This window comes from Muscardinus avellanarius (genome assembly GCF_963383645.1).
Source record: "Muscardinus avellanarius genome assembly, chromosome: 1".
In the NCBI taxonomy this organism is placed as follows: domain Eukaryota; kingdom Metazoa; phylum Chordata; class Mammalia; order Rodentia; family Gliridae; genus Muscardinus; species Muscardinus avellanarius.
This window is the reverse complement of record NC_137786.1, coordinates 21135223-21207311: the sequence shown is the minus strand read 5'-3', so window position 1 is coordinate 21207311 and position 72089 is coordinate 21135223. Positions and strand designations below refer to the sequence as shown.

Genomic DNA, 72089 nt, shown 5'->3' with positions numbered 1-72089 from the left:
TTATTGAGCCTCATATTAATTACAAAGCAAAAATAGAAAAATTGAAAAGAATAGAATAAAAATAACCCTACAAAAGGGTAAGGCAGTATCAAAACCAGAATTTGAAGTAATTTTATTTTCTTTTCATTTCTTTTTTTTATTGAAAATAAAAGGTATACATTTAAACTGAACTTGGTATCCTCTCTCCCCCACCCCTATTTTTCTCCCCCCTCCCAACAATGAGTGTCCAGGGTAACCATGCTATATTCACACTTTTACACATATTTGGATGTAGACACTCATTAATCAAGCTCAGCCTTCTTCTTCTCCTATCCTTCCATTCAAACTTTGCTGAAATTTCCCTTCCATTATCTTGAGTCCCTATCCCCAGTGCTCTCTAGTTTGGGCATATTAGAGGAAAGATATGTCCCTTCTCTTTCTGTGCTTGGCTGATCTCACTTAACATAATGCTTTCCAAGGCTTTCTATCATCTTGTGAATGACATGATTTTGTTCTTCTTTATAGCTGAATAGAATTACATTGTATCTCCCATAATTTTCCAATCCATTCATCTGTTGATGGGGACCTGGGTTGGTTCCATATTTTGGCTATTATGAATTATGCTGCGATGATATGCATATGTTGCTATAGTTCTCTGATTTCAATCCCTTTGGAAAAATACCCAGGAGTGGTAGAGCTGGATCATATGGTGGATCTATTCCCAGTTTCCTAAGGAATCTCCACACAAATCTTTATAGTGGCTGAACTATTTTGCACTCCCAACAACAGTGTGAAAAATTCCTCTTTCTCCATATCCTCACCAGTATTTGTTATTATTTGATTCTTAATATTTGTCATCAATCTGACTGGGGTTAGATGGAATCTCAGCATAGTTTTGATTTGCATCTCCCTGATGGTTAATGATGAACATCTTTTTATGTCTCTATTGGCAATTTGTATCTCTTCTTTTGTAAAGTGTCTATTCTGTTCAGTTGCCCATTTCTTGATTGGGTTGTGTAGCTAGTGTAGAGTCTTTTGAGCTCTTTGTATATTCTGGATATTAGCCCTCTATCAGAGTGGTGGCTGGTAAAGATCTTCTCCCATTCTGTAGGCTTCCACATCTTCTTGATGGTTTCCTTTGATGAGAAGAAACTTTTTACTTTGATTCTATCCCACTTGTTAATCTTTGCTTTAATTTTCTGTGCTTTGAGGGTTTTGTTGAGAAAGTTACTGCCTGTGCCAATATGTTGTAGTGTTGAGCCTATGCCCTCCTCTACTAACTTCACAATCTCTGGTCTAATTTTTAAGTCTGATCCATCTCGAGCTAATTCCTGTTCATGGTTAGAGTTTTAGATTTAGTTCAATTTTTCTACAAATGGACAGCCAGTTCTCCCAGCACCATTTGTTGAAAAGGCTGTCTTTTCTCCAGCCTATGAGTTTGGTCCCTTTGTCAAAGATTAATTGACTATAGGGGTGTGGATTTGTATCTGTATCTTCTATTCTGTTCCATTGGTCAATATACCTGTTATTGTGCCAGTACCATGAAACCCTAATAAAAGTAAAAAAAAAGGAAGAAAAAATATAAACCCCCCAAAAAACAAACAAACAAAAAAAAACCCAGACATTGGAAATTTCCCAAAGAATAGGAGCTAGAAATGAAAAAGTAATCAGAAGAACTAAAATTGTACCAGAGAAGTTCTGAGAATCACTCTTCTTTAAATGTCCTTGATAACCTCTTCAAGTTCTTACTTTGGGAAGATGTGGAAATTCTTGCCAGGCTGCACGGTGGCTAGCTCTATGTTAGGTGCATTCAGCTTCTCCTCCATTACTTGTTTGAGGATGATCAGTGAAGATTTGATGTCTTCTTTCAGTATCATATTCTTGTGGTCAACTTCTTGCAAAGAGTTCTGGGCACCCTCTGAAGCAGAGCCAATTGCTCGAGTATCACACTGTACAAAAGTCCCAGAAGGGTCCATATGAAACAGCTGGGGTCCTTTCTCATCCCCTCCTCCAAACAACAGTGTTACTCCAAAGGGATAAGACATGGCGCCTGTATCCGCATCCTCTTCTTCAAACTGGAGGGCCAGATTAGACACAGCCTGGGTCACGCTCTCCACTGTCATTGTCTTGTTGTAGGTAAATCAGTGGTTCTGTGTTTCCACTCTGGCCTTATCAATTAAATTGCATAGCAATTAGCCCACTCAAAGCACAACCTATATGGCCATCAATTTCTACAATTTTCTCAATGCTGCTAGGTTCCATGAGTGGAGAGATAATTCTCTTCTCCCCAGCTAGACATATATCTTCTGATTTCTGGATTCCAATGTTTGGAACTAAGCTTGTTAGTTTCAATGGCATATTCCACTTGAGACAATCTTCCTTCAGGAGGAAAAGTATTCACACTCTTGTCATACTCAGACCAAGTGACGAACATGGTGAGGTGCGAAAGAGGTGAATAGGAATTACTCAGGGATCTGAGGACCAGCACGAAATCACCAGGATCGACTCAGCCATAGGGCCACAGCACCAAGGGGTGTGATTTTAAACCTTTATAAATTTCTAAGGCATTTACCATATAGATGAATTAATGTTACCTCAACAATTAGAATCAGAACCATCTATTACCATTAAGATATTCCCTGTGCTATTTCTTTATAGTGATAATTAGTTTTTATTCCTAGTTTCTGAAAATGAATAAGTCTGTTTTCTGTGCCTATTATTTGCTCATTTACAGGATGCACTGTCAATTTTATAAAACAACTTTTAAGATTAGGTTTTTTGTTGTTTCTTTACTGATAATTGACCCCAGGGTGCTCTGCTTTTGACTTATTAGACCCCTAGTACTTTTATTTTTTTAATTTTGACACAGGGTCATGCTCAGTTGCTGAGGTTGACCTTTAACCTGTGGTTCTACTTTCTCAGCTAGGATTACAGACATGTCTTTATGTTGTTTTTGTTGTTGTTGTTGCTTTGTTGTTTGTTTTATTTTACTGAGCACAATGTCCTTTTGTATGGGGCCCATTTTTATTTTACACTAAGAGTTATTTGGAAAAATGCCTCATTGATAAGACATTACAAATATTAGACAAACTCCAACGAGACTTGAGATGGCTAGTTAAGCTAAGAGAAAAAAATAAAAAATACATATTTGAATTAAAGAAGGGTTAGAATCCAATTTGATAATACAAACTAAAAAGGCTACTGTTAATTTTATAAAATATGTATATTAAAATTATCCTAGTTCTGAACAACTGCTTAAAGTATAATATAGATCATACTGATATGTCAATAAATACTCCAAATACACACATACATACACAAAATTAAGCAGTGTCATCATGTTTGAACTATTGATTTTCACTAGACTTTTCTTATTATAACTCTTAAGCAAATATGAGGTTCGTGACAATAGAAACAAGCTTGCGACATAATAAAATTTGGCACATAAGATTTAGTTTTTGACAACTTCATTTCAGATGATGTTGCCAGGAATAAATTTCAGTCAGGACTAGGGCCCTGTCAGAGGAATCAGGAAGGATCTGTCACTCTCCATTTTTCTCCCTTACTTCCTGCCCTAAAGCAGGCCATTAAGTTTGACTCTGGTGTTTTTGAGGCAGTCTTGTTGGGTTTGATATTCTAATGAGAGTAAGCACTGTCATTCAGACACTCTGCCAGAAAATATAGGAAAATTGGTGTCTGCCACTAAGATTGTCATTAAAGTTTCACCCAAAATGTGACTACCTTGTTTTTGGTTTCTTATAAATCTCACTGTGTGGAATATTTTTAAAGTAGTAGCAAATAAAACTTTCATATTTTAATATTATGATAATTTAGTCAGTGTTAAATTTTAGATGCAAAAATTGTTATGCTTATTAATAGGATATTAATTTTCCCAGTTGAAGAATTTAGCAGAAATTTTAAAGTTTTCTGCAGTTGAAATCTCCATATTCCAGTGGTGTTGAGATACAAGAATGGATATAATGTAAATGTAAGTCAGAAAAGGTGCTGAATGGAATATATACATTGCTGTTATTCTCCATGTTTCAAAAGCAAGAACTAGGATTTTAAAATGATGTCTTTTTATATTTTAAAATGTAAGATTATCAGAAAAAATATTTAGATATTTATTAAATATATAAATAAAGGCTTAAAATAATAAAGTGAATATCAGTATGTCTAATATATTGCAAGAAAAGAATGTCTTCTCTATATTGATTTTATAACATTTCTCTTTCATTCTTTTATTTCTTTCTTTCTCTCATTATTATTGATACTATAGAGTGAACACAGGGGTGTTCCATCTCTAAGATATAACCCCAGTTGTATTTTTTAAATTATTATTTATAAGAAAGAGGTTCTCACTAAGTTGCTGAGAGTCTAAGTTATAGAGCCTGGCTTTGAACCTTCATCCATCTGTCTCAGCCTCTGGGACCACAAAAATGCACAATCATTCTTATGCCTGGTGGTGATATCTCTAATTATAATTTTCTTTTCAACAAAGCACAACTAGTACATTATGTTTGGTATTAATGGTTAACTTACAGTCTGAGAAAACATACTTTTATCTATGTTGTATTTATATATGGTCGATGAACTCAAATCCCCTAAAAAAAAAAAAATATATATATATATATATATATATATATATACATATACATTTCAAAATTCCCCTAATTTACAAAGCTTCTGATATAAATTGCTTTCAATAAAATATTTTCTTAAAATTTCAGATTTTAAGATTTTTTAGGATTATTTTTAGAATTTTATTGGTGGGATATAATTATACATTATAGTGAGATTCAAACTCACAGAATCATGCAAGAACACAATATCCTTTGAAATGATTTTTTCTACCCCATCCTCAATGTAAGTTTGTTAGTTATGCCTTCATAAATGGACATAATACTGTTAGGCCATTTCCTTCTTCAATAATCTCTTTTCTTTCCCCTCTTCCTCACCTAGTCCTCTTCCTCTATTCTACTGTTCTTATTATTAGAAAGTACCTTTTTTAAATTTTTAAATAGTAAAATTTGCAGCAGCCAGTTTATGGAAACAACCTTGATGTCTGTCAACAGGAGAATGGGTAAATAAAATGTGGTATATGCACACAGTATTTATGTTTCAACAGCTTAACAGCCATTTGAAACAATAATACATGTAGGTTGAAAAAAGAATATTTTCATTTTGGACTTTCATAATCACAATTATTTACATATAATACATGTATTTTTATAGAGCACTGTGAAACTTAGAATTGTATTGGATAACGCTATCTTTGTTTACAGTTTTACATTAAGTTTTATATTGTGCTTGAAATAAACAGCACATGCCGGGCGTGGTGGCGCACGCTTGTAATCCCCGCGCTTGGGAGGCGGAGACAGGAGGATCGCGCATGTTCGAAGCCAGCCGCGCTGGCGTAAGAGACCCTGTTTCAAAAATATAAAATAGGTCTGGGAGTGTAACCCGGAGGTAGAAGGGCTTCCAGGAACCCCAGTACCACCAAAAAAAAAAAAAAAATAAGAAATAAACAGCACAAAATGTCATCTGTCTAAAGTTTATTTTCTTAAAAGTAATCAGAGCACCATATGTAACTCAGAGAGCACTGCAAAATTTTTACATTTTTAAGGAAAACAATTTCCTAAAATTTGTCAAACATTGCACAAAGTACAAGTGGAAGAAGTTCATATTAATATTTAATTACATTAAATTCTTTTGATGATGTCACTCTAATGAGTATGTCAAATATCTACCATTCAATGATATTAAACTGTCTTTTATTTTTACCTTTTATCTTATTCACATTCAAATTAAATTTATTTTTATTCTAAAGAAAATGTGGATTTAAACTTTTGCTCTTTCATTTAATAACCAAGTGGTTTTCAACAATGTCCTGAACTTTGATGACTCTCAGTTACATAAGTGAATAAAAAGGATAATAAAAGACTTAGTAGATTAAATTAATTTTATCTATTTAAACTGTCAATCCTTAAATAAACACATGATAATATGCTTTACTTTTCTTTCATTGTATAGTTATTTTCTCTGTCTTCGTTACTGCAGTTGTACTAAGCAATTATGCAAAATTTGATGTAAAATTTTGTCTGGACATATAAGACTTGGGCCATCAAATAGATAAATGTTTTCACCTTAAGAAATTCATACTATGTGCAAAGATGCTGCTAACTTTTTTCATAACACAGATTTTCCTAAGAGAGTGGTAAAGAAAGATTGGGGGAGAAAAAGAGATAAAAAGCACAGAGAGTAGAAACTGAGAGCTCTTTAATTATACTTTTATTCCCTTCACAAATATTTGTCAACACAGGTCATAAATTATTTACACTGTTCAAATTGCCTGTGCTTAGACACAAATAAATTGTTTTCTTATTTATTTATTTATTTATTTAGTTAGTTAGTTAGTTATAGTACTGAGGATGGAAACCAGGGGTTTTCTACCTCTAGGCTAGACCTAATTTTATATTTTATTAGAGAGAGAGTCTCACTAAATTACTGAGAGCCTAAGTAGCTGAGGCTGGCTTCAAACCTGTGCAATCCTCCTCTTTCAGCATCCCAAGTGCTGGTATTACAAGCATGCGCCACCACGCCCCGCTGTTTTTATTAAGTGCTACTTTAATGTTATGTATTTTAAATTTACATGTTAACTTGAAATGACTTTTCAATAAATGTCTTGATTTATGTAAAATCCAGTAGAGAAAAATCCCCTTTTCTTCATGTAGGCCAAGACCTCAAAAATAAGAAAAAAACATATATAAGCTGAGTGGACACTCTGAGTACCTGAGTGCCTCTAAGTGTGCATTATATCAAAAGCCAGTCTAGCCATTCGAGTTTGCTGACCTAGGCAGTTCTTTTGGCCTTTGTAATGGTCAAAGGTATAGCAGGTAATTATATTGGAAATGGAGAACTTACAAACATGAATCAAATCAATTTCATAAAATTAGTTTTAGTATGTGACCTTTATATAACACTCGATTTTGTTCTGCTTGTAAGTTTTCACTTGTTTCTTATCCAATCAGTCATAGAATACAGACTATGCTGCTATGTCAAGTAATATAATTAGAAATAACTGAAATAAAAGGTCATATCTATTTAGATGCCTATAGAAGTGATTTTTACATTCTGTTAATGTATCTAAATTTTATTTGTTAAAATGAAAGTCAAATAAATTTACTGTGTTAACCTAGTAAATATATCTTATTGAAATATATTAAAATTTGTAAATTCATTGATTACCCTTGAATAATTGAGTTTTATTCTTGATACCCAAATGATTTGCTCAATTATTACCTAATCAGTACAGGAAGATATCAGAAATATAGTTCTGATAATACACACTTTAAAATTTTGTTAAATGTGAGATAATGATGACAAAAGTAATATCAAGAACCATCTTCATCCCGTGTGTGTGTGTGTGTGTGTGTGTGTGTGTGTGTGTGTGTGTGTGGTACTGGGGGTGGAACCCAGAGGCTTTCTACCTCCCGGCTACACTCACAGACCTATTTTATATTTTATTTGTAAACAGAGTTTCACTAAGTTGTTGAGAGCCTTACTAAGTAGCTGAGGCTGCCTTCAAACCTGCACAATCTTCCTGTCTCAGCCTCCCAAGTACTGGGATTATAAACACACGCCACCACAAATTGGATAAATCCCATTCTTTTGAAAGTGCATTTTGTAACAGTGCTAAACCAATTATAAGTTATAATTTAAACAATCAATGGATGGTCAAAAGCAAATTACTAAAAATATAAAATGTCAATAAAAAGTTATGTTTTGTACATTATATAATGGCATGCAAATAATCCCATTGTTACTAAAATAACCAATGCTGAATAAAGAATATACTTGATATAGAATTTTTTCTAATGCAATCTTTTCAAAAGAGATTGCATAAATACACAGGGGAAATAATATGTTAGGTTTATACAGGAATGGTAAACACAGCATCTCACCCTGAATGAAAACCTGTGAATACATGTTTACTCACCTCAAAGTAATACGTTCCTGTAAATGGAATAGTAAACTTAACACTCAATTTCAATCATTCTTATACAGGACTTTAAAAAACATAGACTCTTCAATATTTTGGTGCTTCCTTCTCTATTTCTTCTCTGTGTAGAATGCTCGAACTCTTTCTTAAACAGACCCATGACCAAAAGACCCTATTGTGAATTACGCAGAGCTTCCCAAAGGGATAGGAATTAACCATATGTTTTCAGTCTATCATTGTGCATTTCTCACCCATACATTCTCTATACTGCTTGGATACTGATCAGGCAATAATATTTGCCTTTCATGTAAATGGCTGATATTTATAAAAACAAATGTGTAGTTCAATATAATTGTAGCAAAATTTAAAAATTGTGCAAGAGCATGCCTTTTAGAGTAAGGCATACATAGCTCCAAATTCACCTGTGCCTATCTTTTAGAAATTATATATCCAAGCCAGGCAATGTGGTGCATGTCTATAACCCAAGTACTTGGGAGGCAGAGTAAAGAGGATCACAGAGAGGAATTGAGTCCAGCCTCCGCAACATAGTGAGAGATTGTTTTGTGTGTTTTTTCTAATGTGCCTTAGTTGGTGCATTACAGTCTCACATCTTACTGTAAATCATGTTGACAGTGACATCCATGCCCACAGCACTTGCTCCAGCCCCCTGCCACTACCTTCCCATTCCCAATACAGAGTACTGAGAATGATGCTGGTATATTCGCATATATGCACATGTTTGATGATAGTATTTGCATTTAAAATAAAAAATACAAAAGAAGGACCGGAGTATGACTCAGTGAGACAGTGTTCATGGGTTCAATTTCTAGGGCCAATAAAAAAATTATATAATTATATATAAATAATTTATTATAAATATATAAACATATCACACATGCAGTTATTTAGATATGACAAATTATATACATATATACATATACAGATTATATATGTATATATACACACATATATGTATGTATACATAAAATTATATATGTGTATATATATACACATACAGATTATATATGTATGTACACACACACACACACACACACACACACACATACAGTTTGAAAGCATTGCAATTTTTTTTCTCAGCATGGACTCATCCATCTTATTTAAAAATCAAACAGAGTTGGGCATGGTGGTGCACACTTGTAATTCCAGTACCTGGGGGGCAGAAACAGAAGGATCACAGGTTCACTAGCCTCAGCTGCTTAGTGAGGCCCTCTGCAACTTAGTGAGATCCTGTTTCAAAATAAAGAATAAAAATATAGGGCTGGGAATATGGCTTGGAGGCAAAATGCCCCTGGGTTCCATCACAAGCATGGCAAAAGAAAAAAGAAAAAAATTCAACAAAAAACAACCAAAAAAGTTCTTTCTGTCAACCCTGTTTTTTCATTCTTTCTTTGTTAGATATTTTTGCAATACTTTCAATGAGCCATTACAGAATATAGATTAGAAAATGAAAGTGAAATTTTGTGCCATCTAGAGGGATGTTTTATCTCTCTTGCCATGTATATATCCACTGGTTTGGATGCATATTTTCAGTGGAAAATATTCTCTTTATTAGACTTCAATACATAATATAAATAACTGTGAAGATTTCAGAAAATAGTTAAATAATGTTTTGCTACTTTAGAACAGTTTCTGGGTATTGCTAAGTCAACAAGACTAATAATTTGTTTCAAGTTTGACAAGTTTTAACATAGTCTTTTGAGCAAGTTATTTGTGCTCTAGAGTATTTCTGTTATCAGACTTTTGAATTTGAAAACAACAGAACATAATTTTTTTGCTTTACTTCTATCAATTATCTACATTAGAGAAATCACTAACTTTATAACTGCATTAACAAAAGAAAATTTTATCAATAAAAATATTTGACATTGATTTTAAGTAAATGAACTTTAAGTCAGGTCATCTTGTATTAGTGAATTATTAAAAATGTCATCATTTCTCTAATTTACATCTTTGGTACAATTATTTTTCATAAATCAGAATAGTTTACTGAACAGACTTTAAAACTCCTTATTTAGGTAAAATGAAAGTGTATATATTACCTAACTTGCATTAAAAAGAAAAACTAGGGACATAATGAATAAAAAAAAATTAAGTTCTCTAGGGCACTTTGCATGATAATATTCTCTCAAAAATGGGCATGTAAGTATTATTATTATTATTATTATTATTATTATTATTATTATTATTATTTTGGTGGTACTGGGGTTCCTGGAAGCCCTTCGACCCCCGGGCTACGCTCCCAGACCTATTTTTTTTATATTTTTGAAACAGGGTCTCTTACGCCAGCGCTGCTGGCTTCGAACCTGCGCGATCCTCCTGTCTCCGCCTCCCAAGCGCGGGGATTACAAGCGTGCGCCACCACGCCCGGCCAGGCATGTAAGTATTATGATAATATACCATGTTATACTTGAACCCGGTTATGCTATTTTATCCAGTATTTATACTAATTTCCTCAGCATCTAAATGGATATATTTAATGCCTTACAAATCATTCTTTTATTTTCTACTTTCTTCTATAATGTATGCACTATTTGAAAATTGCCTTTTTTCTGTATCCTCAACACACAAACATACAGAAAATTATCAGTAATTATTAAGGGAATTTTAAATTGTACAAATATTTGAAATTAATCATATATCACATAGCATGTCACACATTTATTTTTTTTAGATTTTAATGATGATTTTTGTAAATGCTTAAAAATTAACATTTTTTAATTCATGCGTACACATTATAGTTGATACATTTTTGGCATATCTTTACGTACCAAGCATGTTAGAGTATGTATGTGTGTTTATCTTCTCATTAAAAAGATTCAGTGTACATCAAACTTTTGTGAATATAAAATCTTTAAAGATTAAAAGTAGCCCCAGGAAGCTATAGATATAGAAGTTATGCATTTATGCTATATAAGAACCATCATAAAACCTGTTTCTATTCAACATGATATACTTTGTATAAAATTAAGGGATATATAAATAAAAATATTTTTATATCAGTGGGTCAAAGACAGGTGACTATATATATACATATATGTATATATATCAAAGAGAAAAAGGGAAACAGAACTTTTTATATATATGTATTATATATCATATATATTTATATAGTTTAATATAATATAAAATTAAATAAAAGTAAATATATTTTGAGCATATCTGAAGGAAGTGAAGCCTCCTTTTAATGTAATTCAAGTCACTTGTCAGCAACTAAAATTGAAACAAGTGCCATATTTTAAATGTAGTTCTAAGGTACCTGATTTTGGGGGAAAAATGTGCTTTTGGCAGAAACCAATGTTCAATAAACACAGAGTGGGATTCATATGTTAAGAGAAAGAGAAAGTAAGAAAAGAAGAAAATTTTAAAGTTTAAAACAAGGGTTTTTTTTTTCTTAAAACCTTAAAATTTGATTCTTTTCAATTGTGGGAAGAAGGGAAATTAATGCAAAACTCCACTGCGAAATAGATAGGAACTTTGCTACAATTATTCATTAACATTGTTTTCTATTTATTTTTAGTATATTTGGTATTAAATATATTTGATATTTACTTACTTTTTGGCATTCTATAGTATTACAAAACAGTGAATAATAATGACCATAATTTGAAATATACCTTAATCAATTACAAGACATGAACACATGAATAAAATATTTTAGAGAATCAAAATAAATAATGACATTTAATTTAAATATTGGAAAAAAGATACTAATAATATACTTAATAATATAATTTATTTTTAATCACATATACTATACATATACAATAGGCATGGTGGCACAAACGTGTAATTTCAGCACTTGGGAGGCTGATGTGGGCATCACAGGTTGGAGGCCAGCCTCAACAAATTGGACCTCAAAGACTCAGCAAGACCTTTTTCAAAACAGGATGTTTTTTAAAAGGGTCTAAAGGTGTAGTTCAGAGTTAGAATGCCTCTGAGTTCTAGCCCAAATATATATGTATATTTTTATACTTGTGTATTTGTAAGTTAAAATGTAAATTTTATGTCAGAAAATTAGATCCTATTTCAAAATAACAATAAAAAATAAGGCTGAGGGTGTAGCTTTAAATTAGGATTCCTCAGGGTTCAATACTTAGTACCAATAGTATAAAATAACTTAAATTTCAACAAGAAGAAACTGAAGAATCAATGAGTCCTCCAGTTTTGATTAGAAGGTAGAAATAATAAGATCAATCCCTCCTTTTCTAATGAAAGTGGAAAAGTAACAAGACTTGCAAACTTTCGTGTGTGTGTGTGTGTGTGTGTGTGTGTGTGTTGTTTATCTGTTTATTTTTATCATAGGAATGATGTAGACTCAAGGAAATCTAAATAAACAGAACAGGATGTGCAGATTCTAAAGGAGTGGATCCGTGGCATATTTCAGCTCTGTGGGATGCAATGCTATGGTAGCCATGTGTGCCCTGCTGTGAAGAGTTGCATTCTGAGAACTTTCAGTGACAAAGCTGGTCTAAGTCTGTCCTTCAGTCCTTCCTCTGGTCTTTTCAACAAGCACAAGGCCTCTGAGCACCAGGGCTAGAGGCTGGGCAGCCCCAACCCTTGACCTCCCTACAGCCTGAAGAGTCACAGATCATCTAAGGGGTTGAAAGGGCTGAGAAGATGAGAGAGATCTCAAGGCATGTGATCTAGTCACCACTGGGACCAACAACCCAGGAAGGTTGGAACAGAGCAAAACTGAGTCACTGAATACAGCTGGATTTCCCTCAAAGCAGACAAGTGGAGGCAGAAAGTTATCTCAGCAGCAAACATTGTCTAGCTCGCCTAAGAGAGGATTTCCCAAATATAAAACTGAAATGTCCAGCATTCGGGAGGCTGAGACCGGAGGATCTCAGTTTGTGGACAAACCTCAGCTACTTAGTGATTCCTTCTGCAACTCAATGAGACCCAGTTTCAAAATAAAGAATAAAAAATTAGGCAGGGGGTGTAGCTTGGAGGTCAAATGCCCCTGGGTTCCATCCCCAGACCTGCAAAAAAAAAAAAAAAAAAGTCTACGTCATCAAAGTAGGCAGCCACTACAGGCACCCATATGCCCTTATCTTCTTCACATTCTAAAACATAATACCCTAGTGCAGGATGTGACTTTTTTTCTATCAACTGGAATTGGCTGCAGCTTCCCAGGATGGGAGTAAAGACCTTCAGGATCCATTTAATTATCAGCACACGTTCTCTTTTACTCTTAGTAATGAAGTAAAAGCATTATTTAATAAACATAGCAAGCCTTAGAACATGATGTTCCACCCTACACTAGAAACCAAGTTGGCAATTTCACAACTGTTCTCAGAAACTATCCCAAATTTGCTTTAATATGAGCAGTAAAACATAACTATGGCAACCTCAGATGAATTAATTAGAAAGGAATTCTGATCATTAAGATTTTGCCCAGCAGATGAATAGATTACAAAACTATAAAGATATATAAACAATAGAATTTTACTCAACCATAAAGAAAAGCACAATTACATCATTTACAAGGAAATGGATGGAACTGGAGAACATTATACTAAGTGAGATTAGTCAATTACAAAAAAAGTAAGAAATAAGATGCTCTCCCTAATATGCAAAAACTAGGGAGAAAACGAGTCATAGGAGGAACTCTAGATACTATAAATGAGCAAATAAGGTGACCCGAGGGGATAGAAGGGGTAAGCAGGAAAATTCTCTAATGTTCATGATGTACATTAACAAACATATCAAGTCAATCACTAAGCCAAATATGAGAAGAAGTTAGGGGAAGGGAATGGGCTGAGAATTGGGTAAGTGCTAATCGGGTGATGTGTGCATGTATGCCTCCAACATCTTGTACTCCATTAAGAAGTATGACTACAATGCACCAATAAGAAGTTAAAAAAAGTATCAAAGTCAATCACTAAGTCAAACATGAGAAGAAGGTAGGGGGAGAGAATGGGGGGGGAATGGGGTAAGAGCTAATTAAGTGATTAGTACATATAATGCCTCTACCATCTTGTACTCCATTATGTATGACTACAATGCCCCAATAAAAAAATTTAAAAGAAGATTCAACCAATTTTTTTTGTTGTTGTTTAACAGGGTCAAAATGATAAAAAACAGAACAGATAATTAAGCATTTATTTCACTCACTACTCAGAGTTTCAAAAAAGCCTGCTAGTATTGTGAATGCATTCAATTTGTTAGATAAACATGAGAGTTTTTATATTCCTTTATTCTATGACCAAAGTATGGTTATATTTTTATTAGTTTATCATTAAATAGAACAATCATTCAAATCCATTCAATAGTTCTCTGTAGTTTTCAAAATATCTTGCATGTATTTTGGTTCTTTTATTTTTTATGCATTTCACTTTTCAGCTATTACTCTGGCACTATTTTCATTATATTTTATAACATACTAAGACAATGTCCTATAAACAACAACATCACCAAGAAATTAACCACATCTGTTGAAGAGATCAAATAATTTGTGTTTTTGATGTAGACTTGAAGAAATGTTGTGAATATTACTAACACTTGAGTAATGCATTTTAAATAAATATTTCTTAGATTTCAGAAGAGATCATTTTAGCTAGAGTATAATTTTTCTTCCATAAATACTGTTATGCCACTTTGACAATACATTATTTTTCTCTTATAGAATTCCCAATATAGTTGTTCGAAACTTTACAATATTCTGAAAGCCTTGAAAAAATTCCACAACGTTCATACAAATTTTCATTGTTAGGCATGTTAGACTATTTATTTTGAACATAGTAAGAAATTCTTTATAAAAGAGAATCAATTAGTGTAAGTTTACTCCTTCCTCAACTTCTTGACGAGTGAATAATATTTAAAGACATTTAAATCACACAGAATATTTTCTGCAGAAATTTTACTTAAGAAATATTTCTCTGAAGATATTATCCTGCTTTGACAATAATCCTGGTTTAGAGTTTTTATGGCAGAGACAAATTATTGATTTTTATCTAGAAACATATGGATAAAAATAGACATAAGCAAATATTGGCTGTCATAAGTATTGCTTTATTTGTCACCTCCCTCTCACCTCATTATTGAGTTTTAATCTCAACTGCAAGAATTTATGAACAATAGATTCACAGAGTGTCAAAATAACCTTTGTCAGGATATTGCATCCACCACTATAATTAGTTTGTCACCATTAATTTACAGAGCTTTGTGTAATATTGAAAATTTGCTTGTTTCCAAAACAGCTGAACTATGTTGGAACTAAATATGGCAAGCAAGAAATACCTTTCTAAAATAGAGCAAAATTTAGTTTAGACATTTTTATTGCATGAGAACTATAAACACTATAAAGTTTAGATTTATATGGTAGACATAATTGCCCATTAAAGTGAGTAGGAAACATATTTTTCATTTTAAGCAATAACCCTCCCCTAAATCTAGAAGGTATTCTATTTGACTGTACCTCCTACATAATCAAACTAAAATAATTTACCACTTCGCCAAGATTTTTTTTCAAATCTTTTTTCAAGGCTTATTGCAAACATTTTTTCAAGGTTAATAATCTTTTGACTTGACTGTTCTGGGATTTTTATTTGTCTGGTCAATTATTCCAGTAATCACCATGGACTTAATTAAGCTAAAACACATTAGTAGGAACTAGAATATTATCAATCTATCACTATAAAAATAGATCTTTAGTTGATGATAAACTAAATTACACTAAAGAGTATCAGTGGTGCCTAAACGAACAAAGTCAAAAATATTTTGAAGAGTTTAGAGAAGATAATAGTGATGAGTAATTTTGTATTTCAACTTATAATTGACTTTAAAAATATGTAATTAATTGCAATGTGTAAAGTGTAGTTTTATATGAATCAAAATTAATTTTTAGAAATAATAAATATGTCAGACACAAAAATGGTAGTTTGAAAGCTTACAGTATACATTAATAGGCAAACAGTATAAATTAAATCACTATATATTACCATTAGTTTTGCATTACACCTACTAATTATATTTATATTATATTAAGTAAATTATAATAATCCCACGATTTATAATTCTTCAAATTTGCATAATAAATAAATTAAAATATGATGAAAGAGATTTAACTGGATTCATAAAAGTAAAGTCATTCATATTATACATATGGAGTAGTAGAGGTTTGAAGAATAATGAGAATGCCTTACAGAAGATTAAATAGTACTAATATAAATCTTGAAAATAAACCAAAAAATTAGTTTCATAAGTAATATAGTTTCTTCACTTTGCATAATTTACTAAAAAATAAAGATCATCTTGGTTAGTTGATAAATTACATAATAACTATACATTGAAATTAAAAATATGAAAGACTTGCTAGTTAAACTCAGACTATGAATTGGAATGTTACTGATATATTATTATTTTCTATGCCTATATATTATTACTATTATTTTAACAGTACTTAATACTTGGCACTTTTAATAATTGGTTCCTCAGGCCATTTCATTTTTAAATTAGACATTAAAAAATAATTTTTTTAGTCCTTTCAATTCTGTAAGAATTAGTATCATCTTTTTGCTTGTGTTTTTGGTATTCTGGTATTGGAACATATAGTAGAAGAGTGTGTCTAAGTGACTGAAAATGTTCAAATACCTAAGTCACATTAAAATGGAAATGTTTGATGTGCACTTGACTCCTTTTTGTCTCCATTTTTTCTCTCCCTTTATGTAAATAAGCCTTAAAATATGTGGACATGGTAAGGATATTAATAGTATGGAGATGTAGTTGCTTCATTTTCAAAGGAAATGGTGAAAATAGTGGTGCAGAAATGAAAAAAGCCCTAAATAATACAGTAAATTAAAGTTAGAGTGTGTGACACACATTCATGGAATTGTATTAATAAGGAGGGAAGTTTATATGTGACAAATTGGTGAAAATTTTTTCATGTAAAAGTTCTATGGGTATCTCTCAACCAAAATGCAGTGACCAGAGGTGAGAAAATGGACTTGATGTAAAATAAATTTAGTGTGCAAAATATATAAGTGCACTGACTAAATAATATTATAAAATGGCCCTACAAGACATTTTAGGAATTTTAACCCTCACCATATTGAAAAACAAATTCCTAACCACTTAAGTACATAGGAAAATATGATGCTGATGCTCTGGTAATGCTCTCTTTCTATACAGTGATATTGATCACTATAATTCCCTTGGAACTGTCTCCAAAATACTACTTTGAAATAACATACAAGGATATATTATATTGATAAATACAGATATGTTGATATGATATATAATTATTGTTTGAATCTGGAACGTTCCCCAAAAGCTCATGTGCAAGGCAATGAATCAAGGTTTAGAGATGGAAAGATTAGCCCAAAAGGACTTTGATCTCATTAGTGAATAAATTAATAATCTAAACAAACAATTGAAAGGTGGTGAAATTTATAAGCTGTTGGGGCATTGCTGGAAGAAGTAGGTGGCTAGAGATGTGGCCTTGAAGACAGCATTTGTTGCTGGTCCCCTTCTTATGCTCCCTTTCTCCTTATTACTGGCTGCAGTGATTTGAGCACCCTTCTTCATTCCATTCTTCAGCTATGATGTTCTGCCTAACCACACATTCAGAGTAATGGAGCTGGATGGTTATGGACTGTACTCTCTAAAACTCTGAGCCAAAATAAATTATTCCTCCCATTCCTTCTCTCAGTTGCTATTGTCAAGGGCTTTTCATTTTTCCTCTAGAGACAAAAAGCTTCTTAACACTATAAGATAATATGTAAAACTGTATCTATATTAATTAAAATTGAATATATCACCTCATATATTCATGAATCCATCTTTAAAATATGTGCTTCCAGAAAGAAATGAAAGATTATTGATTATTGAACTATCCATAACTAGGGTATCTCTTTCTAATGAAATGTATCAAAAATAGATTACAGATACTAAAGAAAAAACATTTAGCAGAAAAGTTATTAGTATTAAGATTATATCAAATATGAAAATGACCTTTACATTATTTCTAGTGTTTCTTCTCGACTCACTAAACCCATGAATATCAATATATATATATATATATATATATATATATATATATATATATATATATATATATATCCCTGTTTAAGAATTCAGGGTATTTTAACACATGAATAATGATCACTGATTAAATCCAGCCTTTCTTTATCCTCCTTTATCTCATTTTCCAACTTCTACTATCATTACTTTACATTCGAGTTGACTTAAAAAAATTATCCTATGAGAAAGAACATACCCTTACTATTCAATAATTGTATCATATATCTCAAAGTATTAGTCGTATAGAGCAACATATTAATTAATTAGTTAATCAGTGAGAGAGTTAATGAAATAAACATACTGACAAGTACAAAACCATACCAGCTAATAAATAAAATTGAGAATAATATACATCCCAAGTCATAAATAATCAATAAGACATATTTTAAGATCAAGAAATACCTACTAAATACTTTGTATAAATATTTTTAATAAATCTATTTAAAATTTAATGTAGTCATAAAAATCATTTTATATGCTTTATATAGAAAATTTCACACTCAAACTTGAATTTCATTTCCAGTTTTGCTTATCCTGGTATCCTGGGCAGCGAAATTCAGATTCACTCTGCATATCTCATTTTTAGGTATGGACTGAAGAAGTAGTGTCACTGGCTATTTGGGATATTTTCACCACAAATCAACAGAATACAGGAACACAAGTCAGTACTGTTAATTTCATCAGGTGCATTAGCAGTTCATTGGCCAAATTTGAATTATACTGACATACTGAGAATCAATTGGGAGAAAATAATTCTGTTTATAGTTAAAACCACTGAAAAATCTGCATTTTAAAATAAAGGATATGCTGTTAAAAAAACCAAAAATAATGTAGTTATATTTCAATGTAGTATATTTATCTCTTAAATACTTAAAAATATTTTAGAACTAAGCAGTTTCAAATAACTTTGTATGCATTCTCATTATATTTCAAAAATTCAAACTATATAATTATGTTTTAATGCTTTTTAGTAATGTGAAACTTAGAAATCAAACTAATTACCCAACTCAGAATTCAACCTGTCAATATTTATATAGAATTCACTTATTTGCTTTAATTAATTCAATAGAGATGTGCCTCAAAATCATAGCTATATTATTTCGAACAAACACTCAGATGTAAATCAGACACATACAAGAAATATTGTAGGACCATTTTATACATAATGACATAAAAATGCACAATTACATCCGGGTGTAGTGGTACACACTTGTCATCGCCATACTTGGGAGGCTGAGACAGGAGGATCACACAGATTCGAAGCCAGCCTCAGCTACTTAGTGAGGCTCTCAGCACTTAGTGAGACCCTGTTTCCAAATAAAATATAAAATAGGTCTGGGAGGATAGCCTGGTACAGGTAGAAAGCCTCTGGTTTCCACCCCCAGTACCACAAAAAAAATTCACAATTAATTCAATTCTTTCCTGGTATTTTCATTCTGGATCTATGATAACCTTTCTGGAAGTAGAACTGTGAAATTTACAAGAGTAATAATAGACAATGTATTTACGTAATGCCTGTAATGTCTAAATAATACCAATTCAAATTGGGAACAATAATTTAAAGCCTATTGCACTGATGAAATTTTATTGATGTGTCTTTAAGCATGCATATTTAGTTACAATATAATTAAATAAAGTAATTGGATGCCCTAAAAGTGAAAATGCATACATATTCCTTTAACAGCTTAGAAAGGTCACAAACAAATTGACAATATTTATTTATATTTAAATAGCACATTTCATCATGCAAAAGATTATGAATGATTTTTCCATTTCCAGAACAAAAGCAAGAAAACTTAACATCTATCTTAACTCTATTAGCTTATTAACTGACCATTTCATATGCTATTTCTTTAGAAATAGAAAATTGCCCATTTCTATTCACATCAATTATAAGAGCCATCATTGAGAATAATTTCTTTTCATAATTACTTAACTTTAAGTATGAATAAAGATTCCCCTTAAGTGCAAGTATTTGGATCCAATTACACTGAAGGAATGATTTATGACTGGTGAATCTCATGAAGTAATTGTGGGCAGCTAAAGAAACATTAGGTATGGACAGGTGGATGTTGTCATGGATGAATGTCTTGCTCAACAGACCATAAGAACAAATTAAAAGCTACATTTTACAATTTTACTTATCACATTGATTTTTCAAGCTGGCAGCTGGTAACACCCAGAGGAATCAAACATTCTCATGTTCATTTTGTTGAAAAAAAAAAAGTAGCAATTTCAGCAACTCTGACCCCAAATTGCTAAATTGTAATGAATCTCACGAGCAAATGAACTAGAGAAATGATCTGTGAATTTGAGAAATTAGGATATAGTCTTTGAAGAACATGAAAAACTGGTTTATTTCACAATTCACAATTAAGTTAAAACAGCCTATGCTTAACTCTCTCAAACAACTCAAGCTTTTATGTTCAAAGCTAAATACATGACTTGCGAATACTGTATGTGTAGGTGTGGTCTGGAGATTGGCACACGCCCAGTCACTTTTCTTTTTTTTTTTTTTAATTTTGAAACAGGATCACACTAAATTATTGCATGCTGTCCTCAAATCTGCAATCCTCTTCTATCAGCCCCCAAGTACTGGGAAGAAAAGCCAGCAGCACTATTCCTAATTATGTGGAACTCTAATGAATTGTTAAGATTACAAATAAGTCTTCATAGACTAGTAAAAAGGACCTCAGTTCTAGTTAGTCATCACATAAACCTGGGTAGGCTATGTTGTTTCTCTAGTTATTCACTTATAGCAAAAACAGATCTACTGATACTAATAGAATTAAAGTTGAAGACTTAATATCTGATAATACATAGATATTCTAGCACAGTGGCTTGTATACAAAAGTCATTATATAATTATTACCATGTAAGTTTTCCTGTTGAGAGATTATTTAGTATTTATCACATATTAAGCCTTGCTCTAGATTTATAAAGTTGTTAATCCACTTATTATTCACAGATCCTATCGAGTTACTTAAAATAATCATCCTTAATTTAGATATTAAAAATTAAGAAAAGTCAGTGCTGAGGCTCGCAAATTTATAAGTAGCATCAAAATATGAACTAAGCAGTATGTCTCTTTTTAATTACTAAAATGAGATTTCATTGCCTAGAATGAAATGCTATGCACTGAAAATGTTCTTTTAGTGACTATTAAGCAGGAATTGATTTGTAGTCACAAAGTTACCTGCTATAGTTCAAATATTTTCATCAGGTGGACACAAGTAACAGTTATATATTAAGAGTATATGCTAAAAATTTGTGTGTTGTTATGTATTATTTGGATATTATTCTGGAAGATATGTACTGGGTTAACTACCATTATGCTACATCCCCAGATCTAGTCTAAGTATTTAAACTAGTAAAGTGTTCAATGGTAAAGTAAGCGGAAACATGCAGAGTATGTTGCTGACAGGAAGCCATTAATCTGACATTGCACCTGCTTTTCCATATTTAAAACCTAATCCTTCTAAATTAAGACCTGTTTAACATTTTAAAAGAATAATATGTTATTGTTTGATATAATAAAGAAGTTGTGGTTTTGCTTTTATATTCCATCAATATTACTATTTTTCTGTTATTCAAATTTTTCCAAATTTGGCCAATGCGAGCTTCTTCCAGCTGGTGCTGGAATTCTTCTGTCATGTTCCCATCTGTTTTTTTCAGAATACTTAAAAGCTATATTTGAAGCTACACATAGTAAAATGATATTTCCCAACACATTTAATAGAGCAAAACATCCAAAATATCTAAAACATTATTGCCACAGAAATCAAGATTTAAATTTAATTGCTTTAGTTACTATATATTTTTTAATATTATTGATGATAATAATTATAATAACACAACAGCAAGGTTAAGATTAGTGTTATATTTCACTTTTATATGAAAATGACAATTATTATTATCAGCACAGAATTTTAAATACTTAAGAGAATTGAAAATACAATTAACTTACTTTATAAAATAACTCTAAGCTTAAGTTGGTCTTCTATAGGACATACACTTTTGTAATTTAGGTTTTCAGCTAACTAAAGTTAATTATATTTAAAAATAAGTTATAAAGTTTTTTATAAAATTTCTTTCTATTTTGAAAGTTTTTTACTTTTAATAATATTTATCAGCTGGGCATGGTGGCACATGCTTTTAATCCCTGCATTTGGGAGGCTGAGACCAGAGGATTGTGGTTCTCAGACAACCTCAGCTACTTAGTGAGGCCCTCTGCAACTTAGTGAGACCCTGCTTCTAAATAAAGAATAAAAAATAGTGCAGGGGGTGTAGCTTGGAGGTCAAATTCCTCTGGGTTCCATACTCAAACCCACAGAAAAAATAAATAACAATAATATTTATCATGATTAATTTATGTGAAGCAAAACTTTCTACTTTGATCATATTGAAAACAAAATAAATAGAAATGTTCAAAGAAGTACCAATATATCTGATTAATTTTTACCTATAAATTACATTTGGCATGATAAGCGAAATATTGCCAGTATTTTTCTTTGTCTTATTACTTTTCATATTTCTGTGCATTGTCTGGGTAGCTGTTATACATGGAGGTGTATTCATCTGTTAGGTGAACTAAAGGACTTAACATGACCTCTTACAGAAATAACAGAGGCTCATCTTAAAGATACTAATGCACTCAATGATTTCCAAATAGAGGTAATATTCAAATTACAAAAAACACTCACTAAAACACGTAAAAGCTCAAGTCATAAGATTAAACAAGCCTATTATTTGAATAGGCACATCTCAAGTGAGGGAATAATATATATGTGAAAAATTTCTAAATATTATTCATTTGGGGAATAAATCAAAACTACAATAAGTTATTGTATTATCCTAGACAGAATAGTTATTTTAAAATAAAGAAATAATAAATAAATAAGAATTTATTTATTTATAAATAAATGTGGATATGGAAAAATAAACTCCTATAAATTTTAGTATAAATGTAATTAGCTGCTGCCAATAGAAAACACTATATAGGTTCCTTATAAACATAGAATAAATTTGCCATATGATTCAATTATCCCAGCTCTGGGTATATATAAAAAATAAATCAAATCAGCATAAAAAGAGATGTCTGTATGTCCAAGTTTATTATGTCACTATTCACAATAATGAAGATATGGAATTAGCATAGGTACTCATAAACAAATGGAAGAAGAAAATATGGAATATACAAACAAAATTAAAAATAAAAATATAATAAAAATAAAATTCTAACATGTTCAGCAAAATTGGTAGAACTTGAGGACACTTTTTAAGTGAAATAAACCAGAAGCAGTAAGTCAGCTATCATATTTTCTCTCCTATATGAAGAAAATAAAATAAATATCACCCTAAAATTAGTCTTTTAATTTCAGGGGTTCTTAAGATTTGAGAAAGATATCTGAGTTATGGCAATGGAAAAAGAAAGGTGGATTAAAAAGGACAGTATATAAGGGCCAACTGTGTGGAAATATCATAGTAAATCTTATTAACTGAATAATAAATTTTACAAAATAAATAAATCATCAAAGATATTTTTGACTTTATTTTATCTTTATTCGTGCATTAGAATAATACATTTTGATGAAGTTCAGGGTGATAAAAGCATATATCCACAGAGCACATGTTGAACCCTCCACAAGTTCCCACACCACTTTCTTTCCCTCTCTACCTTCCTGTGATCAACATAGCAATAGGCTTTCATAAGTTTTTGGGTGTACATCATGACCATTGAAGTGTTGCCTCTTCAAGTCTTTCTCCTCTGGTCTCCCTCAGTTAGGTCCCCTTCTTCATTCTACTAAGGTTTATTCTCCTTTCTTTGGAAGCCTCTTGTGTCTCAATTTGGTTCTACCTTCCACATATGAAGGAGTGACTCTTCACATTTTGTGACTGACTAACCTCAGCATAATATTCTCCATTTCCATCCATTTTTTCACAAATGATACAAATTTGTTCTACTTTATGGCTAAGTAGAATTTCATTGTGTATACGTCCCATAATTTTGTAATCATCCATCTGTTCATGAATAGCTTGGTTGTTTCCATAGTTAGACAATTATGAATTGTACAACTATTAACATAAATATGTATTCATTATTATAGTATACTGTATTCAATTCATTTAGGTAGAAAGATACAAACTAAGAAATTAGAAACCTGAAAACATAAAAAGAATATCAAGGAACTGATGAGACCCACAATTTCATAACAACAGGGCTTATCAAATCAGTTTCAAAGAATGCCAGAAAAAAATTCAGAATTCAATAATTGAAATAGTCAAGATCTTAGAAGAGTTCAAATAAATCCTAAAGATCATATTAACAAAGAAACTGATATGAGTATAAAAGAAGCTCTGAAGAAAGTGGAGGAAACAATAAACTAAATGAATATTTCAATATAAACCATCAATGGTAGACTAGACAACATGGAAAACAGAGTCTCACTCCTAAAAGATGAACACTCTAAAATGAATGCATAATCTACAATAAAGAAAAATCAATTTTATAGAATAAACTGGATATCCAAGAGTTACGAAATAACTTTAAAAGAGCAAACCTGAGTAATAAGCATAGAAAAGAGTCTAAAAGATGAAAATTTATTTCTTTCAAACCTGAACTAAATAAAATAAAAATAAATCCTAGAATAAGAGAAAAGACAATTTCTATTACATAAAATCCTTAGCAAAGATCAAGGCTACCTCAAAAAAATACAACTAAAATGCTAGAAATTAAAATAATTTTTAATAATTACACTGATTAAAATATACAAATTAGAAAAATGTATTAAAGACAATAATATATTTATATTCGTTGGCAAGAAACATACTTTATAGGTAAAGATATTCAAACTAAAGGTGAAGGGATGGAATAAAGTAATGAATGTAGACTGAAGCAGGGGTAGCAACTCCCCTGCTCACAAAATTGAATTCAAGCCTAAACTTATCAAAAGAAACAATGCAGGTAATTTTTACTGATAAAAGGAATAATCCAACAAGAGGATATAATGATAGTCAACATTTATACTCTAAATAAGTATAGTTGCAACTGCTTTTATAAAATAAACTGTAACATTTAGTCTCACATAGATTCCAACACAATAATATTGAGAGACTTCAACACTCCTCTTATACCACTAATCTACCTTCTGAACAAAAGACTCACACCATAAACCAAATTAATCTACTAGACATATGTAGAATATTTTATCCAGCTACAGCTGAATACAGATTCTTTTCAGCAGCTCACGGAACCATCTCCAAAATAGAACATATTATTGGCCATAAAGCAATCATTAGCAAATTCCAAAAATTGTTTTAGTCTTTAAAAAACAGCTTATTTAAACAATACTGGGGACTGAACCCAGTTATGCTCTATAATTTAACTATATCCTCAGCTCTCATTTTTTTTTTAAACAGGATCTCACTAAGTTGCTGAGGCTCAAATTTGCAATTTTCTTTTCTCAAGCCTCATAAACAGCATATTTTGAGGTTAATTTATGTGTCAACTTGACTGGGTATGATAAAGCTACCATTCTTATTTGTGGCAATAGTCAAATAAGACATTAAGAAGATCCCTGAGATATCTACTTCATCTTACATCAAATTTATCCTATACTCTGACCAAGTGCAAAACCCTCATCTTCGTCGGTATTCTCACCACTGTTATGCAAACATATGGCACATAAAACTTAGAGAAGGTAATCCTTATATGCTCATGTTTCTGGAGACATTAGTCTATATTAGACTGGCTTCTAAACAGAAGTCAGGGCTGCAATTCATATGGTGAGGAGCAAGGAGAGGAGGGAGAAGCTATGTCAGTTCATGGTGGCAGCAAAAGAGAAAGCAGAAGCTGCAGGACAATGGAGCCTTGCCCCATGGGACTTAGGCAACCAACTTCCACGTTTAAACATGGTTGTCTTGTCTACTGCATAACAATTGAAGGAGTCTTTCCTCCAAACCATAAAAGCTTATTCTAAAACCATATTAGTTAGAAATTAATAAAAATAACACATTTTCTTGTTTCCCTGGAGGAGACAAAATGAGTCTGATAAATACTTATATATTAAGCTAGAGAGTGATATTGCTACAGAGAAAAAATAAAAAGGAAAACATATTTGTTATTGGGGTAATACAATTCTCCTTTTAGATCTAGAGACATAAAATGTGTAATTTACAAAGTAAGTAAAGACATTAAGAAAGTCAAATATTGTTCTTTGACTTGTCTGGTGAAGAAAATATCTCACTGGGGAAAGAGCAGGTTAAATAACCCTGACAGGAGGAGTATAGCTTGTTCCAAAAACTCTAGAAAAGCCAATATAAGCATAAATACAGGCACAATCCAAAGAGTAGAAGTTAATTAAGGCAGTTAACTGAAGGCATAATCCATGGAACTTCTTCCAATTCTTGCAAAGATTTTTATATGAAGTGAGGCCACTAAAGAGGTGTTTTAGCATAGGACCAATATACAATTATGTGTCTTAAAGATGAAGAAATGTATCCTTTGGTGATTTTGTCACTGTATAAGCAACATGAAGTATACTTACTCAAATCTAAATGGTATAGCTCCCTACACGTGTAGGCTATATGAATAATTTGCATACACATAATTAAATCAAGCAGCAGGGAAAATGATGCAATGCAATAAAAATGAGATAAGTATAAAGTGTATGAGGCCGCCACCAGCTTCACAATTCAGTTTTATAGTAAACTGTTTTTTTTTATAACCAGAAGTACACTCTAAAACAACTATAAGAAGAAAGATTAGTAAGTATATAAATCAAGAACATTTCTATGTTATCATTGAGTATGGACTATATACAATTTTATGGATATATATTTACCTGACTGAATTGCAATGGGTTTATTTGCACCAGCATCACTATAAATACATAGTGCATTATGCTACCATTTTTCAGTGCCTATGATGTAACTAGGTGATAGGACTTTTTCAGCTGCATTATGATTTTATAGCACTACTAATTTATGTGAGGAACACTGCCCAAAAGGTCATTATATGGCTTATGTCTGTATTATGAAACCCTGCCAGCAGTACTTAAAGAACAAAGGGAGACAACTGAAGAGGCAAATATTTTTGTGGGGGATTCAGGAGTCATTAAGAAATAAATAACACTGGCTAGTGCTTGGGTGTTTGCAATCCATCCATATATTTCAAATGAAACATAATCTTGCCTCAAAGAACCTTCAGGGGAATTTCAGAATGCAAATAACTTATTACTAATCACTAATGGCATACCTCATCCTTGTTTGGGCTATAGGTCAGTAACAGAGTACCAGGTATCTCTAGAGATAATTATAGCACTGTCCCAATAAGGTATAAAATAGCTTTCTTACACAGTCTAATTTTCTGACTTGGAAAATATTTCTAAATTATAAACTGTTCAATAGCATTCTTATTACTCTTTTGTATATTATACACAACTTACAAAATACACACACAAAAAGAAAAAAATCTAAAATACCAGCTCTCAACCAATCACCTATTACTTTACAAAAATATTTTTTCTTTTTTGCTATGGAGAATGGAACTCAGGGGCATTCTACTGTTGAGCTGCATTCCCCACCATATTTTGTATTCTTTATTTTGAAACAAAATCTCACTAAATTGTGGTGGGTTTCACCAAGGAGCTGATGCTGTCCACGAACTACAATCTGTCTGTCTCAGGATTCGAGTATTGGGATTAAAAGTGTGCACTACCATGCCCAGCTTTACAGAAATAATTTAATAAACTAAATAGTCCAGCGGAATTTGTTTATAATCATGCAAATCATGACAACTATTTTACCTATTTTTGTACTATAGTCTTTATTTTTCTACATTGTGATTCTGTTATTACTTCTTCTAAAATTTCAACTGTTAAAATTATGAATCTCTAAAAATGCATAAAGTTAGTCAGAATTTTTCTTCTAAACAGTATTTGTATCACATATATTTCTATCCTTTGAAATTCTGTTTATTTTTATTTTCCATAGCTATTTTCTACCACTTGTAAAGCATAACTTTAACCTGCTTATTTTTATTAAATTTTTATTTAAGTATATTATAAAATATATCCATTAAATTTATGTGCATTTTAATACAATTTAAAATTTATTAAATTTATTTATACTGCTTTTATTTTTTATTTATTTTCAATATTTCCTCAGATTTAGTATATGCTGTGTTCTTTCTCTTCCTTCCTTCCTCCCTCTTTCTTTCTTTCTTTCTTTCTTTCTTTCTTTCTTTCTTTCTTTCTTTCTTTCTTTCTTTCTTTCTTCATTCTCTTTTAAACATTGAAATCAGGAGTGCTTTACCTCAAAGCAACACCCCTAGCCTTTCTTCGTTTTTATTTTGCCTTTCTAAGTTGCAGAGGCTGGCCTAGAACCTGTGATTTTCTTGTTTCAACCTCCCAAGTAATGGGATTACAAATGTGTGCCACTACATCCAGATCCTCATGACTATTTTGTAAATAATACATTTTTATTTTTATTTTTCTGTTGTTCTTCATAATTAATTCTAAATTTTAGTTATTCCTTTAGAGGGTATGTGAATAATAAAATTTGATTTTAGTATATCATATAATAGTACATCTGAACTTCACCAGCGTGGTGGCGCATGCTTGTAATCCCTGCGCTTGGGAGGTCGCGCAGGTTCGAAGCCAGCCAGGCTGGCTTAAGAGACCCTGTTTCCAAATAAAAATATAAAATAGTTCTGGGAGTGTAGCACGGAGGTAGAAGGGCTTTCAGGAACCCCAGTATCGAAAAAAAAAAAAAAAAAGATTCTGAACTCAACATGTAACATTAAAGAAATTTTTGAACTCCCTATGCTTATTGTTTAATTTGAAGCTGGGTTCTTCATATAAATAGATATTCTGTTCTTTGCTTTTTTTCAATTCAGAGAGTCTGAGACTTTAGTGTCTATTTACCAATGTGTATTTTAACACTTCCTTAGGCATAATCCCTATTTGGAAAATTTGTGGTGAAACAAACCTAAAGCTCAACTTTTGTTTCTTTTAAATGGAACTTTTTAATAGTTTTTCCTTGAGATTTCTGTATGTTTACTAACAGAGCCATGTGTTTCCTATGTGTCAGCATAAATTTTAATTTTGAGAGGAAAGGAAAACTCTTGGATGTGGCTCAGGGAAGAGTGATGCTGCAATTGACAACTTGTCTATTGCTGTAAGGTAAACTCCTCAAACCCAAACACCGACTGAACTTTGAGCTTCTAACTTCATAAGTATTTTATTAATGTTTTAATGATGTCCAAGCTACTGCTAAATGGCAATTTTGAGAGAAAACCTCTCTCTCTCTCTCTCTCTCTCTCTCTCTCTCTCTCTCTCTCTCTATATATATATATATATATATATATATATATATATATATGTGTGTGTGTGTGTGTGTGTGTGTGTGTGTGTGTGTGTGTGTGTGTGGTACTGGGGTTCCTGAAAACCCTCCGGGCTAAACTCCCAGATCTATTTTTTATACATTTTTTAATTTGAAAACAGGGTCTCTTAAGCCAGCGGAGCTGGGTTCGAAACTGCGCAATCCTCCTGTCTCAGCCTCCCAAGCGCGGGGATTACAAGTGTGCGCCACCACGCCCGGCTCAAAATATTTTTGATTAGGAGAAAATTTGGGGTAATTTTCTCCATTCAAGCAACTAAAAATTCCTCAAGCAAAAGAATGTTAGAAAAAATTAAATAAAAAAATTAAAATTCTGCCACGATCATATTTAAAACATTTCAGAGGTAATATTATGCTCTATCATAGTATATTAAAATGATTCCAAATGTTTTCATGCACATATGTGAATAAAATTAATGAATAATTTCAGGTGAAATAAATTGCTTCACTGGGATAATTATAAAACCTTTTGTGATACATGAAAGAAAACAATTTTACACAAATTTATATAAAATGAGTCTGGCTAAATTAATTTATTTCTATAATAATTTGTTTATTCACATGTAGCTGCATAGTTTTATGTGAACAAGGTAGTAATATATTATTTCTTAACACTCATTCAAGTTTTAAGCAACTCTATAATTCATATTGTACTTTAAAATTATGTAGAATTATTGTTTTATATTCTATAGGTCCACAGAATTAATTGATATTTTCTTCTAATGTATTTGATACTCTCTTTAAAATATATTCAAATAAATAAATATGTAAAATACATGCATATATGCCTATGTTTCTGAAACTTTACTCTTTCCCCAATCTATTAAGATGCTAGTCTCAAAATGCTTATAATGTTCACATTTATTTTTCGATAAATATACACCATTGGAGAAAATTACTTAAGTTCTTTCTATCACATTTTTAATAAATCTAATCTGGGATTTTTGTTCAAGGATATTTAAATTTTTATTGGTTCTCTACTAACTGTGTGTGTGTGTGTGTGTGTGTGTGTGTGTGTGTGTGTGTGTGGTACCAGGGATGGAACCCAGGGGTATTCTACCTCTGAGCAACACCCCAGCCCTATTTTTTATTCTTTTATTTTGAAACAGGGTCTTACTGGTTTGCACAGGGCCTCACTAAATAATAGCTGAGGCCATCCACAAACCAGGATTCTCCTGTGTCAGCCTCCCGAATGCTGGGATTACAAGCATGTGCCACCAAGCCTTACTTCTCTACTTTTAATAAAAATTTTAACATCAAAATAAATTAATTCACAACAAAATTTAATTGATTCTTATATTCAAATACATAATTGCATTTTTAACATTTTAGAACACGTATTCATAGTGTACAAAATAATTGTAAAATATCTAATAGCATATCATTTATTTGGTCTATGTGTGATGCCCTGCGAGCTTCTTTGTTATAATATTGAACTCTCAGGGTCTTCTAGGCATACATGATTGCATAAGTGTATGTGCTCTTCACCCTGAGGTAATTGAAAATATACACAAAAAAGAAAAAATATATACATAAGAACAAAATCAAGACCAGATCCAGTAGTGCATCCCTGTAATAACCACCAACAATAGAGGCTAAGGCAGGAGGATCACAAGTTCAAGGCTAGCCTGGGCAACTTAATGAGAATGTCTCAAGATACAAAATAAAACATGGCTTGCTTGGAGTATAGACCAGTAGTTTGGTTAAAAAAAAAGATTTGAAAAAAATAAAAAAAAATTCATAAGAAAAAAGAAGAATGGCAAATATACCTGCCCTAAATAGGCAAAATATTGGAACATTTATTTGAAAAAAAAAAAAGTAAAAAATAGAATTCTTAATTCTTTCTGCAGTTGAATCCTTTTTGGGGAGAGCAAGTCTATTCATGAAACTGGAAGAATTCTGAACTCTACATTGATGAGGTAAAGCTATAAATTTACGTCATGAGTGTTTTACAAAATTACACACAATATCAGAGTGGCCATCCTGTCATTTTCTCCTATGGATTTAAACTCATGTGCTGCAAAGATTTTATTATTAAAATATTCAATGAATAAAAAACAGCTATCTAATGGATTCATAGTTTCTTGCCAGTTCCCAGCGAGAACATTCTTAAATTTTTTGTTGCTGTTGTTCTGCTACTCAGGAAGATAGTTCTGTGTATCATTCCAATTAATTATTTATCCACAAGCATATATATTGGGTGCTTACTATAAACAAGGTACTTAGAAGTTCTTGCAATATATTAGAAAAAAAGTCATTTAAGTTTTTAATATATTTAAATTAATAAAATTTAAAACTAAATATATTGAGGTCAGCACCATAAACATAAAATAAAAATTTAAGTCTTAATATACACAAATAGCAATCACTTTAGCATTTCTTTATTTAAAGACTTATATAAAAATGTAACCAAGGTGTAAAAAAAGTAAGGAAAGGAAAAACAAGTATAAATTTAAATGATTTGAAATAAAACATTATGATATATTAATACTTTTATTAGGATAAGCATATTGCATGTGGGTAAAGAAAATGTTTCTTCAAATGATGATAAATAAAACAGAAACACATTAACCACATCTTGATTCATAACAGTGGCTAATAAATCATTTCTCTGGATATTATCTATGTTACTTAATAAGCTCAACTGTATCTTTATAACATCAGTAAACACCATTGAGAAAGTTTTTATCATTACCTCTCAAAAGTTAAAATATAAAGCAAATCAAAACTACTTTTCTCTATGAGAATGCACTTTATTTTATTTCTAAAAAATCAAAATGATCAATTTTGTAAAACAATGTATGTATAAAATGCAGTATTTGTTCATTTCTAATAGAGTAATGAGGATAGGTTTAATGGTCACAGGTAATTTAACATTTGCCTTCTTTATTACCTAAGGAACACTTGGTCCGTGCATGAATTGCAATGGCCATATGTGTCTGTAATTAATTACAAATTATCTACTCAAGTGGTAATACCTGACACAGCTGGGCTTTCTTTATCTCACAAAACTGCTTAAGCATTGAAATGTTCATTAATTTCTGAAGCCATATGTACATTCACATCTTTTGTAAGGCATCAAGTTTGATTACACATTGGAAAATTTGTTCCTTGTTCATCATCATCATAAGCATTGGTATTTAATCAATGAAATTTGAAATCTTACACCTAAGTGCTATAATTATTTTTTCTAATAGTAGAAAGATTTCATGCCTATTACATTTTTTACACTTCTGGGTTTTGTAGACTTGATAGGTATATTAATACAAGAATATAACGACAGTAGAGCCAACCTCTATATTCAATATTTGCCTTAATATGTTTCATTATTTACCTTTTATCTAAAAATATAACACTGGACACTGTGCAGGTGATTTAGTTCTTTGAATCATGCCACTGGGCATAAAACTTCTCTAATTATTAGCAGAGCAACTGAATTTTTTTTTAAAAGCAGACAAAAAGATTCAGTAAAAGTTGTATAAGATATTAGATATAATAGAGTTTCATGCAGAGTAATATTCTATGAAAAACCTAAAAAGATGACCTTTTAGTACAACCAAACAGAAACATGTAATAACATTTTATTTTGTCAACTGTGTGGTGGTTTCCAACTTGAAGCCAAACATGTACTGACCCAAAATCTAAATAATTCATGATAGAGTAAATACATTTTATAACTTCCAAAATTACACAAATAAATTTAGCATAAATTATGTTATTTAAAATCTTAATCTTGTTGGGTGTGGTGGCGCAATCTTGTAATCCCTGCGCTTGGGAGATGGAGACAGGAGGATCAAGCAGGTTAGAAGAGAGCCGCGCTGGCTTAAGAGACCCTGTTTCCAAAAAAAAAAAAAAAAAAAAAATAGGTCTGGGAGTGTAGCCCCCCAAAAATAATAAATAATAATAACAATAATAATAATTAATAATTAATAAAAATAAAATCTTAATCCTTATCTTCAGATATATATATATATATATATATATATATATATATATATATATATATATATATTTTTTTTTTTTTTTTTTTTTTTTTGTGGTACTGGGGTTCCTGGAAACCCTTCTACCTCCGGGCTACACTCCCAGACACCTATTTTTTATATTTTTATTTGGAAACAGGGTCTCTTAAGCCAGCAAGGCTTGCTTCGAACCTGCACGATCCTCCTGTCTCCACCTCCCAAGCAAGGGGATTACAAGCGTGTACCACCATACCCGGCTTTAATCTAATATTTTATATTAAGAAATTTATATATTATAATACATTATTACAAGTTAAAATTTTTATTAGCACATCTAAATATATAAGGAAGTAAATTAACAGTTGTAATGAAATATTAATATATATATATATATATATATATAATATTAGACATAAAAGAAATTCCTGTAGAGGAATATTCCTGGGAAACCATGTGAGTGTGCATGTGTGTGTCTCTACAGTTAGAAATTCTACACTTATTAAAAACTTTTTAATATATAGTAGAAATAATACCAATGCAAAAATTATTGTATTTCTGTACTAAATTTAAAAATTATGAATTTAAATATCACAACATAAAACTAAAAATATCTTATATCTCACATGATCTGTTAAGTGAAAGTCTTGGAAATCAGATGTAACACTGAACCTAAATTCTATTACACCAACTCGTGACAAATGACAGAAGAGTTTCCCCTACCATTTCTCTAAATGCAGATGTTCTCTATTAACTGGATTTTATTAAAAAATTATGAAATTGGAAAATACAAGCTTATAATACATCTTGTATGACCCATTCATATGTCAAAGTTGCATAACTGTATTATCAAATTATTCAAATATCCCCCCACAAAAACTCACAGTAGATTTTCTTTCCATGTGAATATGTTCAAACTCAATCCCACTTTCTCCTCTACTACACACTTTATCTTGGTGACCATCCTTACTGTATTTAATGGGACCGTAAAAGTTTGAGTAACTATCTCTGTTGTGTTCTTTCCGGATGTGTGATGGGTGTTATGGCCTTAGGTCTAATACGGGAACAAGATGATATTATCCACCTCCCTAGCCATCTTTTGACTCAAAGAATCTAAGGGCAATATAGAAAGAAAGAAAGAAAGGATGCTACATTTTGGACTCTATCCATCAGTAAAAAACTAAAAAAAAATGTTGATAGTTGCAATCAGTTTTCAGAGGACACTAACATGGATCTATCAAATGAGACTGTGATGTTTCCTTTTAAGAAAAATCCTTTGCACACATTGCTTTAGATTCAATGTCCAAGTTGGATACTTTTTGGACTAAGAGTTGTCAGATTTTTTTGGTGTGTGATACCAGGTATTAAGCCTAGTATCATGAACATGCCAGGGAAGTGTTCTATCACTGAGCTGAATCCATCTTCATCCCTTTCGTAAATTTTAAAATTCCCAGTTTCTGGTTAAATTTATGATTTTTTGCCTCAGCTTACTCAGTACCTGGGATTATAAATGTGAGCTACTGATCCTGGCTCTGGTTTGTATTTTGACAATATCTACTCTACACTGGTTCCATAAAAAAATGAAATAATATGAAAAAACTATTCCATACTACCTCCCAACGTGCAGCCTTTAATAGCATTGATAGCACATTTTTTAGGGACCTTTATTTCCCCTGAGTAGGCTTTAATGGCTCTGGTTTAGACCATCTTCTTATATATTCTAAACTTTACTTTGTTCCCCTTCTCTATTCTGTTTTAGAAAGTCATGTGTCAATAAACATCTCTTCTTCATGATCAAAAATCTGTCAAAACTGAATAATCTGAGATATGTTTACTCTACTTCTAGAAAGTTTCCCATTCCAATTTTACGGATTCTAGCAGAAGACAGAAGAACACAATGTCAGAGACAGAGGACATTGCTAACCCCAACAGAGAAAAATGAACTTCACATTCACACAAATATGCTTTAAAAAGAGAACTGACACATGTAGTTCCTATTCTGCAGGTGATGATCCTCACATTTAGAGAACTCTAATCTTTTATAGTCAGCTGAAAGCAAAGCTTCCTAAACTTTGCCATAGGCAAAAAGACCTGCCTAACATTTGGCCTGAAGGGTGACATTATTTTTATTATATAAGACAAGAAAAAAAACGTTGCATTTCCTCTACTTCAAAAGAACACAATGTCTATTTTCTGAGCTGTTAATTACACAAACATCCATAAAAAGGGAATCTAGCACAGAAGTGTGTCTAGTCACAAGATTATATAATGTGCCAGAGGTAGAGATCTTGGATTTTCACATTATATCTACCTTTGAGTATATTCATATTTACATTTTTATAAGATATTTTTGTTTTTTTATCTAGATGTTAACTCATTGCTTATATTTTGCTCATGATGATGCTTTGTGTGGTACAGCTGATTTTACTGCATTTTATTATTTATAATTAATCACACATAAAATTATATGTAGATATATGCATAAAGAATATTTACATTATTTACATACAATTTTATGTTCATAGAAACCAATTATATTTTTTCCTGAACCACTCATGCTTTTCTTCCAATGAAAACATATAGTACCATTTGCATTTTACATGGTTAGGAATTTAAAATGAATAGTAAATATTTATTTATTATTAAAACATTAAAATGTATTTCTCAATAAATCTTTAATAAACAAGATGTTTATTCAACATCACCAACAAATCTGCAGTGTCACTGCAGCTAAACAAGACATCCAGTTTCTTGTATGTACACTTAGTGGTATTTAAATATACTGGAATTATTTCACATCATAATTTGAATTATGACACTTCCAAGTATTCTTTTGCTTGGACAAAGAGTCTATAGCAACATTGTTTAAGATCGTCTGTAGTCTCCAAGATTCCGATGATATAGGGAAGTTTAACTCCATCCTTTAAGAGAGAACATTCCAGCTTGCACAATCTCATCAACTAGGAGAAGGCTGGTGGCTATCCTAAGAAGCTGTTTCTTCACACTGTAGTTATCCCATACACCTACTTCTGCTGCTACTATTGGCTCACCTGTGTTGAAGTCCACACCCACAAACTGACTGGATTCCAAATGCTCTGCTTGAATTTTCACTAAAGTTTCCTGAAGGTCAAAACTAGAGTTTTGAGCAAGAACTTTGGGAATAATGAGCAATCCTTCAGCAAATGCTTGGACTCTGAAATGGGCCCTGTCTTTGTACTGTGCTTCTATTTAGTCAGGGTTTCTGCCATTACCAGCTCTACTGTACCAGCACTTGGAACCACTCAGCCATCATCAATAGCATTTGTGACCACCCTCAAGCCATCTCTTATTGCATCTTTGATTTGCATGAGTGTGTGCTTATTTGGTCAGAGATTATTCCATTAATAATAATAACAGAGATTATTACCTTACATTTCTCAATAAAGGTGAACTTCTTTTCTCCCAGCGTATACACATAGACAGGTCTTCCTTATCCCAAACAAATCAGGACTTAGGTCATCCAAAAAATTTAGAGCTCTTCCACCACAAGCAAGGAGCACCTTCTACTGATTTCTCCTTTTAGTTCTGCACAGAGCTACTTTACCTTCTTTTGCAAGAGCATCTAGGGAAAAGGGGTCAATTTCCTTTTGACTAATAACAACAGATATTGTATCTGAATCACCAAAGACTTTCTTTTTCAGTTCTACTATTTTTTTACTCTATCTTCAATGAATTTTCTTTTAGCTCTTAATAGTTTCTCTCTCTCTCTTCTTCACTCTTGTAAAAAAAAGCCAGAATTCACTTCTGGTTTTTTTTTCTTTCTTATTCTAGAAATGACTCATTGCATGTCAAAATGTACACATTTTCTACTCTTTTCTTCCTATCTGTATGTTGTGGCCCATGGTCCAAAACAAGCCATCTGATTAAGCTTGTATATGTTTCAGATTTGTTTCATCTCCATAATCTCAACTATGAACAGGTCATAGATTCATCTTTTTTCTCAATGGCCAAAATGGAGTCTACTACATCCTCTGTTAAGACATCTGCAAGTTTCAGCATGAACTTTAATATGTAGAGTTGTTCCCTGTCCATCTCTTGCTTACTTTGATTTGTTTCAAACACTGAAGTGCCCTTTCATTTAATGCTTCAGAACCTTTGGTGATTATTCTGGAATAAAGACCCGATGATGAGGACTTTGAATGTTGTTCAGTTTCCCATTATGTTGTCCTGAGCTGTAGCTACTTTTACAAAATCAGGGAGGCTGTTGGTTCTGGATTTGCATTTCCTGTAGCAGCACACTGCTGTCCTTAGTAAACTTGATGTCTCCAACGCCAGGAACAATCATCTTCATGCTGCCCTTAGGCCCCAAGTTGGGCCTCACCACACCCTGCAGCCGGTGAGCCACTCTGCTGTTAACCTTCCGCCTTGGGGTTCATAGTCTGAGCAAGAACATCTCTACCTGAATGAGAACAGCCCAAAAGAGCTCTCCGGATCTTCTAGATAAATATTTAAGTATTCATCTTGAGTTTGATTATAAAAAGTTATTCCATTCTAAGAATTACCGATTAGCTAATGTTCTAAAATAATTGTTAATCTAAATTAATTTCAATGTTTACAGGTTTTTTTTTTTTTTTTTTTGGTGGTACTGGAAGCCCTTCTTCCTTCGGGCTACACTCCCAGACCTATTTTATATTTTTGAAACAGGGTCTCTTACGCCAGGACGGCTGGCTTCGAACCTGCGCGATCCTCCTGTCTCCGCCTCCCAAGCACGGGGATTACAAGCGTGCACCACCACGCCCGGCCTCAATGTTTACAGTTTTTAAAGATACCAATAGCCACAACGGATATTATACATTATTATGTCTGATAATTTTAAAAACAGGAAGCTCAAATAATAAAGTTGTAATGACTTAGGAAATAATGCAAACTTTTTGATCAGTGATTATAGATGACAGGTAAATATCAACTTTAACCTAAGATTTCAATATAAATTATGACAACATTATTTTTCCAGGGTTTTAAAATATCATCCTGGATGGAGCGATATTTGGTGAAAGACAATGAGAATCAAAGTTAAATGATTTGGACTGTACCCTCAAAAAGAACTGAAGCGCAATCATTAATGAAAATATATGTAAATCACTATGTGATATAAAGTAGAATTTCAAATATTATTAAAGAGTTTGTGTTCCATAGGAATAAAATCAAGTGAATATGATCATTCCATTAATCTTTACTATTATTTTTGTTTCATTTTTACTTTGATTCTTTTTCAAAACTAACAACTAAAGATGTTAAACTAGAAGAAAATATACAAGTTATAACCATATTATGTAATATTTTAAGAAATATGCCTTTATCTTAGTTTTAAAAAACTGCTAAGTGTGTTAAACATAAAATAAAATTATAGATTCTAGTATAAAAAGGAGTATATTTATTTCAACCATCAGCTGCTAACATATATACTTCAAATTCATCCATAGAGTTGAAGTGTAGTGATGTGTATTAAAATGACATTGTAAATTCACAATAAATTTTAATTAAATTTTATATTTTAAATATTTTATAAAGAAAAATATGACCCACTGAATCAAACACTAATTAAATTTTATGATCAGTAAATGAGTTTCTAAGCCGGGTGTGATGGCACACGCTTGTAATCCCTGCACTTGGAAGGCGGAGACAGGAGGATCGCAGGTTCAAAGCCAGCCTTGCTGGCTTAAGAGACCCTGTTTCCAAATAAAAATATAAAAAAATCGGTGTCTGGGAGTGTAGCCCTGAGGTAGAAGGGTTTCCAGAAACCCCAGTACCACCAAAAGAAAAAAAAAAAAAAAAAGAGAGAGACCCTGTTTCCAAATAAAAAGTATAAAAAAGATCTGGGAGTGTAGACTGGAGGTAGAAGGGTTTCCAGGAACCCCAGTACCACCAATAAATAAATAAATAAATAAATAAATAAATAAATAAATAAATAATAAACTTGACAGTATCAACATTTTAATGTACTGAGATGTTTTATCAGATTTGCAATAACATTTTATTTTACATGTGATATAGAAGATAAAAAATATAGTTGTAAGCCACCATATTTTAAATATTTGTAATATACCTTAGATTAATTTGTAAAATGAATCTTCAGTTTTCACTGGACATGATGTACTTGACAATCAATTTAAAATAGCAGTACTAGTCGTGTTTTACTTCATGACCCTTTATAAATTTTAGCTCATACCATTAGTTTAAAAATACCTTGAAATTTATTTCTATGTAACATTTTTATCTCAGTATTAACATGTAAATGCCATGGGGAAGTTCATGTTTGATTGTTTGCCAGTATTTTTTGAACATGGCCTAATGAAATCAGGCACTTATTTGTTCTGATAAAATATATTGGAGCTCCATTATAATATAAAATTGGTTAGATTTAGTGTGTTAATTAGATTAAATCATTAAGGAATTCAACAAAGAATTGTGTCTTGATTGAAGATGGCCATTATATATGCCTATAGGCATCTAAGTGAGATGAAGAGAGTAGGAAAAAGGTTAGGGAGAGCAAGAGTGAGAACAAGAGAGAATTTGGTGTCAATAAATAATTTTTTTCATTAACCAAATATTTTGCAATCAACATTTAAACACTATTAAATATTAAGAAAGAAAGGGACTGCATGCTCAATGAACTGGTTTGCAAGTAAATAACAAATAACTGACTAGTTTACACTCCCCTACACAAACATATATATTACAAATCAAAAGGACAACTATTATAGAAATAATTCCAAATAAATAAAAATCAAAATGCAGAGAAGTCAACAGCATTGAATGTTTTGAGCTTTTGCATTGAATGAGAATGATACACTGACAAAACAAGAAATTTGTGATAAGTATTTTTAGTGCACTAGTATAGGTGAAAGAATTACTGCAATTCAGTAGAGAAATAATACTGGTGTATAAAATTGGAATACAGACATAAAAAACCTCATTGATGTTTCTACATTTCATGTTAAGAAGAAAAGGTATTGGCTCAGGAAAATATATTCTAAAAAATAACAATTTGGGGGGTACAGAGGATTGAACTCATTGGTGTTCTACCTCTGAGCTATATTTCAAACCATTGTTATTATTATTATTAATTATTATTAATTATTTATAGGCCTCACTAAGTTGTTGAATCTGGCTTCAAACCAAAGATCCTCCTTTCTCATCTTCCAAAGTACTGGGATTACAGGAGTGTGCTATCATGCCCAGCAAATAGTTTCTATTTGACATAGTAATATATTTTGTTTACTGTGCCTGGTTTATAAATGCAATCTTTCTTTAGAGTTTTCTTTTTGTTTAATAATATGAGATGAAACATTGAAATGTCAAGTTATTGTACGCTGGCCTTGAAAAAAAATTCTATATTTTGAATAACTTTTTCTTCTCCAAGAAGAAAGTTATTTTTACTTTCCTTCCAGAGGCATTCTACCTTCTTGTTATACCCCTATCTTGATTTTATTTGTAAAGTATCTCGCTAGCCTGTCCTCAAACCTTCAATCCTTCTGTTTTAGCGTCTTAAGTACTTGGATTACAGCATGAACCACCACACATGCTTCTTGAGTTTTATCTCAGAATAACTTTATCCATTTACTGGTATTTTCTATTGCTTCGTCAGTTCTTTTCCAAGATTTTAATGAGTTTTAACACTTTCACAAAGTCTTCTTTCCTTATTGTGAAAGGCGCATTAGAATGTTAATAATTCTCTTATTTGTGATAAGGACACATTCTGTTCTAGTAAAACTTTATGTGTTTGGTAGTTTTTGTTTTTTTTTAATAAGTACCATTACTTACCCAATGAGAATTCCATATTTGTTCTGAAAGTACAGATTTAGATTCAAAACATGACTCAAATTGTTGCAATTTTCACCTTTCAAAAATAAGACACTATCTAAACTTTTGAGGAAACATTTTCTCTTAAGTTGCATGTTATTTCAACAAATAAAATTTATATTAAATTTTGATGCTATACTTAGTGGTTAGCATGAAATTGAAAGAAGTATGACTAGTCACATTTTTTTCTGAATTTGATCTGCTGAAATGCTTTCTATATTATGTGTGAACTTTTAATGCTAATTTTGAAATAAAAGAGTATAAAATATTAGTGATAAATGAGAGTTTTCTATACTTCTGTGATGACTAAATAAGTTTCATACTTAGTGGTTATCATTACAAGTAAGAAAAATGCTTCTTTGCACATATATATATATATATATATATATAAAATACAAGATTAAAAATGATATACTAAATTATAGGCTGGATTAATATGTATATTTGATAATCATAAATGATTGTCATTATTGATAAAAGATTCAAGTAAACTGAACAAGAATCATATGGAGGTTTCACTGATTTTAAAAAATAAAACTGTGGGTATATTTATATGCTGTTATAACTGCAGGATTATCATCAGTCACCTTTTAATGGAAAATCGTTTGCTTTATTTACTTGTCACAGGCATCTCTTCAAGAAAAATGAAGAAAGCCATTTTTCCATTGCTAGTGTAAACTGACAAGTCCCCTGTAACCTTCATGTTGAATGAGGCAGAAACACAGCAGCATACCACTTAAATGATTCACTGAGGGAGAGGCACTGTGTTTATATTTATCTCTGTTATTTCTCTAAAATGATCTAACTTACTCATCAGAAAGAAAGGCTTTAATCAGTTTACAATTGCTTTGATGCATAAGAGCACTTGCTATGTGAGCAGCAGGTGCAGAAGTCAGAATGATTGAGGAAATATGTTTCAAAAGCAGCAGGAAGAGAAATTAAATAGACGGAATGGTACTTAATTTCCTCCCTCTGCTCACGAAACTGTCTTTAATGGTTTAAACGAAGGTAAGAAAGCACTGGCTACAAGAAAATGATCATCGAAGTTTAAAGATATTTAAAGAAATCGGTGAACACATGTGAGCTTTTGGTGGGAATTTTATCAAGCATGAAATAGGCAGAAAAATGCTAAGAAGGGGAATGTTGACCAACTAGATTAAGATGAATAAACTGTGACTATGGTATGTATAACAGTTTGAATTTGAAACGTCCAGGTAGCCAACTGTCAATGGAAACAGGATCACAAAGTTGGAAGAGGGGCTTGGTTGATAAAGAGGAGTCCCTGGTGGTGTGGCCTAGGGGAATGTATGTTTTTCTTCATCCCCCTTTTATTATTTGCTTCCTGCCTTCATGCTATGAGAGTAGAACTTCTTGTCTCCTCTCTCTCTCTCTCTCTCTCTCTCTCTCTCTCTCTCTCTCTCTCTCCTCCCCACTCCCTCACATAGAATAAGACCTGAAACTCCAAAAAAATTCCAAATAATTCTTTTTTCCTCTAAGTTATGAAGTTATGAGGTCAGTTGCTTTGTATTATAACAATAAAAATGTTCACTGAGCCGGGCGTGGTGGCGCACGCTTGTAATCCCCATGCTTGGGAGGCAGAGACAGGAGGATCGCGCAGGTTGGAAGTCAGCCTTGCTGGCTTACGAGACCCTGTTTCAAAAATAAAAATATAAAATTAGGTCTGGGAGTGTAGCTCGGAGGTAGAAGGGTTTCCAGGAACCCCAGTACCACACACACACACACACACACACACACACACACACACACACACAAATGTTGACTGAGAGAGCATTACAAATGTTGGAAATGAAAGACCCCCGCAGAGGGGAGACCCTCAATCAAGCCTTGGGATACGCGAGTCCAAGTACACACAAGAGACTTATGTCCTTGATGCAAACAACAAAAGGTTTATTAAGGAGCCAGTGCACTGGGGCCGACTCGTATAGGAATTCGGCCCCGAGCGACTGAAACTGAGGGTATTTATAGGAAAAAGACCACCAGTTAGGGGGGTTTGGGCCAGATTGCATGCGTTTACAGAAAATTACAGAATCATTTGAAAAGTACATTCTGTAGTCAAGTGTTAGATAAGATACCAGATGTAGTATTCAGGTTCCCGGCACAGGGTGCGCTGACCCGGTCAGTATAGATAAGATGCTAGGTAGGTTCCTGGAACAGGGTGGGCTTATTGCATATTTCTCATTCTTGAGCCTATACTTCTTAAGCTGCAGTAAAAAATATTTTTCTTTTAACTATTAGCTGGCTGCTAGGGGCTTATAATTTTTCTTTTAAAATGGAGCCTTTCAGAAAGTGCAGTATAGTTTGAAAATATCCAGATGTGGAAAAGTCATTGGCATATTTTATGAACATATTTGGTGTTCATGTGAGGACCTTAGGCTGGTCCATCAGACTGTAAAATTAGTCTGGTAAATTAAGGAGTTAAGATTTTTTTATATCATCATTTGATGTTTAGGTAAAAAAGATGCATATTCCATTAATTTATTAAAGAAGTTTTGATATTATAAAAAATTGAGTGAAAATTTATACATATGAATAACCATTAGTCTCTGGGTGTACAAGTTAAAATGGAAATGAGATAATTAAAATAACTAAGAGACAAGGAGAAAAAGCACCTTGCTCCATAGAAACAGAAAAGACAAAAGGAAAGACAAGAATGTAAATAAATATACAGCTTTGATGACAAATATTCATGAGTGTTTCTGATAGTGTTTCATTTTTTTATAAAGCAGCAGTTGAAGTCATCTATGCTTTGAAGAGAGAAAAAAGTCCAAATTTTGGAAAGAAAAATAAAATAAGACACAAACTAAAATACATGTGGAGATAAAGCAAGAGAGAATTAACTAGTTTTAGCAATGCAAATCCAAAAGTTATTAATAACCACAAATCAATAATGACATTAATCTCTTTTATGGTTATACTGGTCAGTTTTTAATAACTGGCATACAGTAATAGGAAAATATACCAAAGAATTTTATCAGGTAGGAACAATATTAAATAAATAAGTTGTAGAATAGAGATTAAGATGATTAGCCAAGCTGTTTAATCTTAAATAAAGAGATAAAAAGAATATGCATACAATAATGTAATGAAGATAAAAATAGAGCAGAAATGTAGAGAATTTAGAGATACTTTAAGAGATATCAGGAAGTTCTTCTAAGACTACTGACTTACAGTTACAGTTTTGTTTTTGTTTTTGTTTTTATTTTTGCAGTACTGGAAATGGAACCCAGGGGCATTCTACCTTCAAGCTACACCCCAGCCCTATTTTTATTCCTTATTTTGAAACGGTCTCACTGAGTTGTGAAGGGACACACTAAGTAGTAGCTGAGGCTGTCCTGGAACTGTGATCCTCCTGTCTCAGTTTCACAAATGCTGGGATTACACATGTGCACCACCTCACCCAGCTTCACACTGTTATAACTCAATTCACATGCAGCCTATTTTGAGTTTCCAGGTGGGCATTTAATTTACTAACAACTGGCAAATTCAAATGTAGGGAAACTCAGCAAGTGCTGTGTGCATGTATGTTACTATCACTCTGTTACTACATACTGATGAGTCTATAATGCACCAATAAAATTATTAAAAAATTTGCTGGGTGTGGTGTCTCACGCTTGTAATCCCAGCATTCAGGAGGCTGAGATCTGGAGGATCGTGGTTCGCGGACAGCCTCAGCTACTTCGTGAGGCCCTCTGCAAGTCAGTGAGACCCGGTTTCAATATAAAAGAATAAAAATTAGGGCAGAAGGCATAGCTCGGAGGTTAAATGCCCCTGGTTTCCATCCCCAGACCCACAAAAAAATAAATAAATAAATAAATAAATAAAATAGAAAATAAAAATTTCAATGGCAAGTCTCCTTTTCTTAATGCTACACTCAGGTTTCTAGACAATTTCCTCAAATATTTTCTGTAAAAATTAATCAGAAATGTAACACCTTTAATCTGTATATTTATACCTTTTAATTTTGTCTAATTCTACCATAAATTTTTAATGTGGTTTAAATATGCACCCTAAAATTCAAATTTTGGAAATTTAATTTAATATGGGGCCTAATAATAAGTAAATAGCTCTTCAGGGCTCTATCATGGGAATGGAATTATAGAATGGGTTTGATGTGAAAGTGGATTTAGCTTTCTCTTGATAGCTCACTCCGTCTCTCTTTGGCTCATCCACCTTCTGTATTGGGATGCTGAAGCACAAAGACCCTCTTCAGATGCCAGCACCATGCTTTAAAACTTGCCAGGCCCCAGAACCATGAGCCAGATCTCTAGATATTTTATACACGTGAATGATTATTCTTAAAGCCTACAATCCACATTTAAAGATACCACTAGTAAATATTCTCCTGTTCAGTCATAAATGAAGATATTGGATTTTCCAAAAGAATTTTACATTTTTAATTTAATCCCTCACTGATAATCCCAAAAGTATAACTTTTCCTTTATTCAATCAGGTTTGACATGTTTCTTTTTAAAATAAATTATTATTTGATAAATATGAAAGTGTTTCATAATTCTGCACAAAAATAGGTAACCTCACTTATAGTTATTTAATACATAAATGTATTTGCTTTGTGTAATACTTTTTCAACACATTAGAATTTTTGTTTTATTTATAATTTATGTTGTTGCATTACCATTGTGCAAGAAAAAAAATTTTTATTTTCTATAACACCATTTTATAAAAATTTGTTTCTTGTTTTTATGTTTTCTTCTGACCAACCTTGCTCTTTGCTTTATTTTTGCCATAATTTTGACAAGTTGAACAAGATGCTAAATTTTAATGCTTATATGTATAATTATTTAAAATTTTATTTACAGTGTAATTATGGATGTCAAATATACTTAAACTATATTAGTAATTATTTGTTTTCAGAAGTCAGTAATGATGTATTTCATATGAGACTTATCACAATATGATTTGCACTTTTAATTCACTAAGAAACAAACTTTTTAGGTAATCTAAGTGCATGCAATGTATTTTTGTTAGATATATTAAGATAGAAATGTATACAAAATATATTAAGATAGAAATGTATAGAGTTCTGTGCTACTGTTATCTAAAGATAATGAATTAATCATATCTTTTTTTCCTGTAACATGCACAATTCCAAATGTTTATATTTAAAAAACAGAAATTTTCAAAATTAAACTTTAGAAACGTAAGGGATAGAAAACAATAATTTAGAGTTGATAATGTTTAACAAAAATTCTATTTATAAAAATAAAAAAATTGTACAAGGGCAGAATAAAGTGCAGCAAATTATACTGCTTTCATTACCCTAACAAGTGAAAAATTAATCATGAAACGTGATGATGATGATTACAGAAAGCATTTAAATAATGGTAGAATTAATACACTAATAAATTTTGACAATTTGGTAATTTGATTGCACTTGTTACCTGAATCTCTCCTCTATTTGTTACGATATGTTTTTTAAAAGATTAAATTGAATACATGGAACTTTTAAATAAACCAAGTGTTGCCGGCGTGGTGGCGCACGCTTGTAATCCCCACGCTTGGGAGGCGGAGACAGGAGGATCGCGTAGGTTCGAAGCCAGCTGTGCTGGTTTAAGAGACCCTGTTTCCAAATAAAAATATAAAATAGTTCTGGGAGTGTAGCCCAGAGGTAGAGGGGCTTCCAGGAGCCCCAGTACCACCAAAAATAAATAAATAAATAAATAAATAAATAAATAAATAAATAAATAAATAAACAAACAAATAAACAAACCAAGTGTGCTAGATATGCTGTGCTATGTATGTTATATATATAAGATACAGTGATTTGTATGGGATCATATGAGAGGAAATCAGCAGCATCTACTCTGAAATACTTTTCTAAAAGTAGGTAAACAGAAAAAAATTATGGACAAGCCTTGGGAAAATTTAAGAGGCTATAATTTCATTTACAGTCTCTTATGACCTTTCAAGTAAATAGTATGGATTAAAATAGAATTTATGATATCTATTTTATTTATTTATTTTTATTGGTGCATTGTAGTCATTGATCTTCATGTGATACAAGATGGTAGAGGCATATATGCACGTATTACTCATTTATCCCTTCTCCATTTCCCACCCAATTCCCTCCCCCATCCCTCCTTGATATGTTGGTGGAGGTACATCCCTATTCCCCAGTTAGGTTGCCTTATTTGCTCATCTATGGTTTCTCCTTCTTAATCTAGAGTTTTTCCTATGACACTTTCTCTCTAGCTTCTGCATATTAGGGAGAGCATCTGATTTTTTACTTTTTGTGACTGACTAATCTCACTTAGCATGATATTCTCCATTTCCATCCATTTCCCTGCAAATGATGTAATTTTGTTCTCCTTTATGGCTGAGTAAATTTTTATAATTCCTAGAATTAAATTATTATTATGATGATGATGAGTAGTAGTAGTAATAGCTGCAGCAGTAGTAGTATTGTTATTTTGTGTGTAGAACAAATATCATTACAGACTTACCTAGTCTCATCATCATAAGTTAAACTAAATAAATATTATTTATTGTCAGAATTAAATAGCAATTTAAAATTCTTCTTTAGTAGCAAGTGTTCTACAGTTAAATTCACTATTTAACATAAAAACTAGTTATGCTTTGGTCTGTGTTTGAAGAAGATTTTATATTTTTAAAACTAAATAATGTGCTCCATAACCTGAGAAATTTAAATTAAGAAAAATAATTGTTTAAAAATGTCCAAAAATGCATATTAAAATGACTTTTTATTAATTTGTCTGAATCTGTAGAACTCTAGTTTTTATGAATTTTGCTTCAACATTTTTCTCTCACTGGAAATTAGCATATAAATTTTTACAGAAGGTAAACAATTTGACAATGTTCTGACATATAATAATATTCAAGCATTGTCTCTATTTAGAGCATAAGAAAATATTCACCACTTATCCAAATATACATATATATTATAATTAGTCATATGTATGTATCCATCGATTATTAACATATCATGAAGCATATTTTAATCATTAAATCAAAGAAGAAAGTGTAAATATGCTATGAAACAGTGGATATTTTAAAGCATAGTGATCCATGAGGCTAGAAGTAAATAATATATACACTTCAGCTTACAAAGAATTCACCCTGAATTTTGCATAGGGCTGATAATGTATACCACTTTGTATGTAACACACCATGTATTTAGCATTTAAAGATAAATGCCAATTTTACAAAATGTATAATAACCACAGATCTATTTATGATATATTAAGTATAGCTTATAATTTATAAATAAGTTAAAATATATGATACTATAGTTAATCCTGCTTTTTAATGAATAGATACAAATACACTCCAATAATAAATGGCCTTTAATAATTTGAACAACCTTTTTCAGATATAATTTTTTTTCCTTTTTTCTCTTTTTGTGGGTCTGGGGATGGAATCCAGGGGCATTCGACCTCCGAGCTACACCCCCTGCCCTATTTTTTATTCTTTATTTTGAAACCGAGTCTCACTGAGTTGCAGAAGGCCTCACTAAGTAGCTGAGGCTGTCCAGCAACCACAATCCTCAGGTCTCAGCCTCCCAAATGCTGGGACTACAAGCGTACGTACGCCACCACGCCCGGGTCAGATATAAAAATGTAATAAAATTTTATTTTCTACTATTGGACAAATATATTCAAAACGGTGTACATAGAGACTCGGTTTCAAAATAAAGAATAAAAAATAGGGCAGGGGGTGTAGCTCAGGGGTCAAATGCACCTGGGTTCCATCACCATATCCGAAACAACAACAACAACAACAACAACAAAAACGGTGTGCATAATAACTTTATATGAGAAGATACACAATGATGTTTTTTCAGAAAATATATATTTAGTCTATTCTTTACTCTTCAAATTTTAGAAAGTTTACATTTCTAAAAAAAGAGAAAATTATTCTGTGATTTAAAAAAAAAGAATGTTACACTTCTTTTTGATTTTGCTTTAGTTTGTCACTTTATAATATGTACCCCACACAAGAACTGAAGTAATCTTATCAATGAAGTCCTGGATTCCTGGTGAGGTGCCTAAGGTCTCCATTAGCAGAAACTTTCTGGCTTTTCAATCCATGCTTGCTCTGTGGGCTTGGTTGATGTTCACTTAACTTTCATTTCTTGAACAGGACACATTTTTTCTTACCTTGAGGTCTTTAAAACTGTTATATTGGCTCATAATATTCTTTCCCCAAATCTTTTCAAGATGTTTATTTCTCAGTATTTTCCTGAACAAAAAAGACAAATATAGAGATTTACCTGTCTTCAAATATAAAGCAGGCCCCTCAAATAGGGCACTCATAATGCTCTTTGACATTACCAAGACCTCAGTTTTTCTCAAAGAAATTTCTGCTATATTAAATAATTCAAATTATTTAATAGTTATCTACTTTCAGAATAAAAGCACAAAAAGAGAATAACTAGTTTACTCTCATGTTTCCCAATAGTAATTGTCTGACTCATAAAAAAAATACTCAACAGAAATCTTAGACATAAGAATGATAGTAAATTCAAACAGAAGAATTAGAGTAGAAACTATATTTATATTCATATTATTTCTGGGAAAAGAAAAAAAAACTTAGTCTTGTTTGATTTTCCTCATTCATTTTTAAAATGAGGACTTTCAAATAAACTCAGAAGACTCTTCTGCTACATTGTTAAGCCACCTTTCCACTTTCCTCTAAAATTTTAATACTATACAGACTTTTTTAAGTTCTGTATAAATTGTATGTCATTCCTCCTATAGAAGGTAGTTGGATGATATTAATGTTTAAAATATTTTTATAGAAGTGATCATGTCATACATTTAAGGCAGAAACACAATGCTCAACTTTTTAATAAAAATGTTCCAGTTGAGGAATGTTTAATAGATAACTGTTTCAAGTGATACCTATTAAATAATCCATTGGTTATAAAGTTTTAACCTAAATCTATGAATTTATTGAACAGGTTGATAAAATTTTTACTTTAATTATATTAACTAGCCCTATACTTCTCATCTATCATATAGTCAAATCTTAGTTCCTTTTTGTTAAACATAGAGAAGTAATCTATATTTTAGAAAATTTATATTCACCTTTTAAATATTTATACATATCATTTTAAAAGGAAAAAGACTATTTAAAAATGTAGAAAAAGATGAAGGAGGTTCTCTGAAGTTTTCTCTTATTCAAAGCTTGAGTATGGATGATGAACAAAAATACAACTTGTCTTCATAGATGTTCTAGGACTATACATAATTTGATATAGTTTTAAACCTCTGATTGCATTCTGCTCATCAAAAGACTAAATTGTAATACTTCTGAGTGAGTCTGAAAGTTACAAGTCCCCAGATGGTCTTTCCTCTACTTACCTATTTGACTTCCTCTCTTTCTAATTCTCCTAAGAAACTTGGTACTTTAATGTATGCTTTGCACCTCTGCTCCCTATTTCCTGGTTCAAGTGTTCCTTCCTCTTCTTTCATCTTTCCACATGAGCAGAAGCTCATTTAGTTGTGAAATTTTGCACAAGGCATATTTATTCTTTATATCATTTGATTAAACCCCTGGGTTATCATTTGATCAGTAGTGTACTACTCAGTATAATGCAGACATTGTACGAAAAATAATACTTATAGTTTTCCGTTTTATCCCTCAAAATGAAACCAATTCAATACCTCCTAGTAGATATTTTGTAAATATTTGGGGAATGTTTCACTGAATTACTAAGCCAATAAATAATTGAATGACATTGGTCTTCCTCTATGTGTAAATATTTATTAAACACACTTATTACACAAATATTTGAAATAAATAGTGCCTGTGTACTTTATACTTTTAAAAATGTATTTCTTTCAATCTGTAGATCACTTCTGGAAGAATGTTCATTTTTATAATATTCATTTTGCCTATCCAAGGGCATGGAAGGTCTTTCTATCTTTTAAGTTCCTCTTTGATTTCCTTTTTTTTTCTTGATGATTTTTGCCAGCTAGTCTTTCTATAGAGGACTAATATCTAGAGTATACAGATAACTCAAGAAACTCAGCACTAAGAAAACAAATAACCCAATCAAAAACCGGGCAAGTGAACTAGACACTTCACAAAAGAAGAAATTCAAATGGCCAATAAATGTATAAAATGTTCTACAGCATTAACAATCAGAGAGATGCAAATCAAAAGTACTCTGAAATTTTACCTAAATCTAATTAAAATGACAATTATTAACACACACACACACACAACAACAACAACAACAACAACAACAACAACAAATGCTGGTAAGGATTTGTAGAAGTGGGAACTCTAATACATTGTTGGTGGAATTGCAATTTAGTGCAACCACTTTAGAAAACAGTATGAAGGATCCTCAGAAGAATGGAAATGAACTTACAATATGATACAGCAATACCACTTCTGGGTATCTACCCAAAAGAATGGAAACCAAAATATCAAACTAATGCATATTTATCTATGTTTATTGCTGCACAATTCACAATAGCCACGCTATCTATAGAACCCACCAAGATGTCCATCAACAGATGAATGGATTACAGAACTTTGGGATATGTACACAATGGAAAGAAAACCACAATTATCTCATTTGCAAGGAAATGGATGTAACTGGAGAACATTATGCTAACTGAGATTAGTCAGTCACAAATAGTAAAAAGTCATATGTTCTCCCTAATATGCAGAAGCTAGGGGGAAATGGGTCATAGAAGAAACTCTAGAAGAAGGAGAAACCTGGGAAAAGCAAATAAAGTAACTAAGGTTGATGGAAGTGGGGAAGAGGGAAACTGCCTAAAGCGCATGATGTACACTAACAAAAATATCAGTCAGTCACTAAACTGAACATGAAAAAGACAGGGGGGGGGGGAGAAAGGAGTGGGGATTGATGAAGGACTATTCACATTATCTGTGTATGGATTAAGCCAAGTTGCTCATGAGCAGAAGAATGGAAAAAGATAATGTACTACATATAAACAATAAAGAGGGATTTTTAGCCATAAAAGGACTTAAGTCCTGTCTATTTCAGGAAAAGAAATAGAACTAGAGTACATCATGTTAAGCAAAATATCTAGACATAACAATATAAATATTACATGTCATCATTGATATATGAAAAACTTAAAACAAAGCCCAATAGAAAGTAGAATAGTGTCTACTAGGGACTGGGAAGGGTTTCAAGAGTAGAGGTTGGAGGAAGTGAGGGAAAAGAGTGAATCAATACATGTTGTATGCATGTATGGAAATATTACAATGATTATCATTAATATACATATAAGTATATATAAACAAAGATACATGAAAATATGCAAAGTAAGTTTACTATGCCAATATTGTAGAAATTTTTAAAAATGTAACAAGATAATTTTACATATTTTATTAAAATTTGAGTTAAAATTTTTGCAACATTAAAAAATGTACCTCACCTATAAGGTAGTTGCAATTACAAACATATTAAAACATGATTACATTTTATTTGAAAGAATAAAGAATAAATTAACAAATCAAAATGTTTTATTATTTTAACATATTTATCTTTTTGTATAATATGTTAAGAAGATGATTTACCATTCAATATTTGTTTCTTGAAAGTTTTTAAATAATCCCTTCTTTACAACATATTATCGTGAAATTAAGATGGAGACCATATTTAGAAATTATAATTTAAGCCAGTATACCCTAAATTTTTTAAAATATTGGAGAAAACAGGTTATTTTCAGGCTCAGTTTGCAATTGGCAACCAAGTCTTTAACATGTAATGAACAATTATAGATATATAGATTTCCCTTTGACATTGAAAGAGATGAAAATAAATGTTTATATATATATATATGTATATATTTGCAGCAAAATGAGATAGACATTTCTTTTGTTTTTTTCTTGTTTGTACATATTTTATATGAAAGGTTGATTTGCTTAGGTTATGTAACAAGATGAATAATATTTGGCTTAAAATACCCTAAATCAACAGTAAGTCTACTGTGGAAATTATAATCTTACCTGAGAACTTGTTCATGATAGAAGATAAGTTAGGACACACATCTTTGGCCCTTCTGTACAACATTCATTTTTGTCATATCAAATTAATCATTTACAAAGTATTATTGTACTAACATCTTTACATCCATATGCTCTTCTGATTGAAAAATGTAATGGAGAAGAAAATTATTTCTTAAAGCCAAGGAGACAACTGTATGCTTCTTATATCTTCATAACTCTTTTAAGATTTGCAATTAAAGAATGATGTGAATAATCGCATGTAGGTTGTTGGAAAGATGGCTGATATTAGAGGCCATGTTTTCTTAATTTCTCAGATACTTTGCCATAAATATATATGAAAAATGCATGCACTTTTATAATTCTGGTAAAATATTGAAAATGTGTGTTTGGTGTTTAATAAAATAAATGCATGTTCATATCGATAACTTTTTAATTTGGATAATTATTTATTTTTTTATTTTTTTATTTTATTTTTGGCAGGTCTGGGGATGGAACCCAGGGACATTTGACCCCCAAGCTACACCCCATACCCTATTTTTTATTCTTTATTTTGAAACAGGATGTTACTGAGTTGCGGAGGGCCTCACTAAGTAGCTGAGGCTGTCCGCAAACTGCAGTCCTCCAGTCTCAGCCTCCGGAATGCTGGGATTACAAGCATGCGCCACCACACATTGGATGAATATTTTATAGGAAGATGTATATATCAAATATGTATTTAAATACGTACTCCTATTTTTGTGTAGCATCTCATTTCCTAGTAGTATTTTATTTATTTAAAATTCACGAGTTGAATAGAAGGTTTATTACTGTGCTGCCTTCTAAACCTTAATTTCAGATTTATGGATAGATAGTCCATGAAAAGTAGAAAGTCACTCATTAAAATTGAGAAATAATACTCTGTTGAGTTTTGTCAGGTGCATAATATAGCACTGAGAAAGCTTTCTGATACTTGTCAATGCAAATTTTGAAAGTTGAACATTTGGCGGGGAAAAGAAAGAAAATTCATAAATAAAAATCACAATAGCAATCTTGTTTTATCTAAATTAGTTAAGAATAACACCAAGCAATGCATATAGTTAATAACTAATGTCAGCCTCCCAAAACATTTTGTCAGGTGGAATAACTACTTTGAAAGTTGTTCCTATTTATATATTTGTTCATTTTTTATTTTACTAACTCCGTGAAAAACAATTATAGACTATTGGTAGAAAAGTTGTCAGTGAGAATAATGAAACAATAAATTAGTTATAATAAGGCTCTGGTTCCAAAAGACAATTTTTTCCTCCAGCTCTTTTTTCATCTTTGTAACTTTAGAAAAATAACTTGCAACTGATAGATTTTAATTTAAAATATATCTCTCATTTCATTTTGACTACCTTTTCATTCTTAATAATGCTGTAATATAGAAAAATATAATTTCTTGAGTTTAGTCACAATGTATATAACAATATATAAAGGAGAAAAGAATTATAACTTATACCCTTTGTCTTCTTTGTCCCAATTCACTCATATATGTGTATCTACTATTTTTTTTTTACTTTTTTCATTCAATACAATGACTGACTGATATTTTTATTCATCTATTTTATTGAAATGAAGTAATCACATAAAATGTTATGAAACAGACAGATCATTCTGATTTTCTTCAGGTGTAGTAATTTGTCTTATTAGAAGTATTTTTTCTTTCTTTTTTTTTTTACAGGACTTTAATGAATATTCTACCAACCGGTTATTTTTTTACTTTTTCCACTGCAACCATTTCTACAACAATCATTGCTTCATAAAGTATATTTGTATTTATTCTAATATATTTATGTTGTAAAATTCCAGTAACAAGATTGCTAGATGAAAGTGTCATGACAGCACAACTTTGGTAGATACTGCCAGATTTTCTTCCACAAAAGCTATTTCATTTTCCAACTCCACAATGGATGCATGAAAGTGTTTTCCTCCTATACTGTAGGTGAGAATTGGAGATTTTTACTTTCATTTGTCTTAAGATGAGTCAATTTGACTATGTATTTCCAATAAACATGCATATTGCTTATTTCTTAGAAATATAGAGACTTGATATCACCATAGAGAAGAAAAAGAAAGGAAAACTGAAATAATTATTTCCTCTAAGTAGAAAGCCAGCTTTTCATCCATCTGGTAAGCCCTAAATCATAACTTACATAATCTACTATGAAGTTTTCCAAAGAGAATGTACATTTATACACACATGCTTTTTCCCTTCCTCAGATGCAATTTCTCTCTGACTTCTGTTACACTTGTTTAGTTGTATTATTTAGTTATCTTGTCTGTATCATGATGCAAAATTCTAACTCTGAAATTAATTAATGGTACCAATGAACTTGTTAGCATATTATGTCAAATCATCTAAATTATATGAAATACAGAAATTAATTTCAAATATACATGTATTTTCTAAGTTTAAGAAGTAAACCTGTAGCTTTCAGATTTATAATTGACAAATTATAAAGTAGAAACTATTCAATGTCCTTTTCTTCCGGTTATATACTGATTTAGTTTCCTAATTGAAAAAAAATAGCAATAGATAAACAAATTTAGCAAATAAGCAACTCATTTTAAGGATGTAAAGTTTAACATGAATAAAATCCACTTAAATTTTTATTACCTTCTTTATAATTAATATGAAATAATAAATTATAATTATTTTACACATTATAGAAATATACATTAACTTAAGGATTTCAGAAGCAAGTCATAAATTCTACCCTTTACCCTACAATAGTGAAAGCCAATAATAAATTTCTAATCTTACAAATTTATAGCATTTCATTAATTTTATTTTCCTCAGACTGATAAAATATTTAAGAGCAGAGAATAAGATAAGAAATGAGGGTATTGCACTACTTTTTTGGTAGATAATTCTACAAAAGAAGCAGGATAGAAAAGACAATGTAAGTTTTTAACATCTAAATAGCTTCTGTGGTCACTGGAATTCCCTTCTGCTGCAAGGCCTGAGAGCAAGGGCAGTGTCTTTCATAGTTTCTTTCCAATGAACAGGAGACTAGGACATTTTACTACTTTGTACTGGCATCCCTGATTGAAGATTATATCTGAGGCTATGAAGAAATAAATTATTCGCCGGGCGTGGTGGCGCACGCTCGTTATCCCCGCGCTTGGGAGTTGGAGACAGCAGGATCCCACAGGTTCGAAGCCAGGCTTGCTGGCTTAAGAGACCCTGTGTCCAAAAATTTAAAAAAAAAGTATAAAATAGGTCTGGGAGTGTATTCCAGAGGTAGAAGGGCTTCCAGGAACCCCAGTACCACCAAAAAATAAAAATAAAAAAATAAATTATTCAAAATCATACTTGAGTAGGCTTTCATGGTTACAAAGAAGCTTCTTTTTCTAAAATAAGACCTATGGAACATGAATGAGGCAGCATTTTTATTATGAAACTAAAAATTGAGTAGAACTGATCCCTGAAGTTACAACTTAGGTTAAGCCAAACTATATATATTGTAGGCTATAGCCTACCAGAGAATTAGCTGTAATCCAGTTCTTATATCAAATTTACTTTATTCCCACTTTAAATTTAGGACTGGTGTTCAACATGTTTGTTATGGTTCATGTATTGATGTTCAATAATTGTTATAATTAAGTCATGAGGGTTGTAATCTCACCAATATTTACTAGGTGGTGTGTATTGACAAGATGTGTCACTGGGTATTGTGACCTTGTGAACTGTGCTTTTGTCCTTGAATACCCTTGCATGCTTGATTTTTCTTTCAGCCACTGATGTTAAAGTTAAGCCTGTTTACTCGCTTACTCCTTTATTTCCTCTCTCTCATAATACTTTGAGTTCTACAGATTTACCCAGCCTAACCTAGACTAAATCTGTGAAATCTGCAGAACTGTATGCAAATCTTTCTTCCTCTAAGTTGTGATGGTCAGTTGTTTTGAATTAGAGCAGTGAGAATGGTGACTGAATGAACATTTAGAATAAAATCTATAAATATAGCTTCATATAAGGAAAAGTTATCAGAAAAGTTCCCCTTCTCATGAAAATTAGATATATAGACACTAAACGATGAAATACTTTTATATATAGTAGTAGATGAGAATAAGTACTGTGAGGAATATTCATCAACATTAAGGATTAAAAGTAGTTGTGGTTTTGTTGTAGATGGTCATATGTTTTTGTAATAGTAACCGCCTAAATAGACTGACATATTTAATTTTATGTTTGATTTAATGGTCAGTCTCTATGTCTAAAACATATTCTAATAGAAACCTCAGTAAAAGAGTACTGCAAAGAGTTTAGGATATAATGAACTTCATTTTAGATTAGAAAAATATGACATCAGTAAATTTTGAAGGAAGTGTATTTATCTTCACCAAATGCATAGTGACATTTTCATTTTTATCTAAAAATTTATATATAGCTTTTACTGAAAGAAAGGAAATAGAAAATTCATTGTGGTATTTACACTTGATCATCTGTTAGCATAGCTAAAAATATGTAAATATAATGAGTTGGTTGCATATATTAGTATCAGACCTCTTAGAATTTCACTTTCATTTCATCATGAAACAGAAGGGCTTTTGAGAATTGGAGTATCTTTGCTTGTTTTTGGTTACATACTTGCATCATTGATGAGGTGCTTAGTATTACAAAGCACCTGCATATCTGTAAAATGTTTTGCTTTACAGTTTGAGATAGACTTTAAGAATTTGTGGATGTGTTTATGGCCACAGATAACAAGATATAGTAATGAAAAAGATACCAATGCACTGAATTATTATAAGTGGTCCCTCAGCAAAATATTTTATAAATTATATATTTTGTCACTATAGACAAGAACATCTAAGAATAAAATATAGATCAGTGGTTAACAGTTTATTTAATACCTGAATTGTCTTCATAGCACTTTAGAAAGATACTTTCTTCTGGGAACAAGAAGGCTGCTATCATCTAAATAACATTAGGGAAATAATATTTTCACTGTGCATGTAAATCTCCCTTCCATCAATGAGTATTTTCAGTAAAGCTAAGAGATTGTCACTTCTTAAAATAAATGGAGAAAATTTCTATGCTATTTTATAAGCAAAATTACTTACTTGAAGTAAATAATGATATACTTTTAGTAACTGATAAAGAATGAAGCTGAGCTCAGCAACACACACACATGTAATCTCAGAACTTGAGAGGTTGATATAGGAAGATCACAGGTTCAACGCCAGCCTCAGTAACTTAGTGAGATGCTGTTTCAGAAAAAAATAGTAAAATAGAGCTGGGAGTCATGTTCAGACATAGAATGCTCCTGGGCTCAATTCTCAGTGCCCAAAAAAGAAAAAAAACATGATTTTGGTTTTGTCTCAGTTCAAAATTGAAGTCAAATAACAACAATTAAATCAAAGCCTAGAAAGTAGCACTGGGCCAATACCTCTTATTATTAGGGAAAGGTAGCCAAAACTATAATATAATACACCTCACACCATTATTATATCTACTGTCAAAGTAACACAGTCTTGTTTTGGAAGTAAAGAGAATAGGGATCTCTATCCTGCTGGTAAGAATGTAGCTTGGTAAATCCACTATAGAAATAAATACAAATGTTTCTCAAGCAATTAGACAAAAGAATGATCACGTGACACATCAATCTCTCTTCTGGATATATGACTAAAGAAAATGAAGTCAGTACCTTTTAGAGGCATCTTCATTCCTGTGACCATTAAGGCATTATTCTAGATGCCCAAAACAAGAAATAACATGAAGTGTCTATCAGCTGGTGATTGCATGAGGAAGCACAGTACATATACACAATGATATATATAATATTGAGCCATAAAAATAAGAGAATCCTGTCATTTGAGACAACATAGATGAACCTGGAAGGTGAGATACAAAAGAAAATAAATCAGACATAGAAAGACAAATGCTGCATGATCTTACTAGTATATAGAATCTAAAAATTTAACTACATAGAACCAAAGAGTTAAAGAGTAGAACATACTCTTTAACTCTTTCACCATACTCTTTAACTCTTTCTTCACCCAGGAGGGGTGAAAAAGTGAAACAAGGAAATATAGGTCAAACAGTATAAAGTTGCAATTATGTACTATCAGTAAATCTTGAAATATAATGTGTAACCTGAAGGCTCAATAATAATATTGCCTTGTATACTGAAAATTTGTTAAAAGTACATTATAGGTGAATTTGCCAGACAGACAGACAGACAAACACACACAGGTAACTATGGCAATAAAAACTTAACTGTGAATAAGTATATTAAAGCATCATGTACGCTTTAAATGTTTATACAACAAGTGTGACTAAGCTGAGACCACAGATGTGAGAAACAGAGGGACATAAAGAGCAAGGCTATATGTTTGCATGTGAAGACCATGGGTGCACAAATAATTTTTTTTCCTAATAAAGGCTATGTTGAAATTTCTTATCTTCAGTGTGCTGGCATTAGGATTTGGGGACTTTGCAGGTAATTTGGTCCTCATAAGTAAGATGAGTGTTCTTATAAGTATATTTGAGCACTTCCTCTTTTTCAGCCCCCAGTGCCATGTGAGGATAAAAGAGAATTTAGCAAATCTGCAACCCAGAAGAGGACTACTGTCATTATACAAGCACATTGGCCTTTAAGCACAGATTATCAGCCTGCAGACTGAAAATTAAATGTCTTAATTATTTAATTAATTAAGTGTGTGTGTGTGTGTGTGTGCGTGTGTGTGTGTGTGTGTGTGTGTATGTGTGTGTGTGTTGGTGGGATTGCATGAAGAAGTATTCGAACTCTGAGCTCCATTTCTGCACTTTGTTTTTTCTCTATTTTTCTTTTTCTGAAACTGGGTCTTGCCATTTTGCTGAGAGGCGCTCTGTATTGCTTGTCTTCAAACCAGCTATTCTCCTGTCTCATCTTCCCAAGAACAGGAGTGTGAAATATTGCCATATTAAATGCCTGTTTCTTATGAACCACCCAGTGTATGATATTTTATTATTCCAGTCTGAACTAAATCACCATTTAAAAACAGTCCTATTATTTATGGCAATGCCTAAATTACTTTGAATGATATACTGAGACATTATTAATAATCTTAGTTTTTTTCCCTTTATCTCACTTGTAAGAATTCTTCTTTTTACTTGTTTTATTAAACCAAAGAAATGTTTGTGATTTCTTCATCTTAACAAGTTCATTCACAATTTTAAAGCCTTACATACCATTTTCACTTGGCTTAAATGGCTTTCCTTTTCCCAGTTCTTCTGTCTTTGACTTTGTAAACTTTATTCAAACAATTGGCCTCAAATTAACACTCTTTTCATGAAGAAAACATCAGGGTCTCGAACCTTTTATTAAGAATTTATCTAAATTAATATTCATTTTCGCCGGGCATGGTGGCACACGCTGGTAATCCCCGCGCTTGGGAGGCGGAGACAGGAGGATCGGGCAGGTTCTAAACCAGCCGCGCTGGCTTAAGAGACCCTGTTTCCAAATAACAATATAAAATAGGTCTGGGGGTGTAGCCCTAAGGCAGAAGGTCTTCCAGGAACCCCAGTGCCACAAAAAAAAAATAATAATAATAATATTCATTTTCAAATCATTACAATAAAATAAAAATGATTATTTATCACTATGTTTCTTACCATATAGCTTATGTGGTAAAAGAAATATTTGGTAAAGCACAGTATGAGTAAATGAACTTACCACTCTACTAATTAATCAAATAATCAAAGTTTCAATAAAGTAATCTACTGATCAATAGTTGGAAGGTGTTCAAATCCCTTAAACTTAACAATGATTCTCCTTTTCTGTTCTCCTAGAGCATAAAATAAATCTTTAAAAATAAGGAATTTGGATACTTTCAGCATAAAAACATCCCCTCAAAGCCTGGAGAAGTTTAATTGCTTGACTAAAATCACAAAACCAGCTACAAACAAACTATCACAACTTTCTAGGGGATTTCTCTATGGAAAGATATTTTCACAATAGTTTGCAAATTAATGTCATATTGCCATATGACACACGTGTGTTTGTGTGTATGTTTGTGTGTGTGTGATTGCGCATGCAAAACCTCTCACAAATCCAGTGATTTTGTGTTTAGGCTTTCACAGGGATTTATTCAAGGTGACAACAGATTGATGTCTTATTTTAGGCTGAGGGCCTTGTTTCAACTCACAAGGTTGTGAGCAGAACCCATTTTTTTGCAGCGCTAGAAACAACTGAACTGTTTCTTGAAGAATAGCAGGAGATCACTCCTGTTGCTTTTAGGCTCTCTGTATTAATTAGTTCAACCTATCAGGTCAGAATTATTCAAGAGAACATCCCTTGTGATTAACTTATCATGAGAGTGAGATTGCATCACATTCTTAGGTCCTGCCCAGACTCCAGTTGAGGGGATTATACTAGTGTATGGGGTCTGTGGGTCATCTTAGAATTCTGTTTCCCACAGAGATGAAATAATTTCATTTTGCATGAAGATTTTATTAATTTCTTTATGTATTTAAAAAAATATCCTTGATTATAAAATTGACAAAGTTTTTCATCAGCTTTTTCTAACAGCCTTTTCTTCCACCCAGAGAAAACCACTATCATAAACTAGATATATTCAGAAGTTAATATATTATATATTAACAAATTATAAGCAATGTTTTTATTTATTTGTTTACCTTTATTCTGCAAGAATATTATTTCTGCTGCTTTATAAAATAGATACCACTTAATTTTTCTTTAATTAAAACAAGTCTGGGTTGATTATCTATTGTATATGAGTTAAAATTATATATAATGTATTAGCTCAAATTTATTATTTGGTACACACAATTTTTGCATTTTAGTAAATCTTTAATTGCTCTCTCTAATTTTCTTAGATAAAATAATAAATTTTTTCCTTACACATCTACAAATTTATAAACTACTATTTTTCTTAATCTTTCTAAAAATACTGTGGAGTTAAGTGAACATATATTCATGGCTTCTATTTTAATATTACTATTTTTTTGATAAATACATAATTCATACCAGGCATGGTGCCCCCCCCCCCCAACTTATAATTCCAGTACTTGGGAGGCTCAGGCAGGAGAATCACAGGTTTGAAGCCAACACATTTTTATTTATTCTGTATTTGCAAATTATCCTTTTTCCTACAATTTATTTGTAAACTCAAAATCAGGTTCTAATGGAACTTTTCATACTACTCATAGACAATTTCAGAGTAGTAAAATATTTGAGTCTCCTGATGTGTCCTTTCCCAAATGAGGAGAAACAAAGCACTAGTTCACTTTCTTGTTTAACTGCCAAAGGAGATTACCATAACTAAGAGATTTGTAGCATCAGGGAATTACAGTGTAAGATGCTCCAGCTCTGGAGCCAATTAGGTAGAATTTGAAATGATAACCCTAGAACCTGTTAGTAGGATGTAGTTACCTTTCACACATAATCACCATTTTAAAAATTAACTTATAGTTATTTATAATTATTTACAATTATGATCATTCCTAACATTTTTATATTTTTACATGCTTATTTTGTTTTTGGTCTGCATTTTTGATTCGTGTAACAGATATTATATTCTTAACTTTTAAAAAGCTGTCATTTATTTTATCCTTTATTATTTTGGTAAATCTGTTTGATTTTTTGTCCAATAGGAGTTGGGATGTAGAACATACTTAAAATATTTTTTTCATTTTTTTGAAAATAGCAAAATTTGCACTTCAAGGAATACATTGACCATATAGATTTCAAACTTGCAATGACAATGGCCCAAATCAGATTTGACATCATCCCTGGATGACATATTTTAAATTGAAGCAGCTCTAGAATTTACAGATGATAGAAGTGAAAAGATGATTTAGTTTCTTATCACTTCAATGCCTTTAATAATAAGATACAAATATTGATGTCTTTCCGATGAGATGTACAGATGTTAACAGTCATTTTCAGAGTCATAAAGTTATTGAAGTTGAGCATGAATTCTCTTTATATCTTTTAATATATTTTTGGTAGTCTTTATAATTATTATGTCAACTCAAAGATTTTGATTTTTCTTCTGATCTTGGTAATGAAAGGATTTGTTCACATTTCTAAAATAAATACCTAAAGATATTGCATTTCATATTATGTAGAAGCTTTATTAGGCAGTGACATAATTTAGAACCATAATAATTCATTAAATGTGTCAATATAATTTGTTTCAATAAGATGAAGCTGTTTGAAAAAAAATTGCCTATTGGTAATAGTGTACTGCAAGTTATGACAAATATGTTAAAATGTCTACATTTGTTTATTGCTTATTTTCTGATTCTTTATCTTTCTAGAGAATTCTTATTGAGAAGTTAACTATTAAATGTCAAATACTCTCAGGTATCATTAAAAAAATATTCTTGCCGGGCATGGTGGCACACAGTTGTAATCCCCGCTCTTGGAAGTCGGAGACAGGAGGATCACCCAGGTTCAAAGCCAGCCTCGCTGGCTTAAGAGATCCTGTTTTCAAATAAAAATATAAGATAAATATAAAATATGTCTGGGAGTGTAGCCCAGAGGTAGAAGGGTTTTCAGGAACCCTCCAGTACCACCAAAAAAACACACTTCTTTATATATGTATATTTTAATATAAAATTTTAGAAGTACTTTAAAAATATTTTCAAGCTCTTGTCACACATACCTTGATAGAAAAGACCTGCAATTTCCCCCTTTATATATATATATATATATATATATATATATATATATATATATAATATACATATATATACAATATATTACTAAGTTAATATACATATACAATATATGAATCTGAAATTTTTCTCACATATTTCATTGGCCAGTTCAAAACCACAGTTCAAATTATTTATTACAGATTCTTGGTGTCTAACTTATTTCTACATTTTGTCGAATGGAGCCATATAAACTAGTTCCAAATTCCCTTATTTTTTGGATACTATTCCAAGCTAGATAAAGTTATTTATGATAATAAAGTTTTTATTCTTATCCTGCAGGCCTGTGGTGGTATAAAAAGTTTTCCAGTCTTTATAGGCCCTGGATATTTTATCATTCTTTAGGTTTTATGTAGAGTGATTCCTGAAAAACTTAAGGTGAATATAGTTAAGTCATAAGGTTGTCATTCATTAGCAGATCAATTCTTGGATTTATCTTCATTGTAACCTAGGCGGGTGGGTTGTGGTTAGAGAAGGTGGGTCTCTGGGGGTGTGGCTTTAGGAACTGTGCTTATAACTTGAAATTTTTTTGCTTGCTAGCTCTTTCTTACTTCCAGCACATATAATGTGAGAGGGAAGGCTTGTGCTCTCACTTTCTCTACTTCCCACTGACTTTCCCTGAGATCCATGGTCCCTGTCTTCTCATGGACTGAACCACAAAATTTCAAAGAAAAACTGTGAGTAAATAAATGATTCTTCTTCTAAAGTTCATGGTCAGGGTTTTGAATTATAGCAGTTGAAAGGCAAAGACACTTTGACATTGCTCAGATGTTTATTAATAAGCCTCTAAATTATACTCATATTTCTAGCAAAGTATGCATTGATACTAGACTTAGCAGATTTATTTAAATGATTTATTTACATTTTTATGCTGAAACTAGGAATAATCTACTTCCAAGCTATATCCTCCTTTCTATTTTACGTTTAATTTGAAATAGGGTCTTCTTAAGTTGGTGAGACCATTGTTAAATCTGTGATCCTACTGTCCCAGTCTCCCAAGAACTAAAATTACTGCAGTACACCATTGACTCAATAGATTTAATGGACCTCCTCTCACTCTTCAAAACTGTAATGAGGAATAAAATGATCTCTACCAGGTTTTCTCACGTGGTAATCTTAGATGTAAATACTTGCATTTATATTTCAAATAATTTTCTTTTAATCAAAACATGTTTTATAGTTTTTACAGGGTCAATATCAAAGGCTAATTGTTTATGAGTGTAAAATAGTTGAAACCTAATACAAATGCAAGACATATTCCACTATAAGCATAGCTTTTATTATGTGCCTAATTTTGCCCTATGCTTCATCAGATGCTTAATGTGGAGAATATGTATAAGTGACTTATATTTCCATAAATTATCACATTACCTTATGTTTCTACTTTTCCCCAATGTGCTTTTCATGCAATTTCTTTTGTGATTCTTTAACTCAAATTATTATAAATTATTATTTAGTCTCTAAAAAAATAGACCTTGTTATGTCATTTGAAATTACTTTGAGATGTGGTAACACACACACACACACACACACACACACACACACACATCCCATTATAAATTGTTTTAATATAATTAACTTTTTAAATTTGTCTCTTTTGGAAGATGTTCTTCATGACACAATTGGTCATAATCTTGAAACAAATGAGGTTACTATTATTCTAAATAGTGGTTTGAAAATGTAAGATTAATAAATAGGATAGAAAAAACCTTAAAACTATAATGAAAAGCATGATATGTGAACTTTGTTGCTTTCTTTCTTATTTATATATCTCTCAGTACAATGTGCCTCCAACTGGACATTTATAGCACAATGCATCAATATGAAGATTGTTTTTATTAGCAAAGATAAAGAAAAAATTGGAGCCTTTCACTCAAAACAAAAATCTACCCAAGCTGCTGAGAGCTGCTTCATCGTCTCCTCTCTCAACACTACATCACTGTCAGATTTTTCTCCCACTCAACAGCAGCTAAAGAGATCACTATATTTAAAATTAGATTGTCATAGGTAGTAGCATTAATCTTAATCTCAGATATGTTTGAGAATATCCTTTAAGTTGAGATTTAAATTTTTTTCTATATGACACATTTTTAACTTGTAAAAAAATGTAGTGAAAACCATATATCATAAAATATATGTTTTATTCATTTATACAGGTACAGTTCAATTATATTAACCATATCTGATTCGTTATGTAATGGACTTCTAGAACTTTTATATCTTGTACCTGAAACTTTTTACTCACTAAAAAAAGCTTTTTTCCTTTAAGGACCCAGGGAATTAATATCCCACTTTCAATTTGGTGAGTCTTAATGCTACAAATAAATTATAGCATTATTCACAGTAGTAAAGATTAGATACAACTGTAATGTCCACAGATGAATGAATGGATTAAAATATTGGCATAAGGCTGGGAATGGTGGCACATGCTTATAATCCCAGCATTCGGAGGCTGAGATAGGAGGATTGTGGTTCACAGCCAGCCTCAACTAATTAGTGAAGCACTTTGCAACTCAGTAAGATCCTGTTTCAAAAATAAAGAATAAAAAACAGGGCTGGGAATATAGCTTGGAGGAAGTATGCCCCTGGGTTCTATCCCCAGTACCCCCAAAATAAATAAATAAATTAATTAATAAATTAATTAATGCACATGTAACATTTGTGTATGTATGCACACACATAGAGTAAAATATTGTGCATCCTTCAAAAAGTAAAGTCTGCCTTATGCTATAACACAGATGAACTTTGAGGACATAATGCTACAGTGAAATAAAAATGACATAAAAAATTACAAATGTATGATTCCACCATAACAAACTACGAATGCATGATCTTAATGTGACTGAGACATTTTGTGCTCATCATCTTAAAACATTTCTTTTTTTTTTAAGTTAGGTTGTTTGAAATATCCCTAGCTTTTGCCATCAAGCCATGTTCCGATGTAATAAAACCATTTATAGCCACATCAATTAAAGACTCCTTGAAAACCTTCATCAACTCAAAGGCTTTATAAAATATCTTCATATGGCTGTAGAGTCACTTAGCAGGAATATGAAGATATCATGGCTTAAATGGCAATGTCTTTCCAAACGATATAGCCAGAGTCAAGAGTTGATGCTGCTTCTATACTAGCACAGGCATATGGAGCTCAACAGATCACATGCAATGATACCTGCCCAGCCTAACCTCAGCTCTTAACCTGTTTATTTTTTAATTTTCTAAAAGTAATTCAGAGGTTCATCAAATGGGAACAACTACTTACATACACAATTTGGAAATGAAATGCCTCAGTAAACATTCTTACTGCTGTAATCCAAAACAACTAACCACACAAATTAGAAGAAGGTATATTTATTTTCTCACAGTTTTGAGAGATTTTGGGGTTCAGTCTATACTAGGCCATACTTTGTAACTCAAGGAAACTTAGTGAGTCTCTGTTTCCAAATAAAATATACAAATAGGTCTGGGAGTATAGCCCTGAGGTAGAAAGTCTCTGGGTTCTACCCGCAGTACCACCTAAAAAAAAATAATAATAATATTTTTCTCATAAAACCTTCATTGAAATGATAAAAATAGACAAAGAGATCAATGACTATGTGAACAGTCCCTTGACCTTAACCCCATGAGCATCATTTAGGAGAAAATAGTACAAGAAAACAGGCAATTAATATTTTATTTAATTCTAAAATATTGAATTCAAAATCTGCAGGCACAAACAACTTTACAAAGCTTTCATAATAAAACTATATATATATATATATATATATATATATATATATATATTACCATTTGATAAACTAAATTAAGACACAAACCAATAAACCTAAAGAATACAAGCAAAGTAATCTCTAAACATGTTTGTCTTCAGTTTTTTTCTTGACCATTATTTGATTGCCTTTTGAGAGTTCTGTCCTAGATTTTGTGATCTTATTCCTCTAAAATAGTTGACCATAAGGAAATTTTACACTTATCAAAACCTATTCATATCTTCAGACTTTCAAGAAAAATGCTTAGCAAAACAAGGACCTTGTGATTATCAAAGAACCAAAGCTATAGATGTCAGTGTTGGTAAAATTTCTTTATAGTTCTTTTCTATATAGTGTTTTCCCTAGATGAATGAATAAAGAAAATGTGATATATACACACAATGAAATTCTACTCAGCCATAAAGAAAAATTTATGTCATTTGCAGGAAAATGGGTGGAACTAGAGAATATTATGCTAAGTGAGATTATCTAGTCTCAGAAAGTCTAGGGTCATATATTTCATTCTACATTTGTGCTGTGGAATGGTACTGATGCGAAGATTAGAAGTCTCTACAGTGAATGACTCAGAGTCTGAATGATTATTAGAGGTATAGAGTGGCTTGGGAGGAGGCAGAGATTTCCTGTTCTCCTTCAACCAGAGTCTTTCTTTTTTGAGGGTTTTAACCAAAACATTGTAAAAATGATAAAATATAAAAGCCTGTGAAACAGTGAGGAAGTGAGTCAGGGAAAAATAAGAGGGCAGTCATGGATAGATTAGGGAAGGAAATAGTAAACAATTTTGGAAAATGTCAAGGTCCATTCCATTTTATAACCAAATGGCACTTGTTTATCAGTTCCATTTGATCCTTGGAGTCTTGCTTACATATAAACAAATTTTCATTTAGATGGGAAGTTTGTCCTCCTTCCAATCTGGACCAAGATGGTCTCAAATGTGATGACTTAGAAGACTTCCAACTCATGTGAAATCTAGGAAAGAATAGGAAACATAAGCAAATTCTAATAATTTTTGAGAGAGACCAATAGAACACTGGAAGGGGTTTAGGGTTGGAAATGGGAAAGGTAAAAATAGTTTTGAGGAATGAAGTCATGCAAATAATGCCTTGGCACTATATCAACTTACTACTACAGTTTTTATTACCATATGTAGGGAGAAAGAAGGAGGAGCTGGGTGGAATGTGGAGGGAAATACACCAAGAGTATGAACATGTATGATTACATTACAATGAACCTCATCAAGATGTATAATTGAAATGTACTAATAAAAGTATGCAAAATTTTTTTGTTGTTTTTCTGCTTCATTTCTTCTTAAGTTGTTTTGGGGAGGCTTCTGAAAAAGAGAAATAAGTACAGTACTATGAAAAACTTGAAATCAGCCAGAACTTTTCCACTATGCTGAAGGCATCAGAAATCCTATGCCAGTAGTCATCAAATGACTGTATTAATTTAAGTTAACTTTGTGTGGCAGCTATTCTTGTTCTGTTTCAACAAGTTTCCTATAATAAGGTGGACCCACTGAATCTGGTAACAAGACATTATAGCTATTGTAGATTGTTTGGTTCACACATAAGGTAAATATTTAAAAAATTAAACATGACCTTTGAACAATTTTACTGAAAACATTATCCATGACAATGTGCTGAATGCATCATCAAAATGGTTTATAGAGGATTTGTTACAGTTTGGCTAGACAAGGACTTTCAAAAGATTCTATCTCCTCTACCCGAGATGAGGTCTTCTTATTTACATCAAATATATTCTATCCTTAGATAAAATATCCTTAGATAAATATTTTTAATATTTAAATTATTTACTTTGTAAATTATTGTTCTTTGAAATTAGAACAATCTGTAGGATATGTGGCTATGAAGAATGCAGTCATACAAATAGAGTATCATTTCCAAATTTTTATTATTTGTTCCATTAATTTTAGCACAGCTGCTAGATGGCTGGGTTTATTTCTAATTTAATTTGAAACACCAAGAAAGACCAAAATAGAATAACATATTTAGGCCTCTGGCCCCGACCCTGGGTGGCTGGGCAGGCGCTGGTGGGGCACCCCTAGGCAATCCCCTTTCCACCCTGAAGGACCCTGTGGTCCAGGCCTCTGGCCCCGACCCTGGGCGGGTGGGCAGGTGCTGGTGGGGCACCCCTAGGTGACCCCCTCCCCACCCAGAAGGACCCTGTGGTCCGGGCCTCTGGCCCCGACCCTGTGCAGGTGGGCAGGCAATGGTGGGGCACCCCTAGGCTACCCCCTTTCCACCCAGAAGGACTCTGTAAAAAAGGAAAAGAAAAATAAAAAAGCAAAATATCAGAGAGGGGTCAAGGAGGCTGTGGCAGATGCCTGAATACTGGAGATGCAGACAAAACTTATCCAAATGAACTGGAATTGTTGGAAAAATTCCCCACTAAGGAGGACTGCTTCTTCTCTACATTGTTAAGAATCTTGGACATCACCTGTAAGGAGAGAGACTTTAGTAGAGAACAAGGAGAAAGGCGGTGCTGAAAGCGGTCTCCGTGTTGGCGGTGGAGACTTGTATCCAAGAGAAGCAGAAATCGGAGCCTACCAACATTATTATTATTATTATTTTTGGAGAAATTACAACAAAGGTCGAATGCTACCATCGCACATGCTTAGGAACACTGGACAACATTCAGAGTGGAAAAAGAGCTTGGGAAAGATTTGAAATGGTGCAGACAGTGGCAATGGCAGTGGCCAGTACTCAGGGGAGGCAGAGATCTGATGTATTACACCTGGAACCTTTGAAGTAATGACACCAGAGGCAGAATGCTACCACCATGCACCCTCGAGAACGTGGGACAAATGGTTGGGCAAAGAGGGTGCTCAGATTAGAACCTGCCGAGGGGTGAGGCCGGCAATGGACACAACAAAGGTGGCATTGGAGCCTGTTGTGAGGCAAGGCCGGTGCTGTAGCCTCTGAGGCCGGGATCGGAGCCTCTGAGTGGTTAGGCCGGTGCTGGGGCCAGTGAAGCCAGGATCGGATCATGCCATGAGGCAAGGCCGGTGCTGGGGCCTTCGAGGCCAGGATCGGAGACTGCTGAGGGGTTAGGCCGGTGCCAGGGCCAAGAAGGCTGGGATTGGAGCCTGCCATGTGGCAAGGTTGGTACTGGGGCCTCCAAGGATGGGATTGGAGCCTGCTGAGGGGTTAGGCCGGTGCTGGGGCTAGTGAGGCTGGAATTGGAGCCTCCCATGAGGTAAGGCTGGTGCTGGGGCCTTAGAGGCTGGGATCAGAGCCTGCCGAGGGGTTAGGCCGGTGCCAGGGCCAGCAAGGCCAGGATCGGAGCTTACCATGAGGCAAGGCCGGTGCTGGGGCCTCTGAGGCTGGGATCAGAGCCTGCTGAGGAGTTAGGCCGGTGCCGGGGCCAACAGCCAGCATCGGAGCCTTCCGTGAGGCAAGGTCGCTATTGAGGCCTCCGAGGCTGGGATCAGAGCCTGCCAAGGGGTTAGGCCGGTGCCAGGGCCAGCAAGGCCAGGATCGGAGCTTACCATGAGGCAAGGCCGGTGCTGGGGCCTCCGAGGCTGGGATCAGAGCCTGCTGAGGGGTTAGGCTGGTGCCGGGGCCAACAGCCGGCATCGGAGCCTTCCGTGAGGCAAGGTCGCTATTGAGGCCTTCGAGGCCGGGATCGGAGCCTGCCGAGGGGTTAGGCCGGTGCTAGGGCCAGCGAGACCGGGATCGGAGCCTGCCGTGAGGCAAGGCTGATGCTGGGGACTCCGAGGCTGGGATTAGAGCCTGCCGAGGGGTTAGGCTGGTGCTGGGATCTCAGAGGCCTGGATTGGAGCCTGCCGAGGGGTTAGGCCAATGCCATGGCCATCGGCTAGCATCGGAGCCTGCCGGGAGGAAGGCCAGTGCTGGGGCCTCCGAGACTGGGATCAGAACCAGCTGAGGGGTTAGGCCAGTGTTAGGGCCAGCGAGACCAGAATCAGGGCCTCCCATGAGGCACGGCCTCTGCTTGAGCCAGCGAGGTCTGGATCAGTCCACCGGGTACCAGGCTACAACGGGCTGTCAAGAGTGGGATCGGTATTTTCAACGCAGCATGCACAGAGAAATATTGTAGAAAATTAAAACCAGATGCTTCCCCTAATCAGTAATAACTAGGAGAAAAGGGGCAACAGGAAGTGGTCGAACTATAGAAATGGGCCCTATAGTGAATCATTTAAGGTGACCAATCAGAGGGTATGGAATAGGAGAGGATGGAGCCTCTTTAAAAAGCAGGAGGTACATAAACATATGTATCAAAGTTAATCACCAAACAAGCATGGGATCGAGGGAGGGGGAGGGAATGGGATGGGGACTGGATGAGGGCTAATTGGATGATGTGTGCTTGTCCTCTCAAGTCTTATATTCCAATGTGATGTATGATTACAATGCACCAATAAAAATAAATTTTAAAAAATT

At 32.5% G+C, this 72089-nt stretch overlaps 2 pseudogenes across 2 annotated transcripts; both read right to left on the bottom strand.

Moving 5' to 3' along the window:
* Positions 1-1694: 1694 nt before the first annotated feature.
* On the bottom strand, positions 1695-2413 carry LOC308273647 (proteasome subunit alpha type-5-like; annotated as a pseudogene). The gene has a single exon. The product of its transcript is annotated as a proteasome subunit alpha type-5-like (transcript).
* Positions 2414-36291: 33878 nt separating this feature from the next.
* LOC308265627 (T-complex protein 1 subunit zeta-like) lies at positions 36292-41926 on the bottom strand (annotated as a pseudogene). Its single transcript has 3 exons — positions 41842-41926; positions 41185-41260; positions 36292-37784 (listed from the first exon to the last, which is right to left on the bottom strand). The product of its transcript is annotated as a T-complex protein 1 subunit zeta-like (transcript).
* Between the last annotated feature and the right edge of the window lie 30163 nt (positions 41927-72089).